Here is a 72,089-nt window from a genome sequence, read left to right on the forward strand (position 1 = left end):
CTGGCATGATACCAACAAATTAGCCACTTGTTGACGCCAATTATTTTATCTTTGTACTTAAACATTATCCTTGTTGACAGAGGACAAGTGGCTTTTCTTCCTTGGAGAGGTGAGAATTCTGTACTATCCATATGCATCTCCTTAATCTCCTCCATGGTGCAGCATCTAAGCTTGCTTCCTGCTACACTGGTAGCCACAAGATAATATTTATATCTAGCCAATCAAGGGTCCTGAGGGCCCTTGCAAGATCTCTAATCCTAACACCAGTATAAAAGCTTAATGTAACCCTCTCCTTTTCAGGTTGAGGAGTACAGCATCAGTGTGTCTAACTATGGGATCATCAGTAAAAATGAATATGTAATTGTGATTGACTGTAGGCCTATGCGACCTTTGGTAAGGGGACTCGTAGTTTTATTGATGCAGAGTAGAGGTATGTGTGACAATAGGTGTGGATGAAGATACATACGAGTCCCTGGGTAGCTAACAGTAGCTGCAAGGAGGCATGTGAGACTTAAAGAGTGGATGTTTTTTAACAATTTCAGCATATGCTGGCAAGTTTTTATGTTGTTGATTATGTTTTTAGCATATGGGATTAGAGTTATTCAGAAATATGTTGTCAGTAAACATGATACAGTTGCTACTGTGCCTCAAAACTCCTATGGCTAGCAGACCGGTAAAGGAAGAGGGATGAGCAAGGTATGAGTCTATCATGATAAGACCAGTAGTAGGTTTATTGAAATAATTCACCAAACTCTGCCAAGAATGAGAAAAATGTGGCTACTATCTGGGTACTTCTACTAATGTTACTCTCAAAATAGTTGCACACAACTAGGAATCAATGTCCAGCTGTTCTTCTCTCATTAGAAGCAAAACAATAGAATTAATACTAAGCCGGTTCCTTTGAAGAAGGCCTCAGGCTCCCAGGTGGTCAGTAATCTTATCCCATGTGTTGCAGAGTTCCAGGAACTTACAGTAGTCCTTTATTGTAGATGCACTAGGTAGTCCATTCAGGACAGATCTTGAAAACATCTAAAATTTAAACTGAAGAAATTTCCAGTGAAGCAATGGCCATAGCAATCAGGGAAGTTGTATACACTTACCAGTCAGCAATAACTAGGGATCAATGTCTCCTTGTAAACTGTTTTCAGGCTCTCCAATGAGTGGTAGTGACTAGGAAGGTTAGATTCAATCCCCCTTTACTCTTTCTCTCACCTGGTGTAAAACATTAACATTATTTACAGATTGTTTCTAGAAAAGGGTTCACATGCCCTGCAGCAACATGTAATCTTTTCTCAGTAGTTGCAGATATTAAAAGTAAGCTGAAAGGGTGTATTAATGCTGTCTATAATGCAGTGTGCCCTTGGTGGATGAGAACAGATGAAAGGGAATGTAATTGAAGTTTTACCAGTCTGAGGAGCAAGCTGTCCTAATATCATACCTCCCAACCTCTTAGTGCAAGAAATCTGGACAAAGCCAAAAAAATGGAGGGGGGGGGGGCAGAACCCCAAAATAGGAACAGAATTTAAATATTGCTTCTATAAACTTAGAAAGTTGATAGATTCACAGGTTTTGCATAATTATGTATTTTCTGAAGGACATAAAGTCTGAAACTCAAATGACAGTCGTTACTTAGGATTTATTATTCAATGACTTCAGTCTTCAATGATTTGCCAGAAAACCACAAATTTTATGAGGAACAGACTAGAAATATGAGGCAAAAGTCTGGACATTCTGCGAAACTCTGCACAGTTGAGAGGTATGCCTAGTATGATCTTGTAGTGTTTGCTAGCATTAGTAAATGAGACAAAACTGGGCGAAGCATCTAAAATCAAACTGTCATTAAGGGGTGGGAGATACATCTGGTGCATGGACTTTGAAAGTACAACAGAGGCAAAACATGCTCACAGGTCCACTCTGTCCGACATCTTCCACAGATTAAATCTTTTCCTTTCTGCTCACCTTAAATAAAAATGTTAGAGTCTTCCCACGTCTCAGACATGGTGAATCCTTTTGGCAATTCAAATGTTTGTTAATTGGCCATAACTGATAAAAAATAAATGCATACAAATTAAATGCTGCTAATACTGAAAAGCAGTAATAACATCTACTTTGTTAGCCATGTCTTACTAGCAAGTTATTACTGCTGTTGTCATCAGTATTATTTCGTTACAAAAAGAACTAAACACCAACAACTAGGATAAACGTCTTGTTAGTGAAGCTCAAAGCAACAAACTAAATTATATAAAAATAAAAACACACAAACCAAAACATGTCCAGGGTAAACTCTTTAATATCAGCTAAGCACTTTCACAAGTGCACTACTTGCTTCTTCAGACCAAACAAATACACAATAAAAACACAGATTTTACAGATTTCAAACTTCCAAGAGCCAATAAAACATTGTATACCTTAACATAATCATTACATCATGGTTACATTGTAACCAGTTGTAGTAAATCTTAAAGGTACACACTCCTTTAGGTACTATAAAACACATAGATAAAAAGACAATACACTCTCTACAATATAAACCTAAAAGCACTTGCATTTAAATACTTCAGCTTACTTATACACTAATGTGTATTCTAATAAAAAACACCCTCCTCTATGCCTCATCCATTTATTCCAATCTGTCCAAAAACAACCTCAACAAACTGGCAACCTCCTATAATAACATTGCCAGATTTGCCACTGGCTCCCCTTTTAAAACCCACCATTCTCATAATCTAAAACAGCTAGAATGGCTGGAACTGCATAATCAGCTTCAATTTCACCAACTTACTATCACACACAAGACCCTTTATCATCCTAGTAATATTTCAATAGTCACTAGCCTTATCACCCCCTACAAAAATTTTACAACCCTACGTTCAGCAAATAAATTACTAGTATCCATACATAAATCCAACAATAAGGCAGGGGACTCACTGTTCTCCAACACTGTGGGGAAAGCGTGGAACCTGCTTCCCACTGAACTCTCATCTCTCTCTTCAACACTACTTTTCAAAAATCAACTTAAAGAATACCTTAAAACTCATTGGCTATGCCCATGTATTAACCCAGACTAATAATTCCCTTCCTGATATGTCCACTGTATACTTATTTCACTATTACTGCACTATCTCTACCTCTTTCATGAACCTCAGAGAGAATGATCTGTAAGTTACTTAAGGTCTGTTTTTAACTTAGTTTTTCTTAGGAACCTATACAGAGTATGAACTTGCATTGCAAGCTTTCTACTGTATCAGTCATGTCTCTACCTCATAAATATTTGCTTTCTTTCTTTTAAATATGTAAGTTATATGATTACTAAGCTGCTATGTAAAATTGCATTCTAGTCTTAAAATTGTATTGTACCTGATGTTGCTATTGTCTGTTTAGTGGAGCTTATCTCCCCGGACCTCTACCAAAAATGGACATGTATCCAGTTGGACTAGCCTAGTCAACAAATGTAAAATAAAATAAAAATAAATAAATTATGAAGAGACATACTTACAGTACAATCTTTTTAAAAAGTGTACACGGCTTGTATTAACTGACTATTCATATAAATGCACTAGTACCATCCTTTAAAACAAACTCTGAGTAACATTGTTTAATAATCAGCAATTTGCATATATAATACATAAAAACTGCAATCACAATATATGTATACAAGAATACAATATTTTCTAATGACTGTATTGCTTCATGTGAAACATAAAATTTGCTATCTACAGTGCTACCTAATGCAAGTAATTTGGGGCTCAATCACACCACTTATTAAAAGTCTATACAACAATGTATACATCTACATACTCAGACTTCAAATAGTGAATCCCAATAAATGTAAACTTAACACATCTACGAATGATGCGATAATTGACATACACTGGAAGAAATATCATTGTATGAACCAATCACATAAATCTAATTCATAATAACTTATAAAGAGACATTTGTAAAATTTATGGGAGACAGTTTCAAAATAACCTGAGGCTACAAGCTATTTAAATAGATGTCTAGCTTTTAAAGATGGTTTCAAGGGCACATTGCCATTTAATCCTTTATTAGTGTCAGCCTAAAGTCTAATAATCCATTTAGTTTCATGTAACTCTGTAATTTGCTAATGTCACCTTGACGCCGACTCTCATAAATGACTTCAATGGCCATAAACTTAAATGAGTGCTGTACTGTCGTGGTCAAGACATATTTGCCAAAGCATTGGTAACCATGATATAATGATCCTATTAAGCTAATGATCTATTGTTTACTTATTACAATTTCACTGAACAGCATCACATGTTAAACACCGCAAGCACTTCAGCATAATTACCAGTCATGCAATGGTATCATTAAATGTACACTATATTTCAAAATGTATTGTAAGTGACCTTTAAAACAGTATGACAGCAACTGTTAATTTGCCTCTTATTAAGTATTAGTTAATTTATAAACTTTTTCTTACTTTTTGATGTCTGTGGTATCCTAAGAAATTTGCTACCTATCTCTAGTATTCGCGAGTCAGTATGGCAAAACCCAACCTTGCAGCATAAATTCAGGACTGCTGAGGTGACTCTGGACACATGCTAGGCCCTTCCTGTGGATCACCCCAGCTGTGGCGGGTGCTGGTCCCGACCGGCATCCTGCATCATCCAACAGCTAGCAGCTTCCTTAGCACTGGTGCAGACGGGGGGAATCCAACTGTTTAATTAAAACAAAGCATCATGAAGGCCCAGGATGGGTGTTGACTTGATGTGATTTCTGCCCAGTGCTCTGAATGCCAAAGTGAAGAAATTCAATGAAGCGCGGGTAAATGGCAGGAGTAACTATGACTCTCTTAAGGTACTCAAATGCCTCGTCATCAAATTAGTGACATGCATGAATGGATGAATGAGATTCCCACTGTCACCGCCTACTATCTAGCAAAACCATAGCCAAGGGAATGGGCTTGGCAGAATCAGTGGGGAGAGAAGACCCTGTTGAACATGACTCATACCTGGAGAAGATACGTGTGTGTACACATCACAGTATGTGGAAGAATATTGATATCTGGCAGGAGTTAGGTGACTACCTGTTCAACCCTGACAGGTATAACCCACTTTGTCAGCAGTGACAACACAGGCATGATGATTTGCAGAAGCTTACTATGCAAATTAGACTAATCTTTAAGCATGTCTATGAATCACAGTATTATGTAAATGTGTTGTGAAGTACAGCAGTGTATTCCAGATTTTTGCCGATTGTGAATGAGTGTTACACAGTACATGAACATATCTGAAAGAGCTGTTGACACACTGTGGACATTTATGAACTGCATAACAGTCTGCAGCAATGCCAGGCTATTTGCAGAGACACGCAACTTGGCCTAAATTAGCCAATATAAGAGTATACTTGTATTGTCTAATTTAGGCAATATAAGAATATACTTGCAAAATTCAAAATGTAGTCATCTGAATATGTGTTTGAAAGCAATGTGAAGTTTAATCGTAACCCATCCAACACTATATGCCACACCCTAACAAGCGATACATTTCAAAAAGTCCTAGAAATAATGTTTCACATTACTATTGACATTTCTTTCTCTACCATCTTTATTAAAAAAAAATTAAAAATGGGACAAAAAAGTAATACGTCCCACTTCACTGCATGATACATTCTGCTGTTACAATAAGACAGAAAAAATGTAAATTTTATCAAGAAACATGGTGAACACGTATTATAAATAAATTTGGAAATAATCCATCAGTACTAGAAATGCCAGGTAAGTGTTTTTCTTTAGGAAAAATAGTGTGACATCACCATTTTGGTTGCACCAACCATATCAGTGTTATCAATGCCTGGTCATGCTAGTAAAAAAGGGTTTATTCAAAGTGATGCCACATCCAACAGGGATTGGTTCTAACTCTGCTTAATAAAGCCCTCATCATACTGTCCTCATTCTGGTTCCGGCTCTCTGAATAATGGCAGACAGTAGCGGCTGGTGACTTCAAATCAAAGGGGGGCTGCAGGAGACAGCTGAATGGGTGGGGTCAATGAGAAGGGGTGTGGCCAACTAGAAAGGGGAGGAGCTATGCCACAAAACCACAAAAACTAACTAAATATACTGCCCTGGGTGCAAAACCGTCATTATGAGAGTCCAATCATGACAAAATGAAGTGCAGAAGAATACAAATATTTCAATGCATTGGCTGCATGACAGCTTACTTAATATCTAGATGGAAACAAAAAGGTTGTGAGGCATGAAAAAATAAATTACTTTTTAAATACATTAATGGAATGCCAGTCAAAATCAAGTATAAGAAAAACAAACAGCACTCAACTCAAACCACTTCTTGCACTGCAGTTCTAATTATAATTTATATTCAGCTTTATTAAAGTACCAAGTAACATGCTGAAAGTAGAAATTTCTGATGCCCCCACTTGTAAAAATGTTTCTTATCCAAAAAAAGACCTGCTTCCTGACAACTATCTACTTGTTTCATGGGGAAAACATGATCAAAGTAAAAAATGAAAAGCAAACAAGAAATAACCTCAAGATACATTGCTTAAAAGGATTACTGCACAGGTTATGGACCACACGATTGGCACTGTTTAGTTTACAGGTAAAGCCTGCAGAGATGATGGAAGTCTCCAAGTGAAATGAGCTTCTTAAAATAATGTAATCCTGTCCTTTATTACAAATACTATCATATGCATTTCAATACCCGGGGCCTATACATTATCTAGTTAAGTATTCTCTACATGGCAACAACAGAAAGGCTTTCAATGTTGGCAATTCTTTAACAGTATGCTTATTAAAGCTTACTTGCATCTTACAATCTCAGCCAAGCTTACCTGATGGTCATTAAAGTATTGCTACTTAAACACAGAGCAACAGGCACTTTGAGTAATAAGCATAAATCAACAGTACAAAAAATATGACAGAAACCAGACCACTCTGCAAAAATCAAGGACAGATGAAACGCCACTCTAGTATTTGTGTCTACCTTGGATGGGGGGGGGGGGATACTCTGCACATTTACACTGCATAACTACTCCTTGCCTAGCTTCGACACATCCAGAGTCACTACATGGGGGAGTGGGGGGTGCAACAAGTATGTCACAATTTGAAATGTCTCTGGCTGACTGTGATGACCCTGACACATTCGTCATAACTCTCAACCTCAGAGCAAGAAATCTGGACAAAGCCATACAAAGAAGTGAGACAAAGGCCCAAAAATAAGGACACTTTTTAAAATATTGCTCTTATAAACTTAGAAAGATAATAGAATAGGTCTTGCATTAGTATGAATTTTCTGAATGGTATGAAATCTGAAACTCAAATGTCTGTCATTATTTTCTAACTTCAGTCTTTAATGATTTGTCACTAATTTGCCCCAAAAAAAACACAATTTTATGAAAAATGAACCAAAAATGTGATGTAAAAAAATATAAAATATCCACACAATACAGCTGGGAACCTGTCAAAGAAGGGACACTTTAATATTAGTACTGTTAACTTGAGTAGCTGACAAAATAAAAGAATCTACATGCATTTCTGAAATAAAAGTAATCTATAACTCTGATTATTACAGTTATTTCTTAACTGTAAACCCTCCATGTTTTCTTCCAAAATTGCTATTTTGCGGAGGGATTATTAGGGGAAGAGCAACATTTTGAGCCAAAATCAGGGACAGTTGAGAGGTTTGGCTATGCCTAATTCTATAAAGCAATTTATTTGCATCTACCTCTCAACCTGTTAATGCAATAAATCTGGACAAGGCCAAATATATTGGGGGAACATATAAACAGTACTAAAAATTGCTCTTGTATAAACTGAGACAGTTGATAGAACAGGTCTTACTTTAGCATGGATTTTTCTGAAGGTTACGAAGTCTGAAACTCAGTGTGTCATTATTTAGTGACTTAATTCCTAATTCCTAAATGATTTTGCCAGAAAACCACAAATTTTATGAGGAACAAACCAAAAATAAGAAGCAAAAATCTATTCATTCTTTGAAAATCTGGACAGTTGGAAGGTATAGTTCAGCTGGGGTTGTCTTAAAGTTTGCCGCCCTTCCCCCTCACAAAACCATGGTTGAATGGAGCCTCCCCCTGCAGCCATTCCAATGATCCATTATTTGGCTATTTCACTACATTTACCATAAACACTGATGTGCATACTGATTTACTTCTATGATGATTTGGACTTCATTTGAAAGTTTTATTTGCATTTTACAGCACAAACACTAAGACGTCTGTTAAACATACTTAGCATTAAAACTTCTCTGCCCTTGAACCTCACATTCATTGAAACAGCATTGAAACCCACATTCAAAAAAAAATACATTTTACCAGTGGCAGATAAAGATTAATTCTGGGCTGTTTTCAAATCATAGGCCCCTTGCATATGAAACATACATGTGCTCTTTGATACACCTTCCTATTGTTTTGAACATTTTTCCAATAAACAATGAAACAAAATGCATGCACCAATAATGACAAAACTGCCCAGTTCAGAACATTTCCAACATAAGTCTACTCAAACGTCTACAGTCCACCATTATCAGTAAATATGCACAATTCTACAGTCCATCATTATCAGTAAATATACACAATTCTACAGTCTATCAGTAAATATGCACAATCTCTGAAGTAAAAAAGTCATCTAAATAATTCCACATTAAATAAATCTGTAACTAATGAAGAGGTTGCTGCTAGCAAACACCTTTATATTTCATGGTTTCATCAAAAAATAAAGTGTCTGATGCCCCTGAGGAATAAATTGCCTATATTACATTAAAAATGATAAGCTAGTAATATTGCAATAGGAAATGGATGGCAAACTGATAACAGGCTCATAGTTAGTATCTTAACTTTTTCAGTATGGCAGCATTCACCCCTTGTGGGAGTATAACCAACAACCTTCTACATCAAGGGTTGGGAGGGTGGCTTAATGGCTAAGGTGTTTGCCTTACAAACCCAGGGTGCAGAGTTTAAGTCTCACAAGGGATAATTGACATGCCTTGCAAGGGCAGTTAGCTTAGTAATAAACTATGAACCTATGAAAAGCAAATACACAACCTGTTGTGCGATTAACAATGCAAGCTGACTTAGCATAAGCAGCACTAAACTTCTCTTCCTCTGCAGCTCTCAGCTCCTTGTAAAATCTACTGCATCTCAACTTCGCAGTGCAAGAAATCTGGAAAAAGCCAAATTTATGGGGGGGGGGGGTCAAAAAGCCAAAAACGAGGGACACATTAAACATTGCTTGTATAATCTTGTAAAGTTGCTAGAATAAAATGCTGTGTTACCACCATGCATTTTACTGACAAGATCCCTGTGCAAAAGAGTCAGAGCAACATACCACTATGCCATATCAGCTGCTTTGTGAAAGAAAAATTCTGTGTTACCATCATACATTTTACTGCCAATATCCCTGTGCAAAACAGTCAGAGCAACATACCACTATGCCAAATCAGCTGCTTTGTGAAAGAAAAATGCTGTGTTACCACCATACATTTTACTACCAATGTCCCTGTGCAAAACAGTCAGAGCAACATACCACTATGCCAAATCACCTGCTTTGTGAAAGAAAAATGCTGCGTTACCACCATACATTTTACTGCCAAGGTCCCTGTGCAAAACAGTCAGAACAAAGTACCACTATGCCAAATCAGCTGCTTTATGAAAGAAAAATGCTGTGTTACCACCATACATTTTACTACCAATGTCCCTGTGCAAAACAATCAGAGCAACATACCATTATGCTAAATCACCTGCTTTGTGAAAGAAAAATGCTGCGTTACCACCATACATTTTACTGCCAAGGTCCCTGTGCAAAACAGTCAGAGCAACATACCACTACGCCACATCAGCTGCTTTGTGAAAGAGAGGAAGACTGAAACTTAAATGGCTATCATTTAATGAATTCAGTTCTCACCATAGCCGTCAACCTCTTAGCACAAAACACCTGGGCAAACCGAGTAATAAGGGATTACAGCCCTCAAACATATTCAGTGAATTCAGTTCTTGCCATAGCTGTCAACCTTAGCACAAAAAAACTGGACAAAGCCAATAATGGGGTAATACAGTCCCAAAAATAAGGACAAATTTCAAATATTCATCTTAGAAAATTGCTAGAATAAAAGATTGTGTAAAAGGTTGTGTTACTATGCATTTTCTGAAGAATATGAAGTCTAAAATTCAATGTCAATTTTACTTCTGACGGAACAAAAACAATTTTCAGCAGAGGCCCAGGGAGAAATACTGCAGACACATGTCTTTGTAAAATGGCAGGACATCAGAGCAAATCCACACAAACACAGGGATGAAATGCAGACTCCACACAGACGGAACCCCAGCCAAGAATCAAACCAGAAAACCTATAGCTGCGAGGCAACAATGCTACCACTGCACCATGAAATATGCGAGGAATTAAACATTCAGAAGCCTGAAGTCTGAAATTCAAATGCCTGTCAATTTTATTTGTTAATCAGGACAATCTGACTTGGAACAAAAAACAATTTTCAGCAGAGGCCCAGGAAGAAATAATGCAGACATGTCTTTGTAACATGGGAGGACACAAAAGCAAACACACACAAACACAGGGAGAAGATGCAGACCCCACACAGAAGGCACCCCAGCCAAGAATCAAACCTGAGAATCTGCAGCTGTGAGGCAACAATGCTACCACTGCACCATCAAATATCAAGCATTGCATTATTTAGAAACCACAGATATTATGAGGAACAGATCAGATCACATATGAGGCACAAATCTGCAATTTTTTTTACAAATGGTGGTGGGTAGGGAATTCAGGTCCTTAACACCTGCATTCAAGGTACAGGGTTCAAGCCTGAGTATCTCTACCCACCACCATTTGCTCTCTCTAGCCACCAGTATATAGTAACTGGGGCATTACACACACACATGAAAAAACACTCATCACTGATGCAGTTACTTACCTACTACCTGAGAGAAGCATTCAACAGAATACCTGAGATTTGAATACAATAGGATTTGTAAGCCAGAAAAAAGTCATATGTAGAATAATAACAAAATGAATATCATATCAAATGGCTTTAATACATCACCCTAGATTTAGTGATATACTTCTAACACAAATTATACTGGTAGCAATAAATCAATTAGTACTCTTGCCCTCTTTACTGTTCTAATACTTTGTGTTTAAACATGTATGAATCCAAAGGAATCATTTACACAGCTTTCCTTATGCACTTGATTTAATACTTTATAAAAAGTGAAATCATATTGGCCCACATTCAGCAAATATTGTATGCACTTACTGTTTTGTAGTTTAAAATATTGTGCTTTCACTGGCATATCTTTAAACACTACTGTCATATCACATGGGTCAGTCTGTTATTTTTGCACAACTGATAAGGTCAGCTGTGGTAAAAGTCTATGTGATGCTTTGTAATCTTGATTTAATTATTATATTGCACAAATGCACATATTGCATTGCTAGCTGGCTCAATGTACTAATATATTTAATGTAGCCTTTTGTGTTGTCAAAACAAAAAAAAAAGATTCAAATCTTAATAATATTTGAACTACCCCATGGCATATTCCATTAATCATGTCACATTATCAAATAATGGAATGTGGGTGGAATACATAATGTAGTTCAGAGACAGAGCAGGACTTATTGAGTCATGATTTAAAAAAATATACTTTTCTTCTTTGTTTGCAAATTCATTTCTTCTGCAGTTTGCTAAATAAGAAGTTTATATTCCTCAGTAACTTTGCATGAAAAGCTAACTTTCCTTTTAAGGATATGGCCTTGTCTCAGTCTGCCTGCTTAGATTACATTTTCAAATGCATTTATTTATTTGTTTGCTTTTTTATCTGTCCCACAAGGGCAGAGGAGACCTGGGTGGTATTCATATTGGATACAGAAAATCTACTAAGGCAGTAGTATAATTTTCCCCTAGTCTTTTTTTTTTATAACTGCATTGGGACCTTTCACAGCACAATCTGGAGCTATTACTAGCAGATGGCACTTCAGTTAATGTCTCATCCAAAGGATGACAGTGCAGGACTCCAGCACCCTCTCCATGCTGTACTACAGTGTTGGTACTGGGACTACACACACACCTAGCCCAGCGACCAGCACGCAGCTCTTCACCTACCTAGCCCAGCGACCAACACACAGCTCTTCACCTACCTAGCTCAGTGACCAACACACAGCTCTTCACCTACCTAGCCCAGCGACCAACACACAGCTCTTCACCTACCTAGCTCAGTGACCAACACACAGCTCTTCACCTACCTAGCCCAGCGACCAACACACAGCTCTTCACCTACCTAGCTCAGTGACCAACACACAGCTCTTCACCTACCTAGCCCAGTGACCAACACACAGCTCTTCATCTACCTAGCTCAGTGACCAACACACAGCTCTTCACCTACCTAGCCCAGCGACCAACACACAGCTCTTCACCTACCTAGCCCAGCGACCGACCGAACAGCAAGCAAGCCACAGACTGATCCAAGCGACTGAACAAACAGACTGATCCACGAAGCCTTTGATCCAGCAAGCCCACAATCCAAACACCTACCCGAAGCCCACGTACTGAAAAAGTCCCGCGAGAACAGCTCAGTCCTCCTCATTGGTCCTGACTGCTGCTTCAGCAGTCCGGAGCTCCTCTGTTCTGTGCAGTCGTCACCGCACATATTCCTGGTACCTCAGAGCAATGATTGCTGGGTACCTTTGTTACCTCTGTGTCCATATCAGGACTGCTGGTAAAGGCAGTTTGAGATTGTGGTTGTTTTTATGTTTTACAGATTTTTAAAAAATTATTTTTCTAGGTGGGAGGGCTGCAGTCCGGCAGTCCGATAGGACGAACCACCCCTGAGCAGATCCTGTAAATGCATGAGTCCACACTCCTGGCTGGTCTGAGAAAGAGACTTTAATCATGCTCTACCTTCTGCATGACTTGTACCTGGAGAAGATACAGATGTGTACACATCACAGTATGTGGAAGAAAATTGATATCTGGCAAGAGTTGGATGACCACCTGTCAACCCTGACAGGTATAACCCACTCTGGTCAGCAGTGCCATCACGGGCATGATGATTTTCAGAAGTATAGTGTTGACCAGCTGGTTGAGTATGTTAACCAGGTTATGGCAAGAAGGGCAGAGCTCTATAGTTCATAGGTTCATAGGTTCATATATATATATATATATATATATATATATATATATATATATATATATGTGTAAAATACTACACAAATAAATGTACTTTAACAGTCAGATATCTATACCTGAAAACTGAAAATACCTACTTGAGTTAACATTCTGAAATGCATACAAAATGACAAGCTTTTCTGTAATCAAGCACCCACTATTTCAAGAAAGAGAAAACTAGCATATGTGTTAGCAAGTTACATTAATAAATGGAAATGTCGGTAAAGATTATGAAATTAGTATTCTGTATAGGTAACTATAAATTTATTACTAATGTTCACATATCAGTTCTGCTGACTATATAATTCAGTTATGAAATAAAAGCTGAAGTTACAGATGTAAAAATTTGTGTATCACTGCAGTGAAAAACTTGTAAGACTGTTTATAAATATTACATGAAGACAGTTTTTGTGAGCTAACTAAATATAAGTAAAAACAATTGCTGAACTTAGTTGTTTATTCGTAAGTGTTTCTAGCTTCACATACATGACACTAACCACACCCTAGTTAGAATGCCTGTTGGGGGAGGATAGTGGGTTTACTTTGCTGAAAGAATGAGCAGCACATAACTTTTCAGAGAACATGTTTACCTCACTATTACTTACTCTAAATTAGACAAAGTTCTGCAGAAAAGGAAATTCGCACTTCCTTGAATTGATACATTTCAGCCTTATTTCAGCCTTTGCATTTCAGGTATTCCACAGGGTATATATGCATTTTTTAACAGAAAAACAAGATTAATTTCATATTGCTTTACTATCCTACACAATGCAATAGAATTCTTAAGTACTGTATTCTTATAATATACACATATATGTATACAACAGTTAAAGTCAGAAAAAAGACATATAAGAAATGCTTACAGAGGATATAATGTGCTCATGTGGAAGACATTCTAATTCAGATAAACAAGACTACCCTTTCTCTCTCTTTTGCTTAGAGTTAAGGAAGAAATACACTATAATTCCCATCAGCAGAAGAGACAAATGCAACATCTGGTTGAGTCTTCTGGTAAGTATAACAGGTGCACAAAAGGTATTTATTACTTAACTATACACAGTACAAATTATGGGTTCATGGGTGTTTACTAAGCTAACTACTACAAAGGCATTTTTAAGCCTAGCCATGTATCCCAAATCTCTGACAAGTTCTGATACCCTAGATAAATGTAAGAATGGACCTGAGAGATGAACCATTTACAGTTTACCTGTGTCCATAAGAGACATAGGTGTCAAACCATGGACGAATTTCTGGTTTCCCATCCAATTGTCCAAGTTGTACTTGAATTGGGTTAGGAAGGAACTCTGCTTCACATGAATGGGAAGCTTGTTCCATAGATGTGGTAGTCTCTGGGATACATACCTATCTCTCCAGCAGGTCCCATTTATATCACAGGCAAGGTTTAAGTCTTTAGAATGGATAATTCTGGTGCTATTTGTTTTGTGGATATGCAGGAGGTCCATCAGAGTGGGGTCAGACAATGCTTTTTATGCCAGGCATAGATCCTCCCTCAAAAGCCTGTAGGAGACAGAATACAGGGATATGGCCTTGAAGTGGTCTGCACAGGACATTTTACTTATGCCCTGTATTATTTTAGTGTAGATATTCCAGTTGTTGGATATGCCTGGTTAGGTACGTACCAAAAGGGGCACTGTACTCAGTGATAGGTTTGAGATGAATGCTGAATACAGTGGAACAATGATTTCATTGGACTTAGATGCCATACCTTTGTTTATAAGTTGCACAACAAAAAATGATTCCCTTGTCACTGTAGACACACGATGGTCAAAGGCTAGATTACTATCTATGTGTGTCCTTAAGTCCCTGACTACTGGGTCAACTCTAAGGGGTGTGTTGTCAATATGATAGTTACCAAGGATGGATGACTTCACAAAGGATAATATTATGCACTTCTTGGCATTTAGTTTTAGTCCATGGCTCTGACACCAGTTGTTTGTCTGTGTCAGCCCCTCCTGGAGAACATTTTTGTCAGTGTGAGATTCAATGACAGCTCCTAATTTGCAATCATCTGCAAAGTTAGTCAGCCATAGACCAATGACATTAGCCTTGACTTCTGAAAAGTAAATGTTAAAAGGAGCAGTCCAAGGACTGATCCCTGAAGGACTCCACTTTGTAGAGGTGGTCTCCCCAATTCTTACTTCCTGGATCCTGCCTGTGAGCTAGCTGGCTATCCACCAGGTGACATACGGGTTTGTACCTAACTTCTTGAGTTTGTCAACAATGCCCACGTGGGGTATTGTGTCAAATGTCTTGGCCATGTCAAGATAGGCAGTGTGAATGATTTTGCCCTCATCCATTGCTTTGGTCACCTTCTCAAAGAAGTCCACCAGGTTGAGTAGGCATGATCTACCCTTAACGAAAACAAACTGGGTTGGGTCCAGTGTCTGCAAGCTTACTATATGTCTATTGATCATCTCCATGATAATTCTTTCCATGGTTTCATATATAAGACTAGTGAGACTTATGGGTCTGTAGTTTCCAGGGTCTGTAGATAGTCCACCTTTCTGCAGAGGAATGACTGTTGCCTTTCTCCATTTATGAGGCATGAAACCTGTTTGGAAGCTGCAGTTAAATAGAATATACAAAATTCAGGGTAGCATAAACAGTAATACAGCAATGCTTTTTCTTAAAACTGAATTCAGTAGTACTCCTGCAGACAATATTGTTATACTTTTGTAGTTGAAAGAAATGCAAATGAAGACAGAAACAGATCAAGAGAAAGGTGTTATACTTTCATTTGCAACCATGATTAACTGCAATAATTAATTACTTATTTTTTGTTTGTTGCCTGGGTACTGCAAAACCTGTTTGAGAAGTACATAATTTAAAAACACAACCCTTCAGAAAGACAAAATCCCATTTCCATTTCAATTCATCAAAGGTGATGATAGATCTGGGAGATAGGTTCAGTGCTAACTTTACCCCCCTCTCACCCTCTAAAGGGCCCATATCTGTATAGGAAGAATACAGAGTCTCTGTAATCACAACTTCACAGGTAAAAGCAGCACTCTCTAAAGCCAAAAACACAGCATCCATGGGACCGGATAACATCCCAGGCTGCTTTTCACATGAACTTCAGAATGAACTGGCTCCTCACCTAAGCACCATGTTCAATCATAGCCTCACATCAGGCTTTTTGCCCACTGAATGGCGCACAGCAACAGTTATCCAACTCCAAAAAGGGGGAGCCACCACTGATCCGTGGAACTATCGCCCTATTAGCCTGATGAACCTGGTCTGCAAGGCCATGGAACGTATCATCGTGGAATTCATAAACAAAGACATTGGTAACCTCCAAACTCTGGACCCCACCCAGTTCGGGTTTGTGAAAGGCAGATCATGCCTCCTGATCCTGGTTGACTTCCTTGAGGCAGTCACCAAAGCCGTAGACGAGGGTGAGGTGGTTCACACAGCCTATCTTGACCTCGCCAAGGCTTTCAACACCATCCCCCATTCTGGAATTATAGCTAAACTCACTAAACTAGGTATAAATCGCTATGTCACAATATGGGTTGCCAACTGGCTCACTGACAAAACCCACACTGTAAAAGTTGCAGACTCCAAATCTGACTTCAAACCAGTGACAAGTGGAGTACCACAGAGATCAGTTCTGGGACCTCTCCGGTTTGGTATCTACTTCTCTGAAGTACAGGCCAACACAGAAGGCCTCTGGCTAATGAAGTTCACAGATGACTGCAAACTAGGAGCTCTAGTTGAGTCCCCAAATGATGTGAACATCCTACAGAAGGGCCTCACTGAGACAGATGCCTGGTGTCAGAGCCATGGCCTCAAGCTCAATGCCAAAAAGTGCATTGTTATCCCCTTTAGTAAAAACTCTGTACCCATGAACTTCCACATAGGCGGCAGTCTTATTAACAGCGAATGTGTGATATGAGACCTTGGGACCCAGGTGGACAGTAGTCTCTCCTTTGATAAACACATTGCCACAGTAGTCAGGAAATCCTTCTAATGGCACACCTCATCACAAAAGGGTTTTCATCCAGGAAAAAAGAGGTCATTGTTCCCCTCTGCTCAACACTTATTAGACCCATTGTAGAGTACAACTCCCCTTTTGGACTGTACCTCACAAGACATCTGCAGCAGCTGGAAAGGTCACAGAAGTACCTCACAAAGAGGATTACTGGCCTCAAACAGATGCCCTACAGTGATCATCTCAAGAAACTCCAGCTTTACTCTGTAGCATATCGCCTACTCCGAGGTGATCTCTGCCTAACATATAAAGCTATGTCAAACCCAGAGCTTTTGGACATGCTACACCTAAAGAAATCCCAATCCCTCCGAGCTACATGCTCTAGGGACCTAAACCTTGTCACCACAATAAACAGGACTTGCTGGTGGGGGACTTGCTGGTGGGATAGATTCCTGTCTCAGAGACTTCCCATACTCTGGAATAAGCTACTCATCTATGTCAAACAAAGTTCCTCATGAACACTCTTCAAGAAAAATCTTGATGAGTGGATGTGAAATAGGAAATACACTCAACAAAAGGAGTCTGCACAAAAGTTACTTGTAAAAAATCAAATAAGTGCAGAAATACGAAGAGGTTTGACCACTAGAATATATCCAAAGCGTTTATTGTAGCCACAAACGGAAAAAATACATGTAACTGCCACGTGTATAGTTACGTGTATTTTTTCCGTTTGTGGCTACAATAAACGCTTTGGATATATTCTAGTGGTCAAACCGCTTCGTATTTCTGCACTTATTTGATTTTTTACAAATAGGAAATACACCCCAGGGATCACTTCTGTGGCTCTGCTCGACAGGGGCACAGGAAATTAACTTTCTTGGGTTGGCGTAAGTCAGGGAACTTTGTTGGCTAGGCTTACTTAGGCCATTGGGCTGATAGCCTAGTACCTACCTATGAACCTATAAGTATGCATAAACACCACTCTTATACATTCTTTCCAATTACATAAACACTTCCTGAATCACTATACCCAGTTGTAAGCATAAGTGCTTCTCGTACACAAGTTTACTTCAGTAAAGACATGTTTCTGCAGTGGTTTATTGTGTTGCTGCCTTGCATCCAAACAGTATTGTGTAGAATTACTGTGCTTTCTCTGTTTTGTTTCTGTCCACCATTTGTTCTCTCTTTTCTTATTTTGCTTATTGCATTTCTTTCTTTGTTGTTCAGCTTCTTTTCCATTTTTTGTTCTTTTATACAGATTCAAATCCCTCCAGTGCAGACTAGGCACATACTTCTCAGGCTAAGGAGGGATCACCCTCTGCCCATCCGCGGACATCCTCACAGGGTTGGAGTGGAGGTAGCAGTCCTGCAGGCACTCCAGAATATGGCAGCCTGGCAAGATTTGGGGCCTCGGAGTTTGGTTGAGGACATACTGGTAGAGGTTGTGGACAGGAGAAATCAGCCAGCTGAAGCCTCTCTTCAGAGTGTAGAAGACACACTTGCCCAGTTGGTGCCAACCACCACACCAACACAGGCCTCTACTCCCTCAACATCGGGGTCCTCCATTGCAATGCCATCTGGCAGTGAATGTATTTGAGGCTCTGTAGAATGGGTACACGGCTGGGACTTCCTCAGCCCTTCCTCCTTTACCATTTCTCCTTTATCCTCTTCCCTATTTCCCACCAACTGTAACCTATTATAAAAAAAAAAATGAAAATAAGAGGATCCCTCAGCCGAAACATAGTGCCCATCATCTCCAAACTCCTCCAGCTCAACCTTTTAATGTCTCCCTTGTCTGTTTAACTCTTTGTTTTGTCTTCCTTTTTTCAGTCTCTCCTATCTCCCCCTTTCTATTGTTCCACAAAAGGATACCCCTATATGAAAAAGTTATAACCACTTTATTTAAAAAAATAACTCTTCACTGCTGCACAGCCCACAACTTTTCTATAGTACTTTCAGAATGACTGCCCTCAGCCATGCTTGCCCACAATATGCCAAGACAAAGACCATTTACGATTCAGCAAAATACTTCACATGTATGAAAAGACAAACTTTGTACAACTTACACATTTATGAAAAGTGGGCGTGATTATAGATATTGCTTCTATGTTTCATATTCAATGCAGCTATATTACACTGACCTTATTTACATACCTGCATAGTCCCACTGTCTGCACATGTCTACCTTGCACTTATGAAGCTCTGGACTATGAATATCACCTATGTTTTAAAATGGAAACCTAACCAAAGCAGTAGGAGCAACCAGTTGTAAAAATAAGTCCAGAAGAAGTAATCCCATTAACGTAAGACCTTAAGATGAAAGACAGATGAAGTTGACAGAGAAAGAGAAAACAAAAGAGGGAAATAACAAAGATACAAAGTTACTTTGTTTTTCAAGCAATGAAATGCGGTAAAGTAAAAGCAAGGTGAGCACACCTATGTCAAGGTAGGACAGGTGTGATATGAAAACATTCCTTTTTAGTCCCAGTGTGGCCACCAATATTTTATAACTCCAATGCTGGTATGTTCTCTTATGCAGGGAAAGCTAAATAAAGACATTTTTACATCAGGTTGGAACTCCCTTACACTCCCATTCTGAGATATCTTGAAGCGAGGACATTTAGAGGATAAACAAGATTCAAGCTTCACCCCTGTATATTCACAGATGTTAAATAGATCATAAATAGTAATTTAGCAGCTAACATCATTTTTATTTATTTCTACTGAAAACAGTCTGATGTATGCAAACATATTTTGTTTAACTTTAGGACAGGACTCTGATCGTGATGGTAGTGTTATTTTTGTACTTCACATTCCCCTTTTTGTGATGTAATATGAACTATGGCATGCCATCAAACTTTGCAAATGCTAGCAGTTGTCTTTGCCAGTCAAACTCCGAATATAGCAGTTTGGCCTCTGAAAATATGCAAGGATAAAACCGAAACACTATTTTGTATAGAACATGAACAGCTTCAGAAGTTCAGCCACCAGTGTTTCAGTAAAATAGCCTTTTTTATCAAGCAATGCTCTACAGGCATTTTGTCGGTAAAACATTTTCACTGCACTGTAGAAGCCCCCCCATTTTCATTCCAGCTTTTGCAACTTTCTAATTATAAAATTGCAGTTAATAGAAAGCCATAGTTCTTCTTCCTTTGTATAATTGTAAAACAGTCTCTGATCATATCTGAGGCTGTAATATCAATGTTGTTATCCTAACAGTCTGTTGGTTAAGACTTTGCAGCTGGACTGTTATAAAAGTGCACTTAATTCTTAGTAGGCAAAGGAATTATATTTCCACATATATAAATACATAAGCGATTGGAGATGATTAATAGCAACAACTGTTTTTTTCTCAAATTCTCAAATGAAAACCTTGGGAACCAATCAGTCCAGATCCCTTAGGGGCCTGTCTGCATAACCTGGCAACAGCATTAGCTGAGGTCACTTCCTGAGTGTCACTGAGTAGAAATCACATCCTTAATCTCACCTATTTCTGAGTCAACAAAAATAAAGTAATGTTTACAAATGCAAGTCATTTAAAAAGAGCAGTCTGTGAAAAAGTTCATGGCAAATCTTGTTACAGTTCAGTTTGTATTAAAAAAATAAATAAAATAAAATTAAATGAATATTTTAAAGAAATAACAGATGGTAAATAGATCACTGACATACCAGACAGTTCCTGGAAGAAAATATATTTCTCAGATAAAAAGAGCCAATATTTTTTCAGAGTGAGTTATTTTTAACTTTCCAGTGAGTAGATGGGAAGCTGAAATGCTATTCCTTCACCTTCAAAATCTGGAACTAATTTAACAGTCGAGATCAAAAACTGTTCTTCCTACAAATTAAACAGTTTCATTTGTACAAAGCAAAATTCAAAAGTGGTAATGTCATCAAATTTCAGACACAAAACACGATAGTCTTTTCTTTGCCCTTATGTGGCACTTGCCTATGGTAGGTTTATTGACTGCTTTAATCAAGTCTGTCATGAAGAAGAGATAGCTGGTGCAGTTCCAAAAAGGATAAACTCGAGTCTGGCATATCTGTAAGCTTTATGAGCCACTGAACTGCTCAGTAAACACTTCTTCCTCATTCAGTCAGAACTGGTTTCTAAAAATAAGAGTACACTAAAATGCGTTTCTGTTTATAGGTTCATAGGTTCATACTAGGCTATCTGCCCGAGGGCATTTATAAGCCCTTCTTTATGTGCCCTTCTTTTCAGCTGAATGCTATGAAAGCAATTCATACTGGTGTTAATTGGCCATATTTTAAAGACAAAAGCCTAGTTAGTTGTTACAAATCACTGAAATGTTTAGAACATGCAAAGCAGTACATTAAGAGCAATTTGGATCAGATCTGTGAAAAAAAAAGTTTATCTATTTCGGATGATTGTATCTCAGAGTTCACAAAACATAATTTCCTATTCATTGTTATGGATTTTTTTCATCCTGTAGCTGCTGTACCTTCCCTACCCCTCTGTTCATTGTGCCTGCACAGCAATTTGAATGGGTTTCTTTCCTGCGTGAATCCCACCCCCACCTGGGATTAACTGCATAAAGCAATTTCTACCTTCTCCACTGAAGCTGACTAGCTTAACTAAGTAAGATACAGACTTGCTCTATCCAGGACTGTTTGTAAGCTCTTGAGCCCCCAAGCCTTTCTTTGTTTGAGGGAAGCCTTCTAGTTTATCAGTGGGAGTGGTAAGCACTAAGTAGCCTATCTACCACAGGAGGAGAGGTTTCTGGCCCAGAAATTATAGTTTATTGGCCGTTTGGGAAGCTCTTCCATCTCTTTCAACCTTCTGATTCAAAAGCCTGTGTTTGCGCTTGTTTCCTGCCTTTGCTGTTACTAGTCTAGTCCAGGTACAGATTTACTGTATTCAGGACTCTTTGTAAGCTTCTGAGCCCCCCCAAGCCTTTCTGTGTTGGAGGGAAGTCTTCTAGCTTATCAGTGGGAGTGGTAAGCATTAGGTAGCCTATCTACCACGGGAAGAGTGGGTTTTGGCCCATAAATTGTAGTTTATTGGCCGTTTAGGCAGTTTTCCATCTCTTTCAACTTGCTGGCTTAAAAGTCTGCATTTGCACTTGTTTCCTGCCTTTCCTGTAACTAGTCTAGTCCAGGTACATATTTGCTGTATTCAGGACTCTTTGTAAGCTTCTGAGCCCCCCAAGCCTTTCTGTGATGGAGGGAAGCCTTCTAGCTTATCAGTGGGAGTGGTAAGCATTAGGTCACCTATCTACCACAAGAGGAGTGGTTCCTGGCCCAGAAACTGTAGCTACTGGCCATTTAGGCAGTTTTTTTCCTCTCTTTCAACTTTCTGGTTTAAAAGCCACGCTTGTGCTTGTTTCCCACCTTTCCTGTAACTAGCCTAGTCCAGATACAGAGTTGCTGTATCCAGGACTGTTGGTAAGCCTCTAAGCCCCGCAAGCCTTTCTGTGTTGGAGAGAAGCCTTCTAGCTTATCAGTGGGAGTGGTAAGCACTAGGTAGCCTATCTACCACAAGAGGAGTGGTTCTAGCCCAGAAATTGTAGTTTATTGGCCGTTTGGGCAGTTTTTCCATCTCTCTCAACTTTCTGGTTTTAAAGTTCGTGTTTGTGCTTGATCCCCACCTTTTCCGTAACTAGTCTAGTCCAGGTACAGATTTGCTGTATCCACGACTGTTTGTAAGCTTCTGAGCCCCCCAAGCCTTTGTGTTGGAGTGGAGCCTTCTAGCTTATAGTGGGAGTGGTAAGTACTAGGTAGCCTGTCTACCACAAGAGGAGTGGTTCTTGGCCCAGGAATTGTAGTTTATTGATAATTCGAGAAGTTGTCCATCTCTTTCAACTTTCTGGTTTAAAAGACCACATCTGCGCTTGTTTCCCATCTTTCCTGTAACTAACCTACTGGAAAGCACTAGAAAGCCTTAAACTAGTACAAGCCTTCTAGCTTAAAAGAGAGACTTTGGAGTGATTATCAGTTTTCTGTATTTTCTTGCTGTACTTAACTGTTTTCTGCCTAAATGCTGATTTTCCAGCACTTATTGTGATTTAAAAGCTTGTTTTTTTCACATATTGTACTTATTTGACTGCCTGCACTTTTAAAACATTGTTTTTGTTTAAATAAATTATTTAACTGTTGTAGGCTACACACTAAAGTGCGACAGCCTTTTCGGATCGCTTGTAGTCATTTAAAGCTGTCTTAAGTGTACTTTTTACTGTTTTTGCCTTATCTTTAAAAAAAAAAAACAAAAATAAAATTTAAAAAAATGTTCTTGTTTCCCGCCTTTCTAAGCTAGTATAGTCCAGTTTTCAGGCTAGTGCTGAATTCAGGGCTGTGTTACAGGTTCTGAGTTGCCCATACCTTACTTGGATAGAGGGAAGTTTCTCTGTTCACCTGTGAGAGAGGGGAACTTTGAGCAGCCATCTGTCCCTGGAGGAGTGGTTCCAGCCCCAAAGTTAGTAGTTTAAAAACCGCGTTTGCACGGTTTTGTGCGCCGGGCAGCATCGGTTAGCTAGGGCTAAATTATTCCCGGCTCCACTAAGTCTCCTCTTCAGTTTTTCACTTGAAACTAGTCTAACTTTCAATCTAAGCACTCAAAAAGCATCCTAGAGTCCAGCACTTTTTCAGACCTAATAGCAAGCACTAATATGTTCTTTATCCACCCCTCTCTAACCACACGACTAAGCAGCTCACCCTACTATTCAGGCATGACCATGGGGCAACTTCAGGTGTACTCTCCAGTCCAGCTGGTGAACCTAGGTATCCTGAGACAATGTTACAACTGTCTCATGTACACGGACAGCCCTCTCCTCCTACCACAAAACACTAACATATGCGAGAGATGCAATTATACAGCCAAACTGGAGGCTAAGGTCTCTCCACCCAAGACTGGAACAGACAATCATGAGGAGAAGGTTAACACTTGCACCACACCTCCAGCCTCACATAGACCTATTAAACCAGCACTGGCAAAAAATACACATAAATACACAAAATCATACTCAGATACTCTAAATAAAAACCTGCAAAAGCATCAGAGGGCTCCAAAGCAGACACCCAAAAAACCTGCACCTCCCATCACAAACCAGACAACACATAAAACACAAAATCAATGTGCCGCACAATCACAGCCGTTAAGGCGAAATAACATACCTAACACACTATACGTAACACAATCCCAGCAATAAAACCTCCAAGGTCCTCACCTCCAAACGCAAAAATTCAAGTAGAGAAAAACAGGAATGAGGAACTCCACGATGGTATAGCAGATAAAACACTTCTTTACTGTAACCAAAAAAGAACAGGAATGATGAGCGCTTTCTCGTACACAATGTACGCTTCTTCAGATCTAAATTCAGTTAAACATGATAGTTCTTATATAGTGCTTCTAACCAATCATTCAATAATTAAATAGCCTAATTGGCTAGGCAGAGTATGGCATTAAATATTCAAAGCAGCTCTTACCATTCAACAAAAGTCAAAAAATGCATTTCCTGTTGCTGCAATACAGCAGCTTCATTTTCAAACTTTTATATATTTCAAGTATGTCCTTTATATAAAAGACATAACAAATCATCAGTAACCCAACATTATTCAAAAACATAATTGGACAAAAAGAGTCCAAAATATATATAGCTTAAATATAATAGACAATTAATCGACATTAAAAAAACATCTAAAAAATCTAACAGCATTTACATACTCAAGCTAAAATATGTATATGAACATAAAATCAAATACGACGATTATTTATTAAACAACTATTTAGTAGATAGTAGCACTATGAGAATCAAATGGTTCTCTTAGTAGATATCATCACGCTCATATCCGTTCATATGTTGCATTTACATGATAAAGCAAAATCGCATTCAAAATATTAAACAACATTTAGTATAAAATGCATTCGCTATAAACCTCAATATATACAATACTTAGAACAAGCGTTTGGTTCAGTAAAAACGGTCTGTCAATGGAGCCAACAATCTGTACTTATTTGATAATGAAACTATTTATAAAAACACCTTGTAAAACATGATTAAATATATGAATTATAAGTTTATAGGTAGTCACCTTAACACCTATTAAGGTGTCATATGTAAATATGAACTATTTGTATTATTTATTTAATTATTTATTATATTTAACTATCCAAAGAAATATATGCATATATATGTGACTATGTAAAAACCAAAAAATAATAAAAAAGGGGAACAATAATAGTAAAAACATATTCTATTTCAGAAACATATATCAAATATATATTATTTTATTATATTAAAATATATATATAGCTATACCAAACTATTTGATCTATATAGTATAATCTATAAGTCTTATGAATAGAGTATTTGTTACTAATTGTTTTATTTATTTAACATTTCTTACTAGGTATAAAGAAATGAGCACCAGACTAATGTAAAATTTTCTAGTAAAATATACTAAGATAGTCCCAGTATTCAACATCTGATTTCTGAAAACAGAAAAGCAGAAAAACTTGGTGTTAAAACCACCCTATTATATAGTGCATGAAAAAAGTTGCTCAAATATACTGTATCTTATTTAGTATCTAAAATAACAATATAAACATATAAATAAAAATACATATACCATCCAAAAATTAATAAACAAAAAATCTATTGAAAATACTTAAAAAATAATAATAACAAGAGTTCATATCTTATCATATAGACAACATCTTATATTCAGGGAAAATAATGAAACATTATACCCAAGAGTTTGGATTAACACTACAAAAGTGGATCCAATAAAAGAGTCCCTGAAAAAGTAACCATTTGGTTAGACTAGCTATACAATTCATTCAGATGTTACCACTAAATATTTTACAAAGACACCAGTAATGCGTTAAGGGAAGACAAACTATTATTTCAGACTTCTTTTCTTCAAGACTGATCTAAGGCTCACATACTGATTAAGACCTGGGGTATGATGTGCTTTAAATTTTAAGATCCATTGTAGCTCTATATTTTCAAGATCATTGAAAGTGTCACCTTCCCTACCATTGGGATGTACCAACTGCAATACCCTGAAGCTAAAACTATGTTCTGTATTATTCAAGATATGTTTACTTAAGGCGCTTTTTGGATCTTTCTTTTTAATATCATGAATATGATTGTAAATGCGCTCCTTTAGGGGTCTTGTGGTCATCCCAATGTAGAATGCATCACAGTTCAAACAATTAGCTAAATAGATCAAATTAGAGCTGATGCATGTTGCTCTAAACCTAGGTTCAAATTTAACATTTAATTCAGGATGTGTAAAGCCTATCTCTTTCGAAATATATATACACATATTGCATCGATTACATGGAAAAGTTCCTGTTTTCTGCCTGTGACATGATTCCCCTACTAAATTCTTCTGTAACTTAGTATCAACTTTACTCATCTCACATTCTGATTTCTCAATGCATAATAATCTCTTAAGGTTCTTGCTGTTTGTATATAGAAACCTGGGTTTTGTTCCCACCATATTCTTTATTTCGCTATTGGTAAGCAATATACCCCAGTTCTTACGAATAATACTTGTGATGTTACCATTATCACTAGTATATCTTGTCAAAAAAGGTATGACCTCTTTAGATAACTTAGGCAAAATGTGTGTTTCACAATAAGCCTTACTAGATATATAGGGGGTGGGGGTTCCTATTATTGATGCTTTAGCCTGTTGTATTAATTGTTCATTATAATTTCTTTCTATGAACATATCATTTAACTTGTCTATTTGTTTATTTCTATCTTCTTGCTTGTTACACAATTTGTTGACCCTCAAAAATTGACTTTTAACAATGTTCAGAAATATATGTCTGGGGTGCATACTAGTAAATTCTAACAGGGTGTTCTTCCAACACGATTTTCTGTAGATGGTATGATCCAATTTTCCATACTCATTCTTGGTGATGGTTATATCTAGAAAATTTATGTTATTCAACGAATATTCAAATGTAAATCTGAAAAAAGATGTCGTCCTTTCTAAATCATCTATCATAGCCAGGAACTCATGTATGGTTCCATTCCATAGGATAAGTATGTCATCTACGAACCTTTTGTATAGAAGTACCTTCTTGAAATAAATGTGTTTAAACAAGTGCATGCATTCCCAGTAATATACGACAAGGTTTGCATAGCTATTTGCACAGGGGGTGCCCATGGCCACCCCCCATTGTTGCAGGTATAGCTTCTTGTCATATCTGAAAACATTGTTGTTTAGTATGAGGTCTAAGATGGCATTCAACAGAATTTTCTCATCATTGTTATAACAATCATATTTAAGTAAAATATTTCTAATGGCTTCAGAACCATACCCGTTGGGAATAGATGTAAATAGGTTCTTCATATCCATAGTAATAAGAATAGTTTCTCTAGAAACACCATCTTCAAGATTATCTAAGACCTCTAATAATTCATAGGTGTCTTTCAAAATTGAATCTATCTCATTAATAATAGGTCTAAGTTTCTTCTCAATAAAAACAGACATTGTCTCAGTGACCCACCCTTCCCCCACTACTATAGGTCTTAAAGGTGGTGGGATTATCCCTTTGTGTATCTTTGGTAATCCTTTTATGTAGGGAATTTTAGGTTGTTCTATCAACAAATACTGGTATAATTCTTGGTCTAACTGCCTGCACATCAAGAAGTCATAGAGTTCTTGGTGTACAGAAAAAATGATTTTTGTAAGATCACTGTCACAGATCTCTTTATATGTGTCTGTTTCTCTCAACATCGTAAGCATAGAAGTATTATAGGCAGTATGGTCTAAAATTACCACCCCACCCCCTTTATCTGCAGGTCTAATAGAAATTCCTTTATCATGCTGTAAAGCATAAAGAGATTCCCATTCAGTGTGAGACAAGTTAGAATATAAACTGGTTTTCCTTGTGTTGTTAAAATAACTATAAAAATCAAATTCACAGGTTTTAATAAAGCATTCAGTAACAGGTGTTAATGTAGGTGTAAAAACACTTTTCCTTCTGAATTTCTCAATGCAGTCTTGATTACAGGTATTATATTGTGTTTTGTTGTTAAACATACATCTTAAATTAATTTTACGTACAAACAGCCGCAGGTCAGTAAGAACTTCACTTATATTACTAACCTGGGCTGGAATGAAGGATAAACCCTTGTTCAAAAGGATATAGTCAGTCTTTGTAAGAGTCCGTTTAGATAGATTAAATACTAAGTCTGTTATTCCCTTCTCCGATTCCTGTTGTGTGATGCCGTTTCTTCCCCTGAAAACTTCCTCTTGGTGCGCCCTCTGCTTCTTGACCTGCTTTGATAATTCCGCCGAAATTTCAGCGGAAGGGGTAAAAAACCCTCAATGTTGCCATGTTTAACTTTTGGTTTAGCTCCTCGCAGATTTTCATCTTTCTGAGCCAGCGCTTGCTGATTACAGGGAGGAGTGTCTCTGATGATGTTATTATGCATATGCGTCAAGGAAGGAGACGCCGACGGTAAAGTAGATGTAGCAGCTGTTTCACTTAAGGTGGAACTACCATTCATTAATGTTGAGGCATAGCTCTGGTTAAGGGAGAGTCCTTGGCTGGAATTCATGTCTATAGGGGGAACAGCATGTTCTTTGTTCCGAGTTTCAATATATTTCGGCCAAGAAAATACATTATTATTGGCAAAGTCATTATGATCTCTGTGTAATTTACGTGTTTTCAATTGCTGTAACTTGTCACCATATGCGAACACTTGAGTAAACATACTATCCAACCTCTGCTGGAAACTTTCCTCCTTAAAGGTAGTGGAAATGTCTTTGCTCAAAGATTCAGCTTGTAGATGGAGATCCTTCTCAATAGGTAAGAAATGCTCAATCAAAAGCTTTATATAATTGAACCCCAGATCAAGATTCAATTGTTGCCATTTCCGCAGTAGTTCGGGATGAGTTTCGCCATAGGAAGGCATGACTAGTACTCTCATGCCTCTAGGGATCAGCTTAAAATGAAGACATGCTTCCAGATGACGCCTCTGCCAAGTTAGTCTATAAAGTTTATATAGCGTATTCTCAAGTTCACGAAACATAATGTTGAAATTCTTCATTCTATCAACATTACCTTTATCTATGTTAGGTGTAGTAGCCATATGTTCCATATTAATGTTCAATAGCGGATTCTCTTTAGATTCCAATAAGCTATTCCATTGTCGTTTCGACTTGTTAGGAACATAGTCCAACTCTATTACACTTGCATCCATCGCGTGTGGTTTGCCAGGGATAAAGTAAAAAACAAATATGCGTAACACAATCCCAGCAATAAAACCTCCAAGGTCCTCACCTCCAAACGCAAAAATTCAAGTAGAGAAAACAGGAATGAGGAACTCCACGATGGTATAGCAGATAAAACACTTCTTTATTGTAACCAAAAAAGAACAGGAATGATGAGCGCTTTCTCGTACACAATGTACGCTTCTTCAGATCTAAATTCAGTTAAACATGATAGTTCTTATATAGTGCTTCTAACCAATCATTCAATAATTAAATAGCCTAATTGGCTAGGCAGAGTATGGCATTAAATATTCAAAGCAGCTCTTACCATTCAACAAAAGTCAAAAAATGCATTTCCTGTTGCTGCAATACAGCAGCTTCATTTTCAAACTTTTATATATTTCAAATATGTCCTTTATATAAAAGACATAGCGAATCATCAGTAACCCAACATTATTCAAAAACATAATTGGACAAAAAGAGTCCAAAATATATATAGCTTAAATATAATAGACAATTAATCGACATTAAAAAAACATCTAAAAAATCTAACAGCATTTACATACTCAAGCTAAAATATGTATATGAACATAAAATCAAATACGACGATTATTTATTAAACAACTATTTAGTAGATAGTAGCACTATGAGAATCAAATGGTTCTCTTAGTAGATATCATCACGCTCATATCCGTTCATATGTTGCATTTAGACCTATAAAACCAGCACTGGCAAAAAATACACATAAATACACAAAATCATACTCAGATGCTCTAAATAAAAACCTGCAAAAGCATCAGAGGGCTCCAAAGCAGACACCCAAAAAACCTGCACCTCCCATCACAAACCAGACAACACATAAAACACAAAATCAATGTGCCGCACAATCACAGCCGTTAAGGCGAAATAACATACCTAACACACTAGTAATAGGTGACTCTAAAGTCAGGCACACTGATGCCCCACTCACTAGGCTGGACAAGGAGAAGGTTATTGTTAGCTGCCTGTCAGAAGCCAGAATTCGCCACATAACACAAACACTCAGGTCACTCCAGAACAAGTACAAATATGACTCTGTCATTGTGCATGTTGGTGTGAATGACCTAAGAAATACCTCTCTGGACTACATGAAAAGAGACATGGAAGAGCTCTCTGATCATGTAACTCAGGCGGGTATGACCCTGACCCTGAGGAGCATCCTGCCCTCACCAAGAATGATACCTCAGCATAAAGAAAAAAATATCAATTTCAACAATTGGCTAAGCTTCTGGTGTCATTCAAAGGGGATCCAGTGTCTGTCAGCCTGGGATGACATGCTCGACAGGCCACATTGCTTCGGAAGAGATGGCTTGAACCTGTCACCCCTTGGCTTTCAAATACTTGGCAAGGCTCTTGCTGTCCCCATAGTGCCTTTTTTAGGAAAGGCTCAAAATTCAAACCCACCTCCTTAAACAGCACAAGTAAAAAAATGAGGGTTATGCTACTCAACTCCAGGAGTTTAAATCTCAAAATGCATGCGCTCAAAGCACTTCTAAATATGGAGAATGTCGACATCTGGGCAGTTACTGAAACCTGGTACAAGGCTCCAGAGAGCACTCCAGCAGTACTGGGCTACAACTCATACTGCACATTTTGGCAACAGAACAAGAACCGAAACACAAAAGGAGGGGGTGTATCCATATTCATCAAGGATACCCACACCTCCAGGTTAGTGGCGCAGTATGATACCTCTCAGATCATTTATGTGCAACTAACATCGGGAAAATCTGCAATACAAATTGTGGCATGCTACAGCTCACCCTCCATGACCCAGGACCACCACTCCACCTTTCTGGAGACACTGGAAAACATGAAGGTCCTACTGAACACCCTGATATTTGGTGATTTCAATTACCCTACCATTAACTGGGAAAACTACTTGAGTACAAAGTCCCAGGCTCAGCACTTCCTGGAATTTATCAACTCAAATGCCCTGGATCAGCTGGTAAACTACCCTACCAGAGGCCACAACATATTGGACCTGGTCATCACCACATGGGCGACAGGTGTTCCGCACCGAAGGTCAACCCATCACTAGTTAGATCAGATCATAAACTAACCACTCTGGGTGTCCACACCCCACCATCACCCCCAACCAAGGAAACCACAGTGAAAAACTTTTCTAAAGCAAACTTCACCTTACTTAAGGGAGAGGTGGCAAGTTTCACAGCCCCCACGCTAAAGGATAACACTGCCCAAGATGCAGAATCCTTTACAATTGCACTCTATGAGCACCTACAAGGATGCATGGATAGTGCCATCCCTAGCAAAACTAAGACTCACTCCCCTAAGAGAAGGAAACCAGTCTGGTGGACCCCTGCCATAAACAGGTTATACAACAAAAGGAGGAAACTAGTTCAGAAAAAAAGCAAATCCCAAGAAAGAAATACATCCCTGATCAGTATCAGTAAGAAACGAAGGTCCCTCATAAAATCATCCAAGGCTAACTTCGAAAGAAAAATAGCCAAGAATTCGAAAGATAACCACAAAGCCTTCTTTAGCTATGTCAAGAATCTAAGTGGCAACTCGCAGATATGCTCTGAGCTTGTGCAAAATAGCACAGAATATACTGAACCTACTGATATTGCCAACATCCTGGCAGATAGACTCAGTGCAAACTTCACCTCCCTCTCACCTTCAACAATACCGGAAAAGTGTAGTGTCCCGGAAATCACAGAAGCACAGGTGAAAATAGCCCTTTCAAAAGCCAAAAACACAGCATCAATGGGGCCAGATGGTGTCCCAGGCCGCTTCTTGCATGAACTACAGAACGAACTAACCCCCCCACCTAAACATGCTGTTCAACCTTAGCCTCTCCACAGGCTATGTGCCCATAGAATGGTGCACAGCAATGGTTATTCCACTCCACAAAGAAGGGGCCACAACTGACCCTGGTAATTATCGCCCCATAAGCCTGACTAGCCTGGTCTGCAAGGCTATGGAGCGCATTATCGTGGAACTCATTAGCAAAGACATTGGGAACCTCAAAATACTTGACCCAACCCAGTACAGCTTTGTTAAAGGCAGATCATGCCAACTAAACCTGATTGACTTCTTCAAGACAGGCACCAAGGCCATAGACGAGGGAAAGGTGGTTCACACAGCCTACCTTGATCTCGCCAAGGAGTTCAACACCATTCCTCACTCGAGTATTATAGAAAAACTCACCAGCCTGAACATAAACCCCTATATCACAAGATGGGTTGCCAACTGGCTTACAGACAAAACTCACACGGTAAGAATAGTGGGCTCCATGTCCGACTCTAAACCAGTTACAGTGGTGTCCCACAAGGCTCGGTCCTGGGACTCCTACTGTTCAGCATATACTTCTCAGATGTACAGGCAAACACAGAAGGACTATGGCTAACCAAGTTCGCCGATGACTGCAAACTGGGAGCCATAACTGGCTCTCCGGCTGACACAGACATCCTTCAAAAAGGCCTTACTGAGACAAACACCTGGTGTTAAAGTCATGGCCTCAAGCTAAATGCCAAAAAATGCATAGTCATCCCATTTGGGAAAAAAAAAAACACCCACGAATTACCACATAGGCAGCAGCCCCCTTAATACAGAAGAGGTAATAGGAGATCTGGGGACCCAAGTAGATAGTAATCTCTCCTTTGACAATCATATCGCCAAAGTAGTGAGGAAATCCTTCTATGTGGCCCATTTAATTACTAAAGGGTTCGCATCTAGAAATAAAGAGGCTATAGTGCCCCTCTACTCGTCACTCATCAAACCCATCATAGAGTACAATGCCGCATTTGGGATGTACCTCACAAGACACTTCCAACAGCTGGAAAGACCACAAAAGCACCTCACCAAGAGGATTACTGGCCTCAAACATATGTCCTATGCAGCCCGACTGAAAAAACTCCGGCTGTACTCAGTGGCATATCGCTTAGTCAGAGGTGATCTCTGCCTGACTTAAAAAGCCATGTCCAACTCAGAATTTATGGACATGTTCCACCTAAAGAAATCCAACTCACTGCAAGCCACTCACTCTAGTGAGCTAAACCTCGACATAACAATAAACAGAACATGCTGGAGGGATAGATTCCTGTCACAGAGACTCCCCATACTTTGGAACAAAACTCCTAACTACATTAGGCAGAGCCCCTCACTAACACTCTTCAACAGAAACCTTGACGAGTGGATGGGTAACAGAAAATACATCCCTGGGATCACTTCATTGGCTCTGCTTGACAGAGGCTCAGTTAATTAATCAATGGGGCGGCGAAAGCCGACACATTCTGGCTAGGCTTATAAATGCCCTCGGGCAGATAGCCTAGTATCTACCTATGAACCTATGAACCTATAAAACCTCTGGGAAGCAAGAACCTGACTCCCTCCAGCTTTTCTATTGTAATAGTTTGCACAGGTTTCTTTTCAGTGAGACCCCCACCTGGGATTAACTGCATAAAGCAATTTCTACCTTCCCCACTGAAGTTGACTATCTTAACAAAGTAAAACCTCTGGGAAGCAAGAACCTGACTCCCTCCAGCTTTTCTATTGTAATAGATGAATTACAATTTAGTTTTTGTAAACTGTTGAGGCTTAAAGGTGTATGCACAGCAACAGTGAAGGGATTCAGCCAATTGCACTAGATTGGGCTATAATACATTGAATCAGCCTTACACTCACACAGTGTTCCAGTCCCAAGCATTTACTTTTTAATTTGGTAAAGTTTTGCTTCTAGGCTGTCCCCATAGTAATTTGGCTCCCTCCATACTGACTAAATTTGCTAGTTTACCAGTAGGATCCTATTAAAATTAGCTTGAAAATTGGTGTAAAAAATAAATAAATAAATAAATAAAACAAATTAAAGTACAGCCAAAAACATTGCTTGCATACAATCATACAAACCAAAATCCTAAGGTAACTCTCGGAGTCAGTGTTAGCCCCGGTCCGCTCACCTCCCAGCCCCCAAATCTCACCCGCCACCACTAGTGCTAAATTTAAACCAGACTTTGCCACTCCCTTGCCACTCTCCTCCTGCTAAGTACCAATCAACACCTCACACATCATTGAACAACCCTCCCCCCTTAACCCATTTCCTTCTCTCCCATTCTACCACACCCTGTTAGTACAGTCAGCCATCAAAATGTGGCCCACCCCCCCCTAATAAAATGCAAACAAGCAAAAAAATACTAATTACCCTAATGCCTATATTGTTGCTATTTTACCATGTCACTGCCTACGAACATACACTTGACCATGGTATTCACTACCCAAATGGTCAAACACCCACAACTTCACACATAACACCAAACACTTTACCATCCCCAGCACACTGAATATACCACCTCTCTATAAAATACCACCCCTTTACAGCCACAAAATATAATCCTAAAGACAAAGACTATATAAAACTTATAAAAAAAACTCCTAAAGCTCAGAATATCCATTCACTATAACCTTATAACACATGGAGACATTCATCCCAACCCTGGCCCACCCACACCCAATAACCTCCACACCCCTACAACAACCCCACAGTCAAGTTACCCACGAATACTCCCACTAGTTCCCTCCTAGCATTTCACCTAAATATTAGAAGACTTAACAATAAGATTCCCAACCTACATGCCCTCCAAGCAACCCACTCCCCTGACATTATGTGTCTTAAGGAAACCTGGCTAAAACCCAGTACTACTGACAATGAGATACTACCTCCAGGATACAATATTCACTGGTTAGACCGTGCTACAAGGAAAGGAGGTGGGATAGCAGTCCTTTACAAAAATACTCTAACTGTTAATAGAGACACCATTCAACCTCCCCAATTCAATAACGCGGAACTCCTCAAAACCAAGCTACAGATTAACCAAAACAAGCACTTGAGCATCCTCTTTGCATATATTCTGCCAGGCAACAACCTAAATACCCTAGAAGATATCCTTTACTGGTTATCCACTACCAATCCCCAAGAAACCATAGTTCTTGGTGACTTTAACACCGACTGGCACCCCTGCTCCTCCAACCCCCCCCACCCATATAAACTTATCTGGGTTTAAACAGACCATAACCTCTCCCACTAGGATAAACAAACCAACCAACAAGGAAAGTATCCTAGACTGGATCCTAGTTAATAACCAACCCCAACTGTACACAGCTGGTACTCTTCCTGATGACCTCAGTGACCATTGTCTAACCTATATCATAAAACATAAGGCAGGAAACCCTCACCAGACCAAATATAAAACAGAAACAGGAAAAACTTTGACACTGCTATATTCCAAAACAAATTAAAAGCAGTTGACTGGTCAAAACTAAAAAATCTAACATTAGGGAAGGCAATAGATCACTTTAACACTAAATTCGTAAGTATCTTTGATTCCCATGCTCCAGCACGTATAATAAAACTAGATCAAATACAGCGCCATGGCTCACAAAAGATACCAAAGCTAAAACCAAAACTGGTGCAGCTGGTGAACAACTAAAGCCCCACTTGACCATCTAAAATATTGTCAACTCAGGAATGATACAAAATAAATCTATTTTACTGGATAAATAAAGCTTCTACCAAAATCTCCTACAAAAACACCATAACAATCCTCAAAAGTTCTGGGCAGGCTTAAATCAACTACTTCATCCAGGTCATTCCACCATCCCAACCCTGACTTACTACACCCATAGTTCCCCAGAGATGATAGCTAGCACCTTTAATAACTTTTTCACTGAAACAATCCAATCCCTAGCAAATCAACTAACCCCCTCTAACTTAAATCACATGCCTAATCTATCCAATAATTGCCACGAATTTAGCTTCCTAACAATATCCACTAGTTTTATCAAAACACTTCTAAAAAACTAAAACCTACCACCCTCGCTGCTGACCTCCTCCCTGCAGAGTACCTACAAATAGCTACAGATGCCATTGCATATCCCATATCAATCCTCATCAACAGAACCTTATCCGAAAATGCTATCCCCTCCCTCTGGAAAATATCTCACGTCATCCCACTCCATAAAGGTGGCAGCTCCTCAGACATATCCAGCAATAGACTCATTGCCATTCTGTCCCCACTAGCCAAAATAATGGAGAAATGTGTACACAAGCAACTAATGCAATACCTTACACAAAATAACTTACTATCCAACTCCCAGCATGGTTTCAGGCCATACCACAGCACCACCTTAGCCCTCCTTTCCTTCACTACTGCCAGAAACCAAAATAGGAATGACAATAGGCTAACCACCGCCTTCTTTCTTGACTTGTCAAAAGCCTTTGACATGGTCAACCATGAACTTCTCATTCTTTAACTAAAATCTATTTCCCTCAACAAGCCCACTGTCCAGTGGTTCCAGTCCTACCTGACTGGTAGACAACATGCAGTATTATGACAGGGGAAACTCACCAGCCAGCTACCTCTCACACTTGGTGTCCCTCAAGGGTTCATACTAGGTCCACTACTCTTCTCTATTTTTATCAACAACCTTTACACTGCTATCCCTAAAGCTACCTGCATTCAATATGCAGATGATTCCACTCTGATCTGCTCAGCCACCTCCCTATCTGAACTGCAAACCTTAACCCAAAATACATTTAACACTATCAAGAACTGGCTCACCAACCAACACCTACTTCTGAACCCCAATAAAACTAAACTTCTACTCTTCTCCCCCACTAGTAGATCTACCACACTTTCATTCTCTGTCACATCTAACAATGGTACCACTATTTTCCCAGATCATCACACCAAACTGCTAGGGGTAATCATAGACAATAATCTCAAATTTGACCTACAGGTCAACAAAACCATACAGACCATCAATAAGAAGCTTAGATCACTGTATAGAAACAAGACATTTTTAACCCCACTGGCTAGGACTGCAATTGCCCAATCAAACCTACTCTCTACTCTATTATATGCCTCGCCTATGCTCTCAAACCTCAACAAATCCAAACACGGTAAGCTGTCCCATAGCTACAATCATATTACCAGATTTGCCACTGGCTCCACCTATAAAACCCACCACTGCCAGAACCTTAAACAACTAGAGTGGCTAGAACTGCCCAGCTTAATTCAATTCAATCAACCCTTAATAGCGCACAAAACTTTGTACCACCCTGAGGATACCCCCTCACTTAAAAATATTATTAAGCCATATAGCAACCTGAGATCCCTATGGTCAGCCAATAAACTACTGGTCCAAACCCACAAAGCTAATAACTCTGCTGGTGAATCCCTATTTGCCAACTTCGTTAGCAAAACCTGAAATTCGTTGCCAAACTATATAACCCTGCAATCCTCCAAAAGTCTCTTCAAAAAAAAAACCTCAAACAGTATCTCAAATGAATTGGCTATGCCCATGTACCAACCCTGATTAAGTTATAAACTGAAAGCATATTCTGTAATTATCATAACTTGTAACTACGTCACCAAGCTCTGCTACTAGGGAACACTACTAAGCCATTGTATATAATCACTTTGTTTTTATAATTGTTTGCTAACATCTGTGTAATCTATGTAAGTTTGTCTATGTGGAGCTTTTCTCCCTGGGCCTCCACTGAAAATTAACATGTATACAGTCGGACTATCCCGGTAAACAAATGTAAAATAAATAATACATGGAGTTTGATGATTGCGGCAATAAGACAACTTGTTATGCACTTCTGTGATGTCAGAATAGTCAAAACAACGTTGAAGCGCATGAAGTGCCATAATTACTTTCTAAAATTAGGGAAAAGACATGCTTGCTATGCACCTTTAAAATCATTTGTGATAATTTTTTGGCCTTACATTTAGGTTTCTGTACTATTCCGATAGACTATTACTCCCTCTGCATTCACTTTAGTGGCACTTTTTTTCTTCAAGATATAGTTATTTCCACCTTTTTTTTCTATTAACAGAAGATAGCTCTCCCATGGAAGCCAGCAATTCCTGATTTCATATCATCATGGTCATTCCCTTGATGATGTAATGTTGAGTCAATTCTGCGCTTCTTCATTCAGTAGCTCACCAGGGAGCTAAAGCAAAAACAAAGGCTTTTAAGATGTTCTTTGCATTATTTTTTTATTGTATCATTTCTCAAGTTCCCCAAAGCAAGTGACTACCCTAAAATTAAAGTAAATAAACAAGTAAATGAATAAACAATATCTGTAAATATGCAATGCTCATATTTTTCTTCAAATGTTGCATATACCTGTTGTTTTCTTCATAATACTGCTTGTTAAACAATTTTTTTCTTGAGTTTCTTGTGGCTTGGTGTGTTGTGAGGAAGTGGTAGGGTGAAGGAGATTAATATTAAGGCTAGTCCTCCCCTTTTTATGTCCTTTGCAGTGCAGTAAATGGAAAATGATGATCATACAATGGGCCAGTGTTTCTCAAATCACATAATGCTAGTTATATAGTATTTCATTTTTAGTTTTGGACGCAGAGACTACTTGAAACTAATAGGAGCAAAATGATTGAAATGAGTCCTATGCTTTAGTATACATTAGCAAAAAGCCTGCATCAGTTATCAGTTAAAAGCAGGATCACTTTGAAGATTCATGGTTTTGCAGCAGCCCCCCCCCCCCCCCCCACACACACACACACACATACACACACAAACACACAGACAGGTGCACTCACACTGTATTGCTGAAGAAGCAGAGACAATACCAAGGTAGGACAGTTGCACTAATGACAGTGAAGCATACTATAAGCCTTACTGCAATGGACTGAAGCCTTATGGGATAAGAAAGAGGATATGACTTGGCTAATGATCTAATTTCTTTTGATTTCAGACTTTAAATCTTGCAGAAATAGCACGGGAAATTTGAATCTGCTACTCTACTATGCTTTGAATGTTATAAGAGCAATACTGAAAATCGAGATTTTTTTCTTCTTTAATTTTTCTAATTTTTTTAACAGTGCAAGTAAACTGTTTGTTTTTAGACCTGTACCAGCAGACATCAAGGCCAAGAGTAATATGATATATATAGTGTCAAGGGCTCAAAGACCACTGTCTTGATGGAAGGGACTTGAATGATTTGTAGCTCATACAGACTGTCACTCACTGCACCTTATCCAAACGCATTATTTGATTTCATGTAAGGCAAGTCAACATTCATAATGAAGAATTGGGGGGGGGACTGTAGATTACATTTTAGACAGGAGTCAGGAAGGGGATTTAGTATTAGAAGGTGAGGAGTTTCAGGTTTAGGGATGGGGAGTTAGAGGTTAAGGTTTAGGATGTAAGTGGGAAATTAGAGTTAGGGATGGGGGTGAAGTTTTGATGTTAGAGAGCAAAGACTTCGGTTAGGAACTGGAAGGTAATTTTAGGGTTAGAGCTCTGGTAGGGTTAGACAGTTTAATAGGTTTGGATGTTGTGAAGTAGTTAAGAAGATCTGTTAGGCTAGGCAGAGTTAGAACACTTGCATTGTCAAACAAATGTATCTGAAGCTACTGGTAAGTAAGCACTAAAAGTAGACTCCCTTTCTCTCCCTCTTTAAATATATATATATATATATATATATATATATATATATATATATATATATATATATATATATCGAATAGAGCATGTAGTAGCTCGGGAGGGATTGGGATTTCTTTAAATGGAGCATGTCCAACAGCTCTGGGTTTGACATAGGTTTCTATGTTAGGAAGAGATCGCCTCTGAGTAGGCGATATGTGACGGAGTAAAGCTGGAGTTTTTTCATCCTTTTCCTCACTGTAATGCAATCTTGGAATTGGAATATATAGTTAGCAGAGGGAGAGGGGGGCACAGCCCCCCTGCAAAAATGTGATGTTAGGTATAGGAGTTTACTTTACATGAGCTTCTATACAGTCATCACGTGATGTGTTCGGAAACAATGTCGAATCTGCTGAATTCGTTCAGCTGATTCGACATTGTGACTTGTTCTGTATTTTGACTTTCAAGGTTTGTTTTCGATATGTCGAAAGGAAATTAATTTGCCGTTTGACATATTGATAGTAAACCTATATAAATATATATATATATATATATATATATATATATATATATATATATATATTTTCAATAACCTATTTTTTCTATGCAGGAACAGTGTAGCCACTCCTGCATGGAATATGGCTGCCAAGCAATACAGTAAAGTAGCATTTTGACATGCATGAGCCTGAATACACTGCTCTTGTGTGGAAACTAGTGCAGAATGCTAATTACCTCATTTGCTGATGAAAACCATAGAAATGAGGTAAATTAGTGATTCAGCAAGCAGGCATACAAGAACAGTGTTAGATGCAGGAATGTATTCGGTTATTAATCAAATACATTTCTGCAAATAACAAAACAGAGGCATGATAGTTTCCAAAAAACATGTATTATAGCCTTTAGACATGCCAGTGGTCAAATATATGGCCATTGGAATGGAAAACTGCTTAATTTTTATAAAAATCAAAGTTAATTTCTTGGATCGATCTCAGCCATTTAAGCATAGGGCAGCGGCGTGGAAATGGGATTGTGCCAAAAATTAAAAAAAAAAATGTGAAAACTCAATTTTAGGGGAAATCTGCATTTTGCCATTATAGTCTATGGCATGCAGAATCAAAACAATACCGGGGAACAGTGGCTGTCAAGGGGAAAGGCTCTGTGTTAGTATATTAACTATGGACTAAGGCAGTGGGGTATGCAAATGAGGGGAAATTTACTGAATCACAAAAATCTTCTAAGTGCCAAACTGCACCTAACCGTGTAGGTGCTATAGCATGATCATGTAACTAGGAGGAGCAACAGATATGAAAAGGGGGTATGTCAGGCATGTTGTAAGCACATTGGACCCCTATGGTGCAGAGATAAGCTTAGATAAGCACAGCTAAGGAAGGGTGCGTGTCTGAGGCTGTATTGACTTATTCCATGAAATGAGGAGCATGTTCGCGTCCAGGAGAGGGCCATTTCTTTGTATTTACATTATCAAACCGGGTTTGCACAGCATGCACCCGATCTAAAACAAACAAACAAAAAAAAATGGAAATACCAGTACTGTTTACATTTGGGCACTGGGTTTGTGCAGCGCACCTCGGGGCTTAAAAGGGGAGTAAATGGGAAGGGAAAAAAAGGAAAATAGCAGAATAAAAGCAGTCAAGAATAAATTACTTAGCCAACAGGTGGAATGCATCATAGTCGTCCAATCATGCAGGCAGCATCTGAAGTACAACAGTATAAGCTATGGAAACACCTTACAGTCTGTTTTTTCCCACAAACTCTGTACCATTGGTGTATACATGCAGGGGAATTTTAACTGGAAAAATGTTAGGGGCTGCCATTGCTTTGATCCATCAGTATGTGCTACAGGCTGAGAGCAGACAGAAGGATAATGCTGACAACCACCACAGACTGAAGAGGAGGAGAAGATTGTTCAGACCCAGGGTAACTTACCAGGGGCTACATGATCTGGAGAAGTAGAGCGCTACAGGGTGGATAGAGACATACTTCAGCAAATCACTGAGCTGTGCCAGCCTCAACTCAGACCTAGAGCCAACAGAGAGGAGCCCATCCCAGTGGATACCAAGGTATGTGTAGCCTTAAGAATTCTAGCTACAGGTACTTTCCAAAGACCTACTGGGAACATCATGAGGGTCTCACAGGCATCTGCATCCAGGGTACTCCACCAGTTCTTGGATGCAATGCTACCACATGCCAGTGAGGACATTTACTTCCCCAACACCTGTGAGGAGATGTCCAGCAATATGCTTCTCTTCCACTGTGTAGCAGAATGCCCAGAGGTACTGGGTGCCATAGACTACATGCACATCCATATCAAAGCACCACCTGGTGAACAGGGTATGGTCTACATAAACTGCGTGGGATTCCCCTCCATCAACTGCCAGGTTGTGTGCAATGCCCAGGGCATTATCATGAATGTGTGTGCTGGCAACCCTGGTTGCTATCACAACTCCCACATCTGGCATTCGTCACAGCTGTACCAGGCATTTGCCAGTGGGGACATCCTGTATAGCCATCTGGTAGGGGATGCTGGCTATGCAATGGAGCCATGGATGATGACACCGATCAGAAATGCACACACACCCACACAAGAATGCCATAATGAGGCCACATGCACAAACCAGGATCATAATACAGCATGTGTTTGGGATGCTCAAGTCACGGTTCCACTGCCTTGACATATCTAGTGGAGCCTTGCAGTACTCTCCACATGTATACACATGTTCATAGTATCTGCCATGCTACACAATATGATACTGCGAAAACAGCTGAAGCAGGGACAGTACGGGGAAGAGCCACACAGCCCACCACCATTTCCTAGGTCCCCACAGGCAGAGAGGGACTCAGAGGAGGAGGCCCCTGAGCCTGCCCCTGTAGGCAGATGGGGGCGTGCCCAGTATGCTCAGGCCTTGGCAAAGAGGCAACGCATTGCACACACACTGACACTGTAGGGACCTCAGGGACTGACACCTCCCTCTGACTCACACACACAGTAAAATGGATGACACACACATCACATTACCTGTAACTTAACATGCATCGGCAGTGTACTGTGTGCATCCAACATAGATGGTTCTCAAGCACCGTCCTCACAACTGCCACAATCACAAGATAAGTCAGTCTTCTTAACAATAAATGAATGCATTAGCATGTTTTGCTAGCATATTTATGAATGCTGCATGCATGCAAGGGAATGGGGTGGCCTACTGGGATAGCAGCGCACAACTGACAGCTATGCGGCACACCAGGAAAAGTCTAGCCAAAACTGGCCTCCACACACTATGCAGTAGTATCCAATGTGGCAAATCCCACTGCAGTATATGTGTGGGGACAACTAACTGGGAGGTCATAGGTCACAGGCATGGATATCAGTGTGGGGGGGTCCCATACCATCCCCTCACACCCACACAGTAAGTCAGCTGTAGAAAACTACAGAGAAATGTCTGGTAAAGGCATACAAATGGTGGCAATGTTGAATTATCCTCTCTACAGACTCACACAGTGATAGCACAGCAGGCCAACCATTGCAGTAAGGTAAGAAGTCTGAAACTCAAATGTATGCCAGTACAATCTGACCTGTGCTCTTTACTGATATGCCTCTAGTCTCCAAGACTGGGCACAGTAGTATGGTAAATGGAAACCAAAATGTAAAGCAAATATCAGCACAGTCTGTGCAAATGTGTACAGTTGGTGGGTGTGCCCCCCACCATATACCCACACAAATGCAGTAACATGTATGTCTGCAGGGAAATAGCAGCACAGCACACATTGACAGGCTGTACCAATACACATGAAAACATGTTGCCTGTCCACAATATGCAGGGGTAATGAGCTATGTGTATGTGTGGTTAATACTATCTGGATCTGGCCAGCACATTCTCCTGGCAGTCATCTTGTAGTGCTCTAGGCACAATGCTGTCTTTGACAGGGCCATGTGCAGATAACCACAGTGCCAACTGTTATGCATGTCAGTGACACTCACTGCTCTGCCACTGACATACATGGAAGTCACAATGTTATGTAGAATATACTACACATATAAGAGACATCTTGAAGGATGTGTAGCTGAGGTGCCAAGGCTTTTGTAAATATAAGTGGTTTTTGGTACTGTTGCCAGTTGTTATTCTCAATAATCCTTTTTTCTTATGTTTGCTTTTGCATATAATGGACATGCCTGAACAGTAGAATGCACTCTGTATCCACACCCATAACTCCCAACCTCTGACAGCAAGATGTCTGGACAAAGGCAAAAATAAAAGTGGAACAAAGGCACAGTGATAGGCATGTGTTGTAAATATCGCCCTTATGTACTGAGAAAGTTGGTAGGGTGAGGCGTTTGCAGCAGTGGGAATTGTCTGAAGGTTATGTAGTCTGAAGCAGTAATGTCTGTCATTATTTTGTAACATCACTCTTCAATTATATGTAACTAACTTGCCATAAAACACACACATTTACATAGACAGGATGAAACCTCTAGCAAAACACCTGGACAACCCGCCATAAAATGTACAGGTGAGAGATTTGCCCACACAAGGATATGACATCTCAGGTTAGAAAGATACCATACAAGCAGGAGATCCCCAGCCAGTATATCTCGAGGTTGCTGGACTGTTTACACAGCACATAAATACTAAAATGGCTGTAGCCACACCTCACAAATGGCCTTGTTGGGCAAGAATGCACATAGCTGCCCTCATAATATTGGTCTATGTATCATACAACTAGTATTCTTCTGGTAAAGCACTGTGATGATTTGAGGATGTCTGGCACTAGGTAAAGACACAATACATTGCAGTGTCAGACTACAGATATGTCAGAAAATGTCTACTAAACAAACCCAGTACCCTGAGGAAAGTCCTGCGTACTCCTGAGAGATATGGCTGTAGAACACAAATCCCTGGACTGGAGTAAACCTATCTCTGGAATGGAGTCCCACTCTAACTATAGATGGTCATACTGGGCATGCTCCTAAATTCAGAGAATCACAGGACATGTTGGAACCCACATTGGAATATATGACTGTATTGTGTATACATGTCTGTGCATAGATACAGCTATGTACACCTCAACTGTCCCCACACACACACACACACACACACACACACACACACACACACACACACACACACACACACACACACACACACACACATCAGACAGAATTACCCTCAGCTAGTAGTAGGAGGCCCGTATGTGATATATCTGCATCTTTTGTGTGAGATACACACACATATATATGGACAAAAGATAACATATGTCAAACATACACACACATAGATGTGGGGAAGTAAGAGACAGACAGTGATATAGAGAGAGACACAGGGGTACCCAAACAGCATGAGTGTGTGTGTGTGTGTGTGTGTGTGTGTGTGTGTGTGTGTGTGTGTGTGTGTGTGTGTGTCCATAGGTCTAATTATTATGAAACTGTTTCCACTCAGTACACTTCACATTGCTGTACTTTACAAGATCTGCTGCTGTCATTCACCTTAGAAGTACCGTTGGACACCTATCACAACTATAAGTTCTATAGTGCACGTGATAACTGCGTAACACTATAGAACAAATAACTAGATAGGTAGGGGTTCTAATCTCAGTACTGGCAACTCTGTGTGTGTGATTGTTGTGTGTGTGACAGTGAGGGAGTGTGTGTTTGTTTGTAGGTGAAACAGTTTTAGGCCATTCACATCCACAACATTTCCCAGTGCCACACTTTATCAGTCCTGCTGATGTCATTCCCCTTATCAGCACCTTTGGCCAGTTCTCAGCCTAGTAAGCTCCGTAGTATGTGCAATAACTGTGTAACACTATAGTGCAAATCACTACCTAGGCAGGGCTCCAATCTGATATCCAGCAAATGTGTGTATAACAAATAAAAAAACAAATGGACCCAGTGACGACAGCAGGACTAGTAGATAAATCTGTCTTTAATGCACAAATAAAACCAAGACATAAGCACTTTCATAGTATCACTACTTCATCAGATGTAACACACCTTCTCATAACCCCTTCTTAAATACTTTAAAACAAGGTCACTTGCAAAATACATTTAAAGGTAAAACACATTAAATTAATACACTGCTAAAAAACACTTACAAAATATAATTAATTTAATTAAGAATATATAATTAATTTCAAGGTAAATATCTAAATATTATAACTATTATAAATATTATAACTATCTAAATAATATAAAATAGCTGTCACTTCATAAATTGCTTTTACATCTTAATATATAAAAAAATACTGTAGTGATACTGTTTTTAACCAATTCATTTTCTCCTTAAAGCCCTAGCCTTAAGTTTAGGTCTTAATGGTACCCTGTCATTCAGGCTATGCCCAGAATCCCCTCTCATTCTTACTATCCAATTCGCCTCCAATTGCTCTGTCTGATTCCTAATGTCACCCTTTCTATTGCTCTCTATAATTCGTCCAATTACTATAAATTTAAAATAGTGCGTTATATCGGTTACAATGGCATGCTTGGAAAGAGCATTCACTGTATCATTCTTGCCTATATGATAGTAATGCTCTCTAATCCTGTCCTTTAATGCTCTATCTGTTTTACCAAAGTAAAATTTTTTACAAATCATACAGTGAGCTAAATAAACAACATGGAGGGTGCTGCACGTGGCCTGGATATCAAACTTATACACTTTATTTTGATCAGGGTGATAAAAAATTCCACTGCTATCTATATACTTACAAGCCTGACAATGTCCACATAGTTCAGTACACCCACCATGTACAATGCACTGTTATTGTTTAGGGTAACACAACTGTCTTTTAAGGGAACACATGTTCTTGTATACAAATGAAGGTCTATCATCCACTACATCTGCAATTTCATTATCTGTTTTTAACATAGCCCAATGTTCTCTATAATTGCCTTATAACATTTTATGTCACTAGAGTAAGAAAAACATATTCTCAACTTGTTATTTTTATCAACCTCATTCTCAGATTTCTTGTAATATTTCTCTAAAAATTATGGTCTGGCTCTAGTATCCTTCAACTAACTACCTTATCAATATTCTCAGAGATCTCACCCTGTTTATATCCTCTCATAAATAGTGCATCTTTCAGGAAGACAGTCTGCATATTGAAGTCAGACTCTCTGACACTCAGTCTAGATGCCTTATAGGTTTGACTTCTAATAACACTTCTGAAAACATGAGGTGGATGCATACTTTCTTTGTATAGGAGATGGTTGCAGTGGCAAGGTTTCCTATATAACTCAGTGTGGATGTGACCATTAGTGTCACAAATCACCCTTACTTCTAAAAAATCAACCGAAGTTTCAGAAATATTGTATGAAAACCTTAAGTAAGTGGTAGTCTCATTAATATACTTAATAAAGTCTTGTAAAGTAGACATTGGACCATCCCAAATAAGGAAAAGATCATCCACAAATCTACGGTAAAAAACAACCTGGACTTTAAAAGGTCCATCACATACAAAACTTTGTTCCCAAATACTCATCACAACATTGGCATAGCTATTGGTACACGAAGTGCCCATAGCCACGCCATGTCACTGCCAGTAATAACGTTCACCAAACAAGAACACATTTTTACTCAAAATACATTCCATCAATAAGCAAATTAACCTAATCTTACTGCTATGTCTACACAATGCTCCAAAAATTGGTTGATACTCAATAGGCCATCCTCATTGGGGATGACCGTAAATAGTGAAGTGACATCCAGTGTTACTAAATACAAAACATTAGTTCTCTCATATGCACTAAGAAATAGATATAGGTTCATAGGTTCATAGGTAAGTACTAGGCTATCTGCCATGGGCATTTATAAGCCTAGCTACAGAGTGATGGCTTTCGCCTCCCCATTAGATTGGCAGCCTGGGCCTCTGTCAACAGGGCTCCTGAAGTGATCCCAGGGTAGAACTTACGATTACCCATCCACTCATCAAGATTTCTCTTGAAGAGGGTCAGAGAGGAGCTCTGTCGAATATGGATTGGGATTCTATTCCAGAGTGAGGGGAGTCGCTGGGACAGGAATCTATCCCTCCAGCATGTCCTGTTTATTGTTGTACATAAGTTCAAGTCGCTAGAATGAGTGGTTCTGAGGGATCTCGTTTTTTTGAGGTGAAGCATGTCCATTAGCTCAGGGTTTGACATGGCCCTATAGGTCAGGCATAGGTCACCTCTGAGCAGACAGTAAGCGACTGGGAAGAGCTGGAGATTTTTTAGTCATGCTTCATAGGGTAATTGTTTAAGGCCCTTAATCCTCTTAGTAAGGTACTTCTGTGGTGTTTCTAGTTGTTGCAGATGTCTAGTGAGGTACATCCCAAATGGGGCATTGTACTCTATTATGGGCCTAATGAGTGAGGAGGAAATGGGCACAATCACCTCCTTGGATCTGGATGAGAAACCCTTTGTGATCAGGTGTGCCACATAGAAGGATTTCCTGACCATTTTGGCTATGTGGTTATCAAAGGAGAGCATGCTATCTACTTGGGTACCCAGGTCCCTAATTACTTCTTCTGTACTTAGTGGATTCCCATCTATGTGGTAGTTTATAGGTACTTTGTTTTTCCCAAATGGGATTACTATGCATTTTTTGGCATTTAGCTTGAGGCCGTGACTTTGACACCAGGTGTGAGACCCTTTTGCAGGATGTCTATGTCAACTGGAGAGTCAATTATTGCACCCAATTTACAGTCATCTGCAAACTTGGTTAGCCACAGTCCCTCTGCCTTTGCCTGTACTTCGGAGAAATATATACCGAACAGGAGAGGTCCCAGGACTGAGCCCTGTGGGACTCCGCTTGTGACTGGTTTAGAGTCAGACATGGCGCCTGCCACTCTTATCGTGTGGGTTCTGTTTGAGAGCCAATTGGCAACCCATCTTGTGACATGGGGGTTGATATTTAAGCTGGTGAGTTTGTCGATGATTCCTGAGTGTGGAATGGTGTCAAACACCTTAGTGAGGTCCAGATATGCTGTGTGGACCACCTTCCCTTCATCTATGGCCTTGATGACTGTTTTGAAGAAGTCGACCAAGTTCAGGAGGCAAGATCTGCCTTTAGCAAAGCCAAACTGGGTGGGGTCCAGTGTCTGGAGGTTCCCAATGCCCCTGTTAATGAGCTCCATTATAATGCGTTCCATGGCTTTGCAGACCAAGCTATAGGGCGATAGTTCCCAGGGTCAGTTGTGGCACCACCTTTGTGGAGTGGTACGACTGTTGCTGTATGCCATTCTTTGGGTACATAGCCTGTAGAGAGGCTGAGTTTGAATAGTGATTTGAGATGGGGGGGGTTAGTTCATTTTGAAGCTCATGTAAGACACAACCTGGGATAGCATCTGGTCCCATTGATGCTGTGTTTTTGGCCTTTGCAAGGGCTGTCTTTACTTGTGTGTCTGAGATATCTGGAGCGCCACATTCTTCTGGGATGGGTGCTAGCCCCTTTGGTGGAGAGGGAGGGGTGAAGTTTGCAGTGAACTTGTCAGCCAGGATGTTGGCAATTTCGGTTGGTTCAGTGTATTTATGGCCATTATGCACTAGCTCGGAGCATATCTGAGAGTTTTCCCCTAGACTCTTGACATAGTTAAAGAAGGCCTTGTGGTTATCCTTAGAGTCATTGGCTATTTTTCTTTTGAAGTTGGCCTTGGATGATTTAATGAGGGAGCGCAATTTTTTACTGATGTTAATCAGAGATGCCTTCTTATTTTGGGATTTTGTTCTATCTTGCATTAGTTTCCTCCTTCTGTTGTAAAGTTTATTTATGGCTGGGGTCCACCAGACTGGCTTCCTCTTTTTTGAGGAGTTGGTCTTGGTTTTACTTGGGATGGCTCGGTCCATGCATTCTTGAAGATGTTTATAGAATGCACTTGTAAAGGATTCTGCCATTGGGGCATCATTTTCTGTTTGATTGGGAGCTTTGAAACTTCCCACCTCGGTCTTGAGGAGTGTGAAGTTAGCTTTAGAGAAGTTTTTTACCTTGATTTCCTTGACTGGGGGGGGGGGGTCAGGATGTGGATGTCCAGTGCGATTAGTTTGTGCTCTGATCTTACCAATGACGAGTTTACCTCATGTATGGAACATAGGTTCCCCATGTTGGTGATGACCAGGTCCAGTATGTTGTCACCTCTTGTGGGAGTGGTGACCAACTGTTCAAGGGCGTTTGAGTTTATAAACTCAAGGAAGCATTGAGCTAGGGCGTTAGAGCTTGAGTAGTTTTCCCAGTCAATGTTTGGATAGTTGAAGTCACCCAGTTGCATGGTTTTGGGTAGAATCTTCATACTTTCGAATGTTCTCAGGAATGCTACGTGAGGGTCCTGAGACAAGGTGGGAGATCTGTAGCAAGCTATAAATTGAAGAGTCAATTTACCCGCTGTCAATTGTACTTGGATGGTCTCAGATTCCGCGTGCTGTGCTACTAACCTGGATGTGTGGGTGTTCTTGATGAATATGGACACACCCCCTCATTTTGTGTTCCGGTCCTGGTTTTGGGACCTAAAGGTCTGGTAGGAGTTATAGCCTGGTAGTGCTGGGGTGCTCTTTGGAGCCTTGAACCTGGTTTCTGTCACTGCACATGCGTTGATTTCTTCCATACTAAGGAGAGCCTTGAGTGCGTGCATTTTGAGGATTAGACTTCTGGCATTGAGCAGCATTACACTCAGTTTTTGTTTATTATTGTTGTTTATGGAGGCAGGTTTGTCTTTTGAGCCTTGCCTAAAAAAGGCACTATTGGGGCGGCAAGAGTCTTGGCCAGTATTCGAAAGCCCAGGGGCGACAGGTGCAAGCCATCTCTGGTGAAGCAACGTGGCTTGTCAAACATGTCGTCCCAGGCTGACAAGTACTGGATCCCCTTTGAATGACACCAGTAGTTTAACCAATTGTTGAAACTGATCATTTTTTATTCATATGCTGGCATCATTTTGGGTGAGGGCGGGATGCTACTCAGAGTCGGAGTCATACCAGCCTGGGCCACATGGTCAGAGAGCTCCTCCATGTCTCTTTTCATGTAGTCCAGGGAGGTACGTCTCAGGTCATTTATGCCAACATGTACAATGACAGAGTCATATTTGTACTTGTTGTGGAGTGACCTGAGTGCATGTGCTATGTGGCGGATTCTGGCACCTGACAGGCAGCTTATGATAACCTTCTCCTTGTTCAATCATTTAAAAAATGTTGTGTGCCCCTCAAAATATGTAGGCATGTATTCAGCACTATTCTTAATTGCTTTTCTACATAGACAAAGGCTGGCTCCATGCACTAATTTCTTCCTGCTACTATTGATCAAAAAGGGGGATTCATAGGATACTTATGTACCTTGGGCAGGCCTTGATAATAATAGTTTGTTATATCGGTTTCAGTGACATGCTTGGAAAGAGCACTCACTGTATCATTCTTGCCTATATGATAGTAATGCTCTCTTATCCTGTCCTTTAATGCTCTGTCTGTTTTACCAATGTAAAATTTTTTACACTATTTTAAATCTATAGTAATTGGATGAATTATAGAGAGCAATGCAAAGGGTGACATTAGGAATCAGACAGAACAATTGGAGACGAAGTGGATAGTAAGAATGAGAGGGGATTCTGGGCATGGCCTGAATGACAGGGTACCATTGAGATCTAAACTTAAGACTAGGGCCTTAAGGAGAAAATGAATTGGTTAAAGACAGTATCACTGCAGTATTATTTTATATATTATGATGTAAATGCATTTGTTCACAGCATTTTATGAAGTGATGGCTATTTTATAATATTTAGGTATTTATAATATTTATAATACTTAGATATTTACCTTGAAATTAATTATATATTGTTAATTAAATTAATTATATTTTTAAGTGGTTTTTAGCAATGTATTAATTTAATGTGTTTTACCTTTAAATGTGTTTTGCATGTGACCTTGCTTTAAAATATTAAATGAGGAGTTATGAAAAGGTGTGTTACATCTGATGAAGTAGTGATACTATGAAAGTGCTTATGTTTTGGTTTTATTTGTGCATTAAAGGCGGATTTATCTACTAGTCCTGCTGTAGTCACTAGGTCCATTTGCTGTTTATTTGTTTTATACATTTTCTTGGAAGGACCCAGGTACGTATTCTGGCTGGTGATTGTTTGTTTTGCTTTTTACAAGGTTTTTGTTACACCAACCAGATTGTGGTGATGGCTGAAAGCATCAATGATATTGTTGAACTGGACTATACTCCCAAAGATGGTGAGATTGAAATGGGACGTACGGCTGTAAGATTTTTTACTATGCTTGAAGGACAGTCTAATCCTTCATTTTGTATTAATGACTCTGACTTTGATAATACTAATGTCCCTGTGGACATTGATGCTTTAAAGACTAAAGTACAACTAATAGAAAGCAGCCTGTTCAAATTAAGGAGACTGCAGTATCAAAATTTCCATTTAGAAGTTTGTCTAAAAGAAAAAATAGTTCCACGAGGACTTCGAGTATTACTAATGCCCACACAGGGGAATACAGCACCCCAGCTCCTAACAGAGTGGCAAATGGTCAACTTAGACTGTAGCTGTAAATATATGCAGTTACTTATAAAACATTCAGAAAAAGAAATAAATGAGCTTTCTGCCAAATAAAAGACTTGTACAATACATTGATTAATGAATTTGACAGCGACTTGGTAGATAAGTATGTTTCTGAGGTGATGGACTCTGTTTTTGCGTATGAACAAAGGTTATGTCTATCAAACTTAAAAAATGAAACAGAGACAGAATAGACTTTGTGAACGGCAATGTCTTTATGTGGTCCACAACTGTGCAATTGGGCGCAAATACTGATTCTTTACCTCAGAATCAATCTGTACAAGTCAATATCTGTATTAATCCTTCCGTGAATGATGTTCCTGGTCCACGTAATGAGGCGTCGGTGCAGACAGCCAATCCCGGTTCGGGTGTGACGTCGACTGTACCTACAGGAACAAGGAGGAAACCCTTCCAAGTTACAGCGTTAGTACATCAACCTGAGGAATCTGGGAGTTAGGTGAAAACTGCAGTAGGCCCTGTGCCAATGCCAATGAGTTCTATTCAAACTAAGGGTCCGTTTTTGCAAGGACAGTGGAAGTTTCCCCTGCCCATCAAGACGCATATGAGAGACATGGACAGATCTCGATCTCGGGGGAGAATGTGAGTGAAAAGGAAGCCAGAGGACGAGGTGACAGGCACACCAACTATAAAGAGATTCTTGAATCGAACACAAACAAATATGGAACTTGTCTAGCCAGGTTTTAATGGATGCTGAAAGTAGAGTATTGTCGAAAGGTTTATCATTTATTCCTACGCAAAAGCAGGATTTTGCAGAGGTAATACTTGACTTTAAATTGTTCATTAGGAATGTCCTTCATAAACTATGTTTTAAAAATAATGAGAATGATACTGGGAGAAGAATGTTTAGTAAATCCAGTACGTTTATACCCAACTCCCAACCTATAGTCACAGCTTTTGAGAAATTATGCTTTGATGATTTTTATAAAAAATATAGCTCTAATAGGATTATGTCTTCTAGTATTTTTATTTTTATTTATTTATTTTACATTTGTTAACCGGGATGGTCCGGCTGGATACATGTCCATTTTCAGCGGAGTCCCGGGGAGAAAAGCTCCAAAGATACAGATTAGGATAAGAAATAGATATTACAAGTAAATGTTCCACAATAGAGGTTACATAGAAGAAGATTGTAGACATAGTACATAGTACATAGATGTGACAAAACAGACAATCCAATAAATTGTGATTACAATACAAATTGCTAGTAGACATAGTATATACATACTTCCATTAGTCCAGTGGCATGCTTTTCTTATTGACCATGGAGGCCGAGGATAGCAATAGTTATAGATTAGTCATAAAGGATCTCATTAATTAACGCTTGGGGAGTAGCTGAACAGAGTAAGTTGGAGGGAAGTATGAGGTCTTAGTCTGGGTTGGTACAGGGGCATATCCAGTGTGACTTGAGGTGACTTATAAGTTTGTTTTTAAATATGGATGGAGAAGATTCTTTGGTAATGTCAGTAGGTAGTGAGTTCCAGTTTTTACCGACAGAGTTGGTGAAGAGGGAGTCACCTGCAGCATGGTTGGATTTGATTGTAAGTACTAGAAGTTTGGTGGATGAGCATAGTGGGCGACTGTTGTTGTAGGGGCAGATTGTGTTTCTTAGGGCTGGGGTGGTGTCTGGTTGGTGGAGGATTTTATGGGCGACTTTGAGTTGGTTGAGCTGTAGGAGGTGTGGTAGTTCCAACCAGCCCAGGAGTTTCAGGTTCTGGCAGTGGTGGGTACGGTAGGGTGAGTCAGTAGCAAATCTAGCGATTTGGTTGTAGCATGAAGACAGTTTTTTAAGATTGGTTTTATTCAGGTTGGAGAATAGAGGAGAGGCATAGAGAAGGGTAGATAGGAGGTGGGAGCAGGCAATTGTTATTCTGGCTTCATGGGTGAGGTATGCTTTGGTCTTGAACAGACTGCCAAGTTTTATATTGGTAGTTTTATCGCTTGATTGATGTGTGCATCAAATCTGAGGTTACAGTCGATCATGACACCCAATAGTTTAGTTTGGGTAACTGGGGTGATGATGGTACCATTATTAGCTGTTATATTGAACAGGGGTGAGGTGGTCCTGTGTGTTGGGGTAAAGAGAAGTAGTTTAGTTTTATTGGGATTTAGTATTAGGCGTTGGTTTAGCAGCCAGTTTTCTACCTTGTTGAAGGTGATTTGTGTTATTTTGGTGAGTTCGGTTGGGGTAGAGGCAGTGCAGATCAAGGTAGAGTCATCTGCATATTGAATGCAGGTGGCCTCTGGTATGGCTATGCTAAGTTCATTTATAAAGATGGAGAACAGAAGGGGACCTAGTATTGAGCCTTGGGGTACTCCTAGTCTGATGGAGAGGTGTGAGGAGAGTTTACCCTCCCACAGTACAGCCTGTTTCCTGCATTGTAGGTATGACTCAAACCATTGGAGGGTCATTTTATTTAAGTTGTTGGCCTCCAGGCAGTTCATTAGCATTTTGTGGTCCACCATATCAAAGGCCTTGGACAGGTCTAGGAAGAGAGCAGAGGACAGTACGTTGTTGTTACGATTTTGATTTATAGTGTCTGTGAAAGAGAGAAGGGCTGTAGTGGTGCTGTGATTGGGCCTAAAACCATGTTGTGAGTTGGATAAAAGTTTGTTTTGTGTGAGATATTTCATTAGTTGAATATGTACACACTTCTCCATGATCTTAGCTAGTGGAGACAGGATTGCTATGGGCCTGTAGTTAGACAGTTCAGTGGAACTGCCCCTTTGTGTAGTGGTATGACGTGTGAGATTTTCCATATGTCAGGGATTATGGCTTCTGATATGGATCGGTTAATAAGGATGGAGATGGGGTATGCAATTGCATCTGCAGCTTTTTGTAAGTAGTCAGCTGGGAGGAGGTCAGCAGCCAGGGTGGTTGGTCTTAGTTTCCTAAGTAGGGTTTTGATGAGTTGAGTAGGGACTGGTTGAAGGCTAAAGGAAGTTGTAGTTTTGGAATTGGTAGTGCTCGGATTGGAGCCAGTGGGTGAGAGTTGGTTAGCTAAAGTTTGGATAGTTTCAGTGAAGAAGGTGTTAAAGGAGTTAGCAATATCTTTGGGGAGCTTTGATTAGCGACAGATGGTTTTGGGGTGGTGGTTTGTCCTGGGTGGAGTAGTCTTTTACTCCCATCCAGAATTTCTGAGGTTTAGTTTTTGAACCTGTTGTAGGCGGTGGTAGTATTCTTTTTGTCTGAGGTTACTGATTTTTTGCTTCATTTCTTAGTTGCCTAAATAACAGTTGGTCAGGTAGGGTTTTAGTAGTTCTGTAGGTGACCCATGCTTTATTTCTTAATGCAATTTTGCCCTAGTTTCTTTAGTGAGCCAAGGTGCAGTATTGACCTTGATTCTACTACTGCGGCTAGGGGCATGGAGGTCGAGAATAGTCAGAAATCTGGAGTTGAAGTAGCTAACTGCTTCATCTAGTGGAAGGCTTTTTAGGGCAGACCAGTTGCAAGACTTTAGTTCATTGTTAAATTTTTGGGGGTTAAAGTTTTTATTACTTCTTATAGTTTTATATGTGGGCTGATGATGGTGATTAACCTTTAGTTTAAGTATATATGTGAGGCAGTGATCGCTTAGATCATCAGGTGTAGTACCTGACATATACTGATGTGGAGAGTTGTTGATGAGTATCCAGTCTAGGGTACTAGCTTTGTCGTGTGATTTGTTTTGCCTAGTGGGTGTGGTTATGGTTTGGGTAAATCCTTGGAGGTTTACATGGACTGCTGGGGATTGAGAGGAGCAAGTTTTCCAGTCAATATTGAAGTCCCCGAGAATTATGGTTTCCTGTGGCTGGTTATTGTTGAGCCAGGTTAGGAACTCCTCAAGGGTGTCTGTGTTCTTCCCTGAGGGTATGTAGGCACAGACAATGTTTATGCTTTTATGGTTGTTAATGTGTAGTTTTGTGGTAATGATCTCAGCATTATTGAATAGAGGGGATTGGGGGTTGGCTATGGTGACAGATAAAGTGGATTTGTAGAATATTGCTACCCCTCCGCCTTTTTTTTGGGTGCGGTCAAGTCTATGCATGTTATATCCAGGAGGCAGGATTTCATTATCCTTAGTGGTAGGTTTTAGCCATGTTTCCGTTAGGCATAGTATATCAGGTGAGTAAACTGCCAGGAGGGCGGGTAGGTGTTGAATTTTGTTGTTTACACTCCTTATATTCAGGTGGCAGGCCAGCAAGGAGTCTAGGGGTCTATGTGCAAGGTCTATATTGGTTGGGGAGTTGGTGGAGGGAGAAAAGGTTGTAGTAGTATTTGGACCTGGGTTAGGGTGGATGTCACCATCCATGGTGATGTTGTTTTTTAGCCTCATTATAAGTTTCCAGATCCTAAGTAGGGTATTATGATAGTACCTAGGTTTGGAATAGATGTATCTAGGCCTGATGGGAACATAATTGAGTAAGGTGGGCGACTGGGAGGGGAGGGGTTGAGGGATGTTGTAAGTGGGTAAGGGAGATGAGGTCCTGAATCTGGGATAGTGAAAGCCTAGGTATTCTGTGTCCTCATAGGTTGTGAGTAGGATTGGGTAGATTAGCAGGGATGACAAAATGGTAAGTAATAGAGGTGTGTAGATAGCCATTGTAGTTGGATTAAGATTTTGGCACTAGTATGAGAGTAGCAGGGGGTGGAGGGGACTAGTACTGTCAGAAGGGATAGGTTGGGATTCAACCACTCTAAGGATGAGTTTCAAGCCTTAAATAATTTACAAAGGAATTGCCAAATAACTATTAGACCTGCTGACAAGGGTGCACGTATTGTAATTTTTGACACAAATGACTATAATGAAGCAATGGAGTTAATGTTGGGGATAAACATTTTTATACAAGAGTTGATTTTCAGCAGGTGGATTCTATGATTAAAAGAGTTGATCATACTTCATTAATATTATTTTAATGAATGTATCATTGATAGAGATTTGTATAATTATTTGATAGTGAAGGATGCATTAATACCTGTCATTCAAGGCCTGCCCAAGATACATAAGGATCCTATGAATCCCCCTTTTCAACAAATAGTAGCAGGAAGAAATTGGTGCACGGAGCCAGCCTCTATCTATGTAGAAAAGCAATTAAGAATAGTGCTGAATACATGCCCAGATATTTTGAGGGACACACAACATTTTTTAAATGATTTATATCTATTTCTTAGTGCATATGAGAGAACTAATGTTTTGTATTTAGTAACACTGGATGTCATTTCACTATTTACGGTCATCCCCAATGAAGATGGCCTATTGAGTATCAACCAATTTTTGGAGCATCGTGTAGACTTTGATAGCGGTAAGATTAGGTTAATTTGCTTATTGATGGAATGTATTTTGAGTAATAATGTGTTCTTGTTTGGTGAACATTATTACTGGCAGCGACATGGCATGGCTATGGGCACTTCGTGTACCAATAGCTACACTAATGTCGCGATGAGTATTTGGGAACAAAGTTTTGTATGTGATGGGCCCTTTAAAGTCCAGGTTGTTTTTTACTGTAGATTTGTGGATGATCTTTTCCTTATTTGGGATGGTCCAATGTCTACTTTACAAGACATTATTAAGTATATTAATGAGACTACCACTTACTTAAGGATTTCATACAATATTTCTGAAACTTTGGTTGGTTTTTTAGATGTAAGGGTGATTTGTGACACTAATGGTCACATCCATACTGAGTTATATAGGAAATCTTGCCACTGCAACCATCTCCTATACAAAGAAAGTATGCATCCACCTCATGTTTACAGAAGTGTTATTAGAAGTCAAACCTATAGGGCACCTAGACTGAGTGTCAGAGAGTCTGACTTCAATATGCAGACAGACTTACTGAAAGATGCATTATTTATGAGAGGATATAAACAGGGTGAGATCTCTGAGAATGTTGATAAGGTAGTTAGGTTGAGGGATACTAGAGCCAGACCATATTTCGGAGAGAAATATGACAAGAAATCTGAGAATGAGGTTGATAAAAATAACAAGTTGAGAATATGTTTTTCTTACTCTAGTGACATAAAATGTTATAAGGAGATTATAGAGAAATATTGGGCTGTGTTAACAACAGATAATGAATTTACAGAGGTAGTGGATGCTAGACCTTCATTTGTATACAAGAACATGTGTTCCTTTAAAAGACGGTTATGTTACCCTAAACAAGAACAGCACATTGTACATGGCGGGTGTACTGAAGCATGTGGACATTGCCAGGCTTGTAAGTATATAGATAGTAGTGGAATTTTTTATCACCCTGATCAAAATAAAGTAAATATGTTCGATATCCAGGCCACATGCAGCACCCTCCATGTTGTCTATTTAGCTCACTGTATAATTTGTAAAAAAATTTACATTGGTAAAACAGATAGAGCATTAAAGGACAGGATTAGAGAGCATTACTATCATATAGGTAAGAATGATACAGTGAGTGCTCTTTCCAAGCATGTCACTGAAACCGATATAATGCACTATTTTAAATTTATAGTAATTGGATGAATTATATAGAGCAATAGAAAGGGTGACATTAGGAATCAGACAGAACAATTGGAGGTGAAGTGGGTAGTAAGAATGAGAGGGGATTCTGGGCATGGCCTGAATGACAGGGTACCACTGAGACCTAAACTTAAGGCTAGGGCCTTAAGGAGAAAATGAATTGGTTAAAGACAGTATCACTACCGTATTTTTTATATAAATGCATTTGTTCACAACAATTTATGAAGTGACAGCTATTTTATAATATTTAGATATTTATATTTATAATATTTATAATATTTAGATATTTACATTGACATTAATTATATATTCTTAATTAAATTAATTATAATTTGTAAGTGTTTTTTAGCAATGTATTAATTTAATGTGTTTTACCTTTAAATGTGTTTTGCATGTGACCTTCTATTAAAGTATTTAAGGAGGGGTTATGAAAAGGTGTGTTACATCTGATGAAGTACTGACACTATGAAAGCGCTTATGTCTTGGTTTTATTTGTGCATTAAAGAAGGATTTATCAATAGTCCTGCTGTTGTCACTGCATCCATTTGCTGTTTATTTGTTTTATACATTTTCATGGAAGGACCCAGGTACCTATTCTTGCTGGTGATTGTTTCATTTTGCTTTTTAAAAATTGTGTGTGTATATTTGTGAGAAGAAGTATTTTAATAAGTTTCTCACCCACTGCCCTACTTTATCAGGCCTGCTGATGTGATTCCCCTTATCAGCACCTTTGGCCAGCTCTTAGCCCAGTAATCTCCTAAACATGTGTGGAAACTGTGTAACAGTATAGTACAAATCACTAGCTAGGCAGGGGTTCTAATCTGAGATCTGCCAAATTTGTGTGTTGGTGTATAAGTGTGTGTGTGTATGTTTGCAAGAGGAAGTATTTTGATAAGTTTCCCCCCAGTGACCTACTTTATCAGTCCTGCTGATGTCATTCCCCTCATCAGTATCTTTGGCCAATTGTCAGCCCAGTAAGCTCTGTAGCACCTTTGGCCAGCTCTTAGCCCAGTAAACTCCTAAACATGTGTGGAAACTGTGTAACACTATAGTACAAATCACTATCTAGACAGGGGTTCTAATCTGAGATCTTGCGAATGTGTGTGTGGGTGTATAAGTGTGTGTGTATGTTTGTAAGAAGAAGTATTTTGATAAGTTCCCCACCCAGTGCCCTACTTTATCAGTCCTGCTCATGTCATTCCCCTTATTAGCACCTTTGGCCAGTTGTCATCTCTGTAGGCTCTGTAGCACATGCAATAACTGTGTACCACTGTAGTTGAAATCACTAACTAGGCGGGGGTTCTAATCTGAGATCCAGAAAATGTGTGTGTGGGTGTATAAGTGTGTTTGTGTACATATTTGTAAGAAGAAGTATTTTGATAAATTTCCCACACAGTGCCCTTCTTTATCAGTCCTGCTGATGTTGTTGCCCTTATCAGCACCTTTGGCCAGTTGTCATCCCAGTAAGCTCTGTAGCACATGTGATAACTGTGTAGCACTATTATACAAATCACTAGATAGGCAGGGGCTCTAATCTCAATACTGGCAATTATGTGTGTGAGAATCATATCGTGTGTGGATTGTACATTTTTGAGTTGTGTACCCCCTTGTACACTTCCCATCACCCTACTTTAGAAGTACTGCTAATGTCAGTCACCTTTACAGATGCCTTTCGGCAGCTGTCAGCCCTATAAGCTCTTTGAAGCTTGTGATACCTGCATATTACTATAGTGCAACAATCTAGTTAGGTAGAGGTTCTAATCTCAGTCCTGGGAAATGTGTGTGAGAGTGTATTTGTGTTTGTATGTGTGTATATAGGTTCATAGGTTCATAGGTAGGTACTAGGCTATCGGCCCTAGGGCCCATACAAGCCTAGCCAAAAAATGTACCCTGGCTTTCGCCACCCAAGAAAATTATTTTCCTGTGCCCCTGTCGAGCAGAGCCACAGAAGTGATCCACGGGGTGAATTTCCCATTTCCCATCCAATCATCAAGATTTTTCTTGAAGAGTGCTAATGAGGAGCTCTGTTTGACATAGATAGGTAGTCTGTTCCAGAGTATGGGAAGTCTCTGGGACAGGAATCTATCCCTCCAGCATGTTCTGTTTATTGTGGTGACAAGGTTAAGGTCCCTAGAGCGTGTAGCGTGGAGGGATTGGGATTTCTTTAAGTGGAGCATGTCCAACAGCTCTGGGTTTGACATAGCATTGTATGTTAGGCAGAGATCGCCCCTGAGTAGGCGATATGCGATGGAGTAAAGCTGTAGTTTTTTGAGATTGTCTGCATAGGGCATATGTTTGAGGCCAGTAATCCTCTTTGTGAGGTATTTCTGTGGTCTTTCCAGTTGTTGTAGATGTCTTGTGAGGTACATACCAAAAGGGGCATTGTACTCTATAATGGGTCTAATGAGTGATGAGTAGAGGGGAACAATGACCTCTTTTTTTCTGGATGAGAATCCTTTTGTGATGAGATGAGCCACATAGAAGGATTTCCTGACCACTGTAGCGATGTGATTATCAAAGGAGAGACTACTGTCCACCTGTGTCCCAAGGTCTCTTATCACATTTTCAGCATTAAGTAGACTACCAGCTATGTGGCAGTTCATGGGTACAGAGTTTTTACCAAAGGGGGTGACAATACACTTTTTGGCATTGAGCTTCAGGCCATGGCTTTGACACCAGGTATCTGTCTCATTGAGGCCCTTTTGTAGTTTGTCCACATCATTAGAAGTTTTGATTATGGCTCCTAGTTTGCAGTCATCTGCAAACTTTGTTAGCCAAAGACCTTCTGTGTTGGCCTGCACTTCAGAGAAGTAGATACCAAACAGGAGAGGACCCAGGACTGAACCCTGTGTTACTCCACTTGTTACTGGTCTGATGTCGGATTTGGAATCCGCTACTTTCATAGTGTGAGTTCTGTCCGTGAGCCAGTTGGCAACCCATCTTGTGACATAGGGATTTATACCTAGTTTAGTGAGCTTATCTATAATTCCAGAGTGGGGGATGGTGTTGAAAGCCTTGGCGAGATCTAGATAAGCTGTGTGAACCATTTTACCCTGATCTATGGCTTTGGTGACTGCTTCAAACTAGTCAATCAGGTTTAGGAGACATGATCTGCCTTTTACAAATCCAAACTGTGTAGGGTCCAGAGTTTGGAGATTACCAATGTCTTTGTTTATGAGTTCCATGATGATACATTCCATGGCCTTGCAGACCAGGCTCGTCAGGCTAATGGGGCGGTAATTCCCGGGGTCCGTCGTGGCTCCCCCTTTGTGGAGTGGGATAACTGTCATGGTGCGCCATTCAGTGGGTACAAAGCCTGAGGTGAGGCTATGATTGAACATGGTTCTTAGGTAGGGTGCCAGTTCATTCTGTAGTTCATGTAGAACGCAGCCTGGGATATTGTCAGGTCCCATGGATGCTGTGTTCTTGGCTTTGGAGAGTGTGTTTTTTACCTGTGCAGCCATGATTATAGGAACTTTGCATTCTTCAGGTATAGAGATGGGCCCTCTAGGGGGTGAGAGGGGGGTAAAATTAGAACTGAACCTATCTGCTAGGATGTTGGCAATATCAGTAGGTTCAGTATATTTAGTGTCATTATGCTGTAACTCAGAGCAGATCTGAGTGTTCCCGTTTAGATTCCTGACATAGCTACAGAATGCTTTGTGGTTGTCTTTAGAGTCAGTGTCAATTTTGTTTTCATAACTAGCTTTGGAGGATTTTATGAGGGATCTCAGCTTCTTACTGAGGGTGACCAGGGAGTTCCTCCAGTCATGGGATTTTACTCTTTTTTGCAACAGTTTCTTTCTTCTGTTGTAGAGTTTGTTTATGCCAGAGGTCCACCAGATTGGCTTCCTTTTTTAGAGGATAACATCTTGGTTCTATTAGGGATAGCATGATCCATACACTCGTGTAAGTGCTTATAAAGTGCATTTGTGTAGGATTCGGCAGTCATACCTCTACTGTCCGTCTGCATGGGTGTCATGAAGTTTGCCACTTCTGTCTTAAGAAGTGTGAAGTTGGCTTTTGAGAAGTTTTTTATGATGGTTTCCCTAATTGGAGCTGGGGGTGGGATGTGGATGTCTATGCTGATTAGCTTGTGGTCGGATCTGACCAACGAGGAATTGACCTCTGGTGTGGAACACCGGTTTTCCATGTTGGTAATGACTAGGTCTAGGATATTGCTGCCCCTGGTGTGGGTGTGAATAAGTTGATCCAAGGCATTGGTTACAGTATTTTGTGGCCATCCACAACCAGCCCATCTCCAACTGCCATACTTTACAAGAGCTGCTGACGTCCCTCACCTTAGAAGTAATTTGGGATGAATTTCCCCCATAAGCTCTTTGGTGCATGTGGTAAATGCCTACCACTGTATTAGCAATAACTAAATAGGTAGGTGTTTGAATCTCAGTCCTGGCAAATGTGTGTATGCAAGAATAGTATCAGGTGTGTGTGTTTGGTTGTGAACTCTGTCTATTGGGGGGCAGGTTTTGCACTCTTTTACTGTGGTCCACCCAGTACACATCCCAATGTCCATTTTACAGGGCCCACTGTTGTCAACCACTGTAAAGGTAGCTGTAGACACTCTGCAGCCCTATAAGCTATGTGCTATATAAAATAACTATGTAACAGTATGGTATCAAAAACAAGATAGGTGGGGCTTCTAATCCTTTGATACCATTCCCTACTCAGGAATCATAGACAAACACTCTCAGCTAAGCATCACCCCATGTCACTAGGTGGGTTGCAAACTGGCTCATGGATGGAACCCACAGTGTGAAGGCAGTGGGCTCCATGTCAGACTGCTGACCAGTCATGAGTGGAGTACCAAAGTGTCTGGTCCTGGTTTCCCCCATGTACAGTATGTACATCTCTGATATCCAGCCCAACAAAAAGAGACTCTGGCTGACAATGTTTGTAGACAACTGCAAGGTGGATGCTATGTTTAATTCCCCAAATTATGTTGATATCGTTCATACAGTCCCCACTGAGACCTATGATTATTGCCCGAACATTGGCTTTAGGCTCAATGACAAGAAATATTTCCCCAACCACACTAGGATCAACATGGTTTCCATGAATTACCACGTCACTGGTAGTCCACTTGACACAGAAGTCATTATAAGAGGTCTGGGAATACAGATTGACAGTGACCTCTCTTATGACCACCACATTACCACTGTGGACAGAAAGTATGTCTATGTGGCACATCTCATAACTAAGGGTTTTGCATCCAGGAAAAAGGAGGACAATGTCTCCCTCTATTCTCCCCTCATTAATCCAAACATCAAGTACAATGGCCTATTTGCCATGTACCTCACTAGACACCTGCAACAACTAGCAAGGCTGCAAATGTACCTCACAAATAGCACCCTAGGCCTTAAACAACTGTACTATATGGACAGAGTCCAATACCTCCAAGTATTCTCGGTCACATCTTGGCTACTTACATGTGATCTCTGCTTGGCTGACAAAGCCATGTCTACCCAGCCCTGTTGGGAATGCCACATCTAGTGAAATCTCAGTCTGTCTGCACCACTTGCCATGGAGACCACAACCTCATTACCACAATCAACAGAACATGCTGGGGGACAGGTCCATAACCCAGAGATTGGCCACATTATGGACTATATGTCACATACATGTCAATCAGAGCACCTCACTGGCCCTCTTCAAGAGAAATCTGGATGAGTGGATGGGGAATTTAACTGTCACCATGGGGATCATTCAAGTGGCAATACTCGATAGATGCACTGTGGACAAATGTCAAGTGGCATGATGCCAGGGTACTCCCATGAGCTAGGCTTGTAATGGCTCCATGGCCATTAACCTGGTACACACCTCTGAACACATAAACCTATTAATATCAGTACTGGCACACGTGTGTGCATGAATGACTGTGTATAAAAGTGTTTGTGAGTATGTAAAGTTGTAGGTGAAAGTACTTTGACACCCTTCTCACCCACTACACCCCCATTGCCATATTTTGCAAGGGCTGGTGATGTTATACACTTTAAAGGTACCTTGTGACACTTTTCACCCTATATGCTCCCAGGTGCTTGTGGTAACTGCATAACACTAGAGTACCAATAACTACCTAGCTAGGGGTTCCAATCTGAGTCCTGGCAAGTCTGAGTATGTATGTGTGTATGTGTGTGCAAGTGTTTGTACATGTGTATATTTACAGGAGACAACATTCTGAGTCCTCACTCTCCCAGTACACTGCACATTGCCATACTTTACAAGGGCCGGTAATGTTGCTCACCTTAGCAGAGCCATGGAACAGTTTTCACCCTACAAGGTCCGTGGCACATGTGATAAATGTATATCACTGTAGTACCAATAACTAGATAAGTAGGGGCTCTAATCTCAGTCCTGGAAAATGTGTGACTGTCTGTGACAACAGTATTCTGTATTTGAGTGAGTACTATATCCAGTGGGGGGGGGGTTATAGGGTTATATTTTTAGACCATGGTACTCCAAGTAAATGCCCCAAGGGCCACTGTACAAGACCCGCTGTCTCAATCAACCATAGATGTATCTGATGACACTATTCAGCCCAATAAGAGACGTGATGTGTAGGAACTATGTAACAGTATGGACTGACTGACAAGATAGGCATGGCTGATAACTTCAGTTCTGGCAAATGTGTGTATGACTGTATCTGTGTTTGTCATTGTGTATATTTCTGTAGGTTAGAGTATTTTGATTCCATTCTCACCCAGTACATCTCCCATTGCAATAATTTACAAGGCCTGGTGATGTTGTTCACCTTAGAGGACCCGTGGAAGGTAATTCACCCTACAAGCTCCATGGCATGTGCAATAAATGCATAACAGTTTAGTAGCAATAACTAGATAGGTAGGTGTTTTAATCTCAGTCCTGGCAAATGTGTGTGTGTGTGGGTGTGTGTGTGTGTGTGTGTGTGTGCGTGTGTGTGCGTGTGTGTGTCTGTGTGTGTGTGTGTGTGTGTGTGTGTGTGTGTGTGTGTGTGTGTGTGTGTGTGTTTGTGTGCAAGACCAGTATCCTGAGAGTGTTTGAGTGAGGACTATATCCACTGAGTAGCCATGGTTTACAATTTTAGGCCATGGTACTCCCAGCACACATCCTATGTTCTACTCTATGAGGGCTGCTTTTTACATCAACCATAGATGCATCTGTAGACACTCTGCAGACCTATAAGCTCCGTGCTGTGTTCAAAAGCTATGTAACAATATGGAATGAATAGCTAGAGAGGCAGGGCTGCTAATCACAGTACTGGCACATTTGTGTGTGTGCATTGGTGTGTTTAGCAGTGTTTGTGAGTATGTAGACTTGTGCATGACAGTATTATAAATCCATTCACACTCAGTGCACCCCCCACTGCCATACCTTACAAGAGCAGGTGATGTAATTCACTTTACACATACTGTGGAACACTCTCCACACTATAAGCTCTGTGCCACCTGCGATAACTGCCTAACACTGTAGTACCACTAACTAGATGGGGAAGGACTCCAAAACCAACACTGACAGTTTTGATCCTGTGTGCGTGTGTGTGTGTGTGTGTGTGTGTGTGTGTGTGTGTGTGTGTGTGTGTGTGTGTTTTTGTGTGTGTGTGTGTGTGTGTGTGTGTGTGTGTGTGTGTGTGTGAATGGTATTCTCTGTAGGTTTAGTAGACACCATATCCTCTGGGGGTATGGATTACAACAATCTGAGGTGTGTTACATCCAATACACTTCCCATAGTTTACTTTACAAGACCTGCTGATGTCTGCTACCATACACTTACCTGTATACACCCCTCAGCCCCATAAACTCTGTGGCTCATGCAATAACTGTTATACAGACCTGATAATTGTGTACAGCTGTATCTCAGATATGACATACTTGATGTGTACCACATTGCCATACCCCTAATTGCAAATGGCTTTTGCCATTTATAACAGCACTATTGCACATATGTCCCTGTTTCCGGGCTGCTGTACTCCTATTATGTCAGGCTTTGTCCATATGTCATGCATTATGAGGTGGATTGGTATGGTCTATCATTATTTAGTGCTGTCATTCCTGACATTGTCCCAGTGATTTTGTGGAATTCCACACATATTCTGGGGTAGGGGCCATAAATATGAGGGCAAAAGCTGGACAACCTGTGGAACGCTGTACAGTCAGGAGGCTGGTATATGTCTGACCATTGCGTACGACCTATCAAAAATGTGTAGCAGTGTCCTGTTTACTTATTATTTGGCCTGTGTAGGGTGAGGGGCAGATGTGAGTGGCATGTGTCTTGTTGTCTCCAACTGTGCATGCTGCTCTGGTTACCAGTGGTCTATCAGCAGTACATGTTTGTATGGGCATTCTGAGATATGTCCCATACCACCACATAAGTCTGGCTACACTGTGACTTGGGACAGTATATGTAGGGGTATTGTGTGACTGTCATTCAAGATATATCTGTCCATACAGTCATTATACTGTAGTGTTTGGTAGGCTTACTGGTATGTGGCTGTGACTGTGGTGTGATTTGGTGTGTGTATGCACTTTCACACCAGTATCTTTTTTTCAGTACAGTTACATCCCTGTAGTGCGTGCTGTATTAGGTAATGCATGTGTAATTCTCCAGCGCTGCTTTGGTAGTGTGGTGTTGTCCTGACTGTATTTAGAATGGTGCTTGGTGACATGCTTGTCAGCTTAGTGTAGTTTCCTTAATGTTACATAGCTGCACTCATAGCTCTCAACTTTCCAGGTGTTCATAGGATGTGAAGTCGTCTGGCTCATATATTTGGTCTGGTCCCCATGACAGGTGTGTATTTCTGACAATTCAATGGGATGATGTGTGGAATGGACTCACTACATAATGACAGGCTATTGATTTCTCGGACATCTGATATTGCATTCAACATATGTTAGGACAGACAGTGTTACTGCAGCAGCGTCCTCAGTTTATCTACCCAATTAGTTCCAATGTGTCCCTATTTCCATACCCTTGTCCCCCAAGTTTGTTTGGCTTGGTCCAGACCCCTTGTACTAAGGTGTTCTGAAGTATGACAGCACTGCATGTTATGGAAAAATGAAAAAAATATATATAGTATTTGTTTTGTTCTTTTTCATATGTTCCCTTGCATATATTTTGGTAATATATCAATATATTGTTATACATATATATGTATCTCCATACATATATATTTGTAAATACCAATCATTAGTGCTTCCACAATGTTTCTTCCTTATTGATATGTTTGAAAAACAGTAGAAAATTCCACAGCTCAGATAGTTTAGTGGTAATTTGCTGGGACTATGGTGTACAGGGTTCTGGGTTCAAAACCTACAAGGGCTGTTTATTTTATTGCTGGGCAGAACAGAGGCTGATGCAGACAGAGTGATTAAGGCAGTTTTAATCAGTTGCAAGCAGGTTTGTGTGATGCTAAGCGATGCCAACACATGGTTAATCATACAGGTGCTGAATCTGTGTTGGCTTCACTTAGCGATGATTACCAGTGTACAAATCCACTTAGCTGAGATATCTGCTGCTTAGCATTCACGTTTGACCAATGCTTAAACCTGCTAAGCATACCTGAGCATTGCTAACCATTGCTCACAGTTCATTCTTATAAAATATCACACTAATTACTTCATTTAGTAATTGTATATGATTTCCATTAAACGACATGGCTTTATGTGCATTCATTACAGTAGCAAGGAGTGTAACTATGCTGTATGGGACACATGTATACATGGGTGGTTTCACATGTTATATGCAGTCACACATCAATTTTACACCAGCTACACTACCCTGGGTGGCAAATATAAGTGACCACATATTTTAATATGAAAATAGTACTTTTAACACTGCTTTCAGTTGTAAAATTGGATTGCCTGTTGTAGTACTCGAACCATGTACACCTGCATGAAAAGCTGGTACTCTGATCACTACACTGTCTTGGTTTGGGGATTTGAGCTGTATATTTTTATTTATCTCTTATTGGAGATTAATATTATATTATTACTTTAACTGGAGAGTATTGAGGTTTTCGGCCATGTCATTGAGGACTGCTGTCATGACATAATGGCATACATTTCAGTTTCAGACTTGTATCCTTCAGAACATTCATGCTAATGCAGAACCTGTTTTCTATCAACTTTCTGTCTGTCCTCTGTGCAGATGGGATTACACAGGTGCTCAGGCTGTGGTTGAGTACACTGCAGAATGGGTCTGAGAGCCCATGCCTGTGTTCATGTAGGATGCAGCCAATAATTCTATCAAGCCTATGGAGACCTCTATGTGTTGTCTTTGAGAGGGCATTACAGACCTGCTTCCTGATCATGAGGGGAGGGGGGTAGGTGCTGTACATGCACATGTATACCTATGGGGGGACAGGGGGATGATGTTTGCACTTCAGCTGTTTACAGCCGGTTGCCTATATCTATGGCATATGTGTAGGTGATGTTATTGTCCACCACTACAGAGCAGATATGTGTGTGTTACTTCTAGAATTGCAGACACATGTCTGGGAGGCCTAGTGATTGGCCTTAGTGGATGTATCCAGTTGCACTCAAAGACAGCCTTATGGTATATCACCTGTGACCTTATTTGCTTGTGCAGAACAAAGTGTCATGGCTTCCAATTAAGCACCTGCTCCTTCTTGGCCAATCCTGCAATTATTTCCACCTATGATGGTATTTGTGTATTGCTGCTGTCCACCATAGGTGTTCAGCCTACCTTGAGGGGGTTGATGTTGTCCTGTCAGGTATTGCTGAGGCCATACAGATATGTAGATGCCCACATAGTATTGTGGTGTGGGACTGGACACTACTGCTAGTTCCAACATATGGACATCCTTCATGTGGCCTTTGCCCCTTTTCCTTGCCTGTGCAGGGCACATTATGGAGGTGTTGGGACTACAGTTTCATAGACAGTATGTAGGAATACCTCACAGGACAGGACATGTGGAGACAGCCCAACAACATGGGGGACACAGCTTCAGAATTGGGTATAGATTTATGTCATTAGTGCTGTTATACACATTGGGGTTGCTAGATTGACAGGGTTCATCTGGATATGCATTTACTGAGTGACTTGACATCTGACAGTGATATGCCTCTGACATATCTCTCAACTGGTATGTTATCCATAGACCGGCCAGAGGTTTGCCTGTTATGTTTGGTCTGTTCCTCGAACGATGTCTGTTTTTGTGGGGTCAGCAGAGTAATGTGAGGATTGTAGTCACTAACTGTTGATATCCATTTGTGTTCCAGGCATCATATCCTTCAGGGATGTTATGTTACAACAAAACGTGTAACACCAGCTACTGTTTCAGTTTGTAACACCATTATGTGTGATATGTCCCTCTTTCTGATCCCTGTCCCCCAAGTACATCATGCTTTGTCCAGACGTTCTCCACTGATGTATGGTATATTATTAATTACCAACTGCACTCCAGTTATCATCCCAGTGACCTAGCAGACTCCTGGCCCGGTATGTGGCAGTGGCCAGGATTATGGTTCCACACCCTGGAAATTCTGTGGAAATCTGTACATATTACAGTTATGTATGTCTGGCCATTGTGAACAGACTGCCAAGATTGTGTAGCAGTGTTGTGTGTAAATGTTTGTTGGGCTGGGTCGGGGGAGTAGCAGATGTGACTGTCATACATCCTTTACCTATCTATGCATGCTACTACAGCTGCTGACGGTCTAGCAGGTCTGTATGTTTGTAGGGGCAGACTGTGAAATGCATTGTAACACATCAGGATTTCCAGTACACTGTGATTTTGGCCAGTATATGTCAGTGTAGTATGTGACTGTCAATAAGGATATGTTTTTTCAGACAGTCATTCTACTCTAGAGTTCATTTTAGGTACTGGTATATTGCTGTGACTGTGGTGCAAATGTTTTTAGGTGGACAATTTTGCTACAGTTCCATCCCTGTAGTGCATGCTATATTTGAATATACAAGGGTAATTGCCCAGAGCTGATGTGGGGGAGTGTCATGTTGATCTTACTGTGCTTCATGAAGTGCTGGGTGACATGTTTGGCAGATGTCAGGGGATTTCCATTCTGTTACATGACTGCGGTCATACCTCTACTCTGTTCAGAGGCCTAGACACTGTCCAGATTCATGGCTCATATGTTTGGTCTGTTCCCCAGACAGCTGTCCTCAGCTAATCAGTGGGATACTCTGGGGAATGCAATCAGTACATGCTAGCATCCATTGGTGTTGCTGACCTATGTTACAATAAACCCAGTAACACCAGCAACTGTCTAAATTTATACATCAATATGTCCAATATACCCCTGTGTTTGGGCCTCAGTCCCCCAATTATGTCAAACTTTGTCCATATGTCATGCACTATGAGGCTCAGAGGTATGTAGCATCATTATTTATTGCCTTTATTCCTGCTACCATCTCAGTGATGTCGTAGACCCCTCAGACATGTAACAAGGATGCGGCCATAGATATGACGCTTGTGCCTATATATCCTGTGGGAAAATGTACATTTGAGAAATCTGTTATGTCTGGCCATTGTTAACAGACTATCAGGATTGTATAGCAGTGTTGTGTGTACATGTTATTTGGGCTGTGTAGGGAGGGCGGTACATGTGAGTGTCATGGGCCCTTTCTATCTGACTGTGCATGCTGGTCTGGTTTCTGGCTCCCTATCGCCTGTATATGTTTGTATGGGCAGAGCGTGACATGTCCTGTAACACCTCAAGATTCCCACTACACTGTGACTTGGGGCAGTATATGTAGTGGTAATGTGTGAGTGGCAAAAGGGATATGGTTGCTCACATAGTCATTATACTGTAGTGTTCAGTTTGCTTACTGGTATGTTGTGTGACTGTGGTGGAATTGGTTTTGGGTATGCACTTTCACACCAGTGTCTGTTTTTCAGTAGTGTTACATCCCTGTAGTGCCTCTTCTATTTGCAAATGCATGTGTACAGCCCCAAAGCTGGATTTGGGTAGTATTATGTCAGTCTTATTGTAGTTTGGACTTTGCTTGGTAGCTCAGTGTAGTTTCCCTAATGTTGTGTTATGTCCACATATTCGTAGGATGTCCAGTTGTCTGGCCGATATTGTTGGTCTGGTCCCCATAACTGTTGTGTATTCCTGGCACATCAGTGGGATGATGTAGGGATTGAGGTCACTAACTAATGTGAAGCAATTGAGTCCTGGACTTGTGATATTTCAGTCAATATATGTTAGGACATACAGTGTTACTACATGAACTTTCTCATCTAATCTACTCACATGTTTTAGATATGTCCCTACTTTCATGCCTTTTTTCCCCCACTTTGTCAGTCTTGGTCCAGAT

This window comes from Protopterus annectens, chromosome 2.part1 (assembly GCF_019279795.1).
Source record: "Protopterus annectens isolate FY-2018-M chromosome 2.part1, PAN1.0, whole genome shotgun sequence".
Classification (NCBI taxonomy): Eukaryota; Metazoa; Chordata; order Ceratodontiformes; family Protopteridae; genus Protopterus; species Protopterus annectens.